We start from the raw sequence: 57,392 nt of genomic DNA, 5'->3' as shown, positions 1-57,392 counted from the left end.
GCTCATCCCTGGGAGTCATGTCCCATGATGAGGGGAAATTAATGCATTTATATGCTGAGTTTGACTTAGAGAGAGGTCACAATTGAGCAACAGGAATACATATATTCTTTTTGGGGGGGCAACTTTTCTGTAAGTCTTTAAAACATGCTTTTTTGTTTTTTGTTTTTTTAATTCTGAAGGAAAGATTTTTCCAACCTAGAATTCTATATCCAAACTATCAAACAATTGTGAGGGTAGAATAATGGCAGTTTCCACAGGTAAGGACACATGCACCCTTTATTTAGGAAGTTACTAGTAGGAAGCTATTAAGAAGCTAGTGGCAGACATGCTACTTCAAGAGAATAAACCAAGAAAGAACATGTAATTCAATGCTAGAGGGAAGCAAAGGAATTCCCAGAATTACAGCTATGCAGAGGTGGTGATTGAGCAAAGTTGGATGCTGGGGTGGTGACTGTGCAATCCCTCAGAGGCTGGTGGCAGTGACTGGGCATAGCCAGAGGTGGTGGTGGTGGTTTTGCGTCAGTCAGAGGCTGGTGGTGGTGGCTGGGCATAGTTACAGGTGATGGTGGTGTCTGGACATCAATCGGAGTCTGGTGTTGATGTCTGGCCATAGAAAGAGGCTGCTGGTGGTGGCTGGGCATAGTTGGAGCTGACAAGTGGCTGGGACTTAGTCAGAGGTTGGTGGTAAAGGGAAAAAGATCTGGCAGGCTCACCACCATAGCTGATCTCCCACCACTGGCCAGGGCCGAAGATTTCAGGGCCAAGAGGCAAATGAACTGGGATTTGAGACAAGCTGTGCCCCAGTGGGAAACTAAAGTGCTAACTAAGAGAAATTCAGGCAGCGGAGCAGTTATAAAGTATCCACGCTCCCAGCAGGGAGGCTGGGACTCAGTGGTCCCGGAGACCTAGCCATGGTGGGTGGGTAGAAGGACCTACTCATGGCCAAGATCAAATCTGTGGCAGCCCCTCTCCACCAGCAGTTGACCCCAGGGCTCAGAGCAGTCGCCCCAGTGAGCCTTGGCTCTGGAAATGCTCAGGGCGGCTGCTCTGGGTGAAATGAAGGAGCTGACAACTCACACTCACAGCCATCCCCCGGCACAGCCTCACTGCGGGAGGCTCAGGCCCTCCATTTCCCCGATTTCTCCAGGTCCCTAGCAGGAGTTCTTTGGGTGTGGACAATAGTCCTCCAGTGTTGACAAGAGCCCCTCTTCCCTCCAGCACAGACAGAATGTTTCCTTAGAAGGGAAGCCAAAGTGTGGCAAGGACAAGGACATGCAGAAGCATTTAAGCCACCCAGCAGTTTGAAGGCAGCTCGCGTCCCGGTCTGGGCCGGGTGCCCTGCTGCGGTGGCTCCCGCCCCAGCTCTAAGCAGCCTGCAAAGTTGGTGGCTGGTTAGGAGATGGTCTCTCACACAAAGGGGCATGGGCAGGACTAGAGCAGCACAGCCTCCTGGGCGCGCACCCCACAGATACCTGCGCCAAGGATTACCATTCTCATTTTGGGGGACAAGGAGACACAGATCAGAGATGTTACACGTTTCCCCCACTCGCCACTGTGAGGGGCAGAAGCGGATCCCGCATGCGGTCCTGCTCAGGGCGAAGGTGGCCTCTCACGGCAGCCGCTCCACGCTCCACCACTTGCAGCTGGGTGGCGTTGGGCCAACCGCTCCCCTTTCTCGGCCAGGTGCTTCTGTAAAGGGACATGCTCAGCCGGCCCCGAGTTCACGGGATTCCCCCGAGGATGAGCTAAAGCAAGGAACGGGAAAGGGCGTTGACGGTGAACTTGTACCCCCTCCAAGGGACGAAGAGCCTCCAGCCCTCTTCCCAGATGCCAAGCGGTTTATAAGCTAAGGAAAGGAAAGGGCAGACAGAGGCCAGGGGAAGACAAGCCTGTGTTTTCTCCAAGCGGAAGCCGGCGGGCCGGGAGCCCCGAGAACCTGCCGGCTTTGAACTTAAACCCAAGAGGAGCGGCCCTGCACCACCCCTCCCAGCCTTTCCCCGAAAGGCTCCAGGCACTGAGCACACCCCGGCCCTCTGCCCTCCGCTCCGGGGAGGCCGCAAACCCTCAGTCCGCGAGCCCGGGGCCGGCGGGGACCGGGCGGCAGCAGAAGCGGGCGCCTGCGGGTGGCCAGGGACTGCTGGAGACGTGACCTTGGGCGCACGGGTTAAGTGGCCTTCCTGCCAGGCAGCCGCCAGCAGCCGTCCAGGGCGTCCACAGCCGGCCAGACCCACTGCGGGGTGAGGCCCCGGGCGCGCGGGGCCACCTGAAAATGCTCTTGGACAGGGGCGCCACCCGGTGTGGGGCGACCAGAGAGAGGGTGGCACAGGACTAGGCTCCTGCGGCCACGGGCGCCGCTCTGGGACACGCCACAAGGCCCTCTCATCCAAGGCCAAGACCAGCCCCTCCGCGACCAGGTGCCCTCTCCCCCGGGGGCCACCAGGTGGCCTCTCCCGGGGGCCGCCAAATGCCCTCTCCCCTGGGGCCGCCAGGTGCCCTCTCCCCAGGGGGCCGCGAGGTGCCCTCTCCCCCGGGCCGCCAGGTGCCCTCTCCCGGGGGCCGCCAGGTGCCCTCTCCCCCGGGCCGCCAGGTGCCCTCTCCCCAGGGGGCCACGAGGTGCCCTCTCCCCCGGGCCGCCAGGTGCCCTCTCCCGGGGGCCGCCAGGTGCCCTCTCCCCGGGCTGCCAGGTGCCCCTGGCACGGGCAGCAGCGGTGGGAGGTGGGCAGCTCAACAGCCCTGGGCACTCCTGAGAGGGGCTTCCTGCTTACCAGCCTGCACCGCGGTCAGTCCATCTGGCAAAACATAAGGGGACACACCAAAAATCTCTTCACCTTTCCTCTGAACGCAATGCGATAGAGTGAGAGGCAGAGACAGAATTTTTTAAAAACTGCGCACTGAAATGATGGACACAGACACGCTGGTGGGGGACGTGAAGCAGCATTGTCCTGTGGGGGTGCTCAGATTTGAACAATTGGGCCCCTCCACGTTGTCTCCTCTTTCCCTAGAAAAAATGTTGCATTCCAAGTTAACTGATTTGGCTCAACCGCTAGGTCCAACCAGCAAAAAGTACCAACAGGACCCTAAACAAACACAAAATCAGACAACGCGGTTGACGGCCTTCTCAAGTGCGATGGATGGATCCAGATGCCGGAAAAATGCTTACGTTAATTTTTTTAAAAATCCACAAAACTGAAAAATTTCAGAACCTGTAGATGCCTGGTTAACACACCTAATGCCCTGTTTGAGAATCATTGTTGGAACAGAAAGATTTTTAAAAAATCAATTTTATTTTTTATTTGGAGGTACGGGGGCTGGGGATTGAACCCAGGACCTTGTATGTGGGAAGCCTGCACTCAACCACTGAGCAACAATTTACTGAAATGTATTCATAAATCAAACGATCCATCCAAAGTGTACAATAAATGGTATCTGGTATAATCACAGAGTCGTGCATTCATCATTTCAATCAATATTAGAGCATTTTCATTACTCTAAAATAATAATAAACAAAAACAAAATTCCACCCCTTCATAATCACCTCACAATCTTTTTAATCTTTCCTCTGCCATTCATAGCTACTATTCTATTTCCATCTCTCTAATTTATTTGTATTTATATTTTGTATAGAGTCAAACAAGTAGTAACTTTTGTCTAGTTTCTTTCACATATTTCCTTTTTTTAAACCATTGATGGAAGATTATTAATATATTACTACACACTACTGTCTGTAGTTGGCTTTGGTTGTATTTTTGTCCAAATAACATTCTGATATTAACATCTTGTAACAATAACTTTCACTTGTTCTGTTTCAAAGAAAAACATTCTTATATATGCAATATTACCCACACTTATTTTTCACTTGAGGGTTGCTATGCTGTATAGTCCTATGTTTCATTCTGAGCTTTCCTTCTAGTGATGTACATGTCCTTAGACTTTCCCTTTCAGTCACTATCATATGATATGTAACTGCTAGTTACAAACACCATTTCTATTCATTTCCAAAGATTTACTATCAGCCCTTTTTTAAAAACCAACTCTACACAGACAAAACCTCAGGTTTCCATTCTCTAACCACATTCTATTCTCTGGTGACCTATATTCCAGTTATTAACTCCATGAATTTGCTCAACATATTTAGATCACAAGAGTAAAATCATACAATATTTGTCCTTTTGTGTCTGGCTTGCTTCCTCAACATAATGTCCTCCAGGTTCATCCATGCTGTCATCTGTTTTACAACTTCATTTCTTCTTACAGCTGCCTAATATGCCATTGTGTGTATACACCACAGTTTATTCTTGGGTTGGTGGGCACATGGGTTGTTTCCATCTCATGGTAATTGTGGATAACACTGCTATGAACATTGGTGTGCAGACGTCTGTTTGTGTCCCTGCTCTCAGTTCTTCTGGGTAGATACCCAGTAGTGCTATTGCTGGTTCATGTGGCAAGTCTATATTCAACTTCCTTAGGAACTGCCAAACAGTCCTCCACAGAGGCTGGACCGTTCTGCATTCCCACAACAGTGGATAAGTGTTCCTATCTCAGAAAGAGCATTTATATGAACGGGGTCCTAGCTCACTGAAAAGCTGTGTGGCTTTGGGCACGATTTGACCCCTCTGTGCCTCAGGTTCCTCATATATAAAATGGAGCTCTCCATTGAAGAAGCAATATAAGATTCTAGGATTCTAAGGGTGTCCTGGAGAGTCTCCTGTGCAGACGTACAAAAATAACTGCATGGTGACCCAGGGCCACTTCATGGCACAGATAAGAGCTGAGCTGTCTGTCCCTCCTGACCCCCCCCACGTAAGGCTCGCTCTGTATCAACACGGGTATCTACGGGAACTGGTTTCAAATATCAAATGATGATTCTGCTATCAACCACCACAAGTGCATGCATTTCCCAGGAATAGGGGCATTTGGAACACTAGCCATAGTCAGTTTTGTGTGTATGTGTGGAATTTCTACTTCCTGGATAAATTTGGTGGGGAGGGAGTGAGAGAGGGAGAGAGGGAAAGAGGAAGAGAGGGAGAGAGAAATGGAGGGAAGGAGAGGAGAAAGACAGAGACAGAGAGGAAGGGAGGGACGGAGATAAATTCTCTAATACATGCTCAGAAGTTTGAAAACTATAAATTAAATTTGTAATAGTGGTTCCCTCCGATGATAGTGTTGGTGATTATTATTATTTTGCTTATCTAAAATTTACATTTTCAGGAACAAACCATATATTGCTTATGTAATAAAAAATTTTAATGCCAATATAGCAAAGCAGGGAGATACATTAAACCATTATCAGTTTTAAAAGTTTAATGTTCATTTATGGATCCACTTTGTTTTCTACAGTGACGTGGTGGGAGGTGGAGAGCGTGGGAAAGGAAGGAGGTAGAGGATAACTGTTTCTTTCACAAATAGCTCACACTTATACTCAGGTCTGACAGAGAATACCATTACCTAGTGCACATTTCATTAAAATTAAGGGGGGAAGCAGACATAGCTCAAGCGATTGGGCTCCTGCTACCATCTGGGAGGCCCAGCGTTCAATTCCCAGGTGGAGCACTGGCTCAGGCAGGAGTGCTGGCTTGTGTGGTGAGCTGGCCCGGGCAGAGCACTGGCCCACGCAGGAGTGCTGGCTCACGCAAGAGTGCTGGCCCACGTAACAAACTGGCCCAAGCACAGAGCTGGCACAGCAAGATGATGCAACAAAAAAAGACACAGAGGAGAGACAATAAGAGACGCAGCAGACCAGGGAGCTGAAGTGGCGCAAGAGATTGAATGCCTCTCTCCCACTCCAGAAGGTCCCAGGTTTGGTTTCCGGTGCCACCTAAAGAGAAGACAAGTAGACACAGAAGAACGCAGAGCAAATGGACACAGGGAGCAGACAATGGATTGGGGGTATAGAAAGAAAGAAATAAATCTTTTTTTAAAAAATTAAGGGGAAGCAGATGTGGCTCAAGCAGTTGGGCACCCACCTACCACATGGGAGGTCCCAGGCTCAATTCCCAGTGCCTCCTAAAGAAGACAAGCTGATGCGACTGGTGTGGTGAGCTGATGCAACCAGATGATGTAACGAGGAGATACAATAAGCAGGGAGTAGGGAAACGGACTTTGGCCCAGTGGTTAGGGCGTCCATCTACCATATGGGAGGTCCGCGGTTCAAACCCCGGGCCTCCTTGACCCGTGTGGAGCTGGCCATGCGCAGTGCTGATGCGCGCAAGGAGTGCCGTGCCACGCAAGGGTGTCCCCCGCGTGGGGGAGCCCCACGCGCAAGGAGTGCGCCCGTGAGGAAAGCCACCCAGCGTGAAAAGAAAGAGCAGCCTGCCCAGGAATGGCACCGCCCACACTTCCCGTGCCGCTGACGACAACAGAAGCGGACAAAGAAACAAGACGCAGCGAATAGACACCAAGAACAGACAACCAGGGGAGGGGGGGAAATTAAATAAATAAATAAATCTTTAAAAAAAAAAAAAATAACCAGGGAGTGGATGTGGCTCAAGCAATTGGGCACCTCCTTCCCACATGAAAGGTTCCAGGTTCAGTTCCCAGTGCCTCCAAAAAAAAAAAAAAGATGAGCAGACACAGAGAGCACACAATGAGCAGACACAACAAGTGCAAAATAGTGATAAAGGTGGAGATGAATACATTAAAAAGTCTTTAAAAAAATAAAATTAAGGACAGCAACAAGTTAGCCTTTTTCATTTGAAGCATTGCACCATTATTCTCCTTATAAATGATTTATCTTTAGATCCAAACAAACATAAAAGAGCTCGTGGATTTTTTTTTAAGATTTATTTATTTCATTTTATTTATTTATTTCTCTTCCCTTCCACCCCCAGTTGTCTGCTCTCTCTGTCCATTTGCTGTGTGTTCTTCTGTGTCTGCTTGCATTCTTGTCAGCAGCACTGGGAATCTGTGTCTCTTTTTGTTGCGTCATCTTGCTGCGTCAGCTCTCCATGTGTGTGGTGCCACCCTGGGCAGGCTGCACTTTTTTTTGCGCTGGGCAGCTCTCTTTATGGGGTGCACTCCTTGGGCATGGGGCTCCCCTACACGGGGGACACCCCTGTGTGGCACGGCACTCCTTGCAAACATCAGCACTGCGCATGGGCCAGCTCCACATGGGTCAGGAGGCCCTGGGTTTGAGCCCTGGACCTCCCATGTGGTAGGCGAATGCTCTATCCATTGAGCCAAATCCACTTCCCAGTAGATTTTTATTTAATAACTAAAAATAAAGAAAAACAAAGGATTTTTTCCCCCAAACATTTTGGCACTTTGGCTTCAAAGCATCAAGCCTTTCTTTGAAAAAGCTTTTATTTCGTGATGTGATATTGCCATCTGTAGCCTTTCCCCCAGTACTTCAGGAGCTGTGGAGTTGACATAATTAAATACCAGGAAGCCTCACCATTTGCACTGATTTTAAATGGGGTTTATGCTGACATTCGCCTCCACTTTATCTGGGAAGGAAGAATCTGTGAAGGAAGGAAAGGTACAGTATAAACCATTTGGGGAGGAACAGACAGCTTTCAGGAATTCATTTCCTGGTAAGAGAAATAATTGCAAATTGTCTTTAAACTTCATTAAAGCATGCCTCTTGCAGCCAGCTTCCAGGTGCAAACATGAAGGTGAAGGGGTGCTAGAACTCCAAGGCACTGGCAGAACCTGTAAAGCCCCATTTCTCTACCAAAACTCAGCCAGAAAACTCCGTTGAGAGAAATTATGTTTTCAGGACTGCCCACAGGATAAGCAGCCGATCTCTATGAAGCTTACCCTCGGCCCAAGCCAGATGAGCACAGAGCCAGCACTGGAAACACGCTGTGCGGTTCCCTTGTGGAAAGGCTCTTTTGCCAAGCCTCCCTTTGGCCCAGCCTCTGGCCCACATGACAACACAATAAGAAACGGTCCGAGCTGTACTGAAGCCGAGTCTGCTGTCGAGGACACTGTGTCCTCTCCTTGAGGACCTTTGGAAACATTTTCCAGGTCTTCATGCCAGACTATTCTTTTTTTAATAAACTTTTTTTTTAAAGGTGTTACCAGGATTTGAACCCGGGACCTCATGCATGGGAAGCAGGTACTCAACCACTTGAGCTACATCTGCTCTCCTTAATAAACTTTTGAAGAGGAAGTATAATGTAGACAAAGAAAAGTGCACAGTGCACAAGAATCCAACCCTATGAATTATCATGCCTTACAACCACCATCCGAAAACACAGAATGAGTTACGAGCACCCCTGGAGCCCCCTGCTGACCTTGTCCTGTCACTGCACTCCTCCAACCCCAGCAGCAGCCTCCCTTCTGATTTTTAACTTTTTATACATGAAATCAGACAGGATGTACTTTCTTGGCCTGGTTTCTTTCACTCATCTGTCTGTGAAATTCATCTGTGTTGTTATGAGCAACAACAGACTTAATTTTCATTATTGTATCGTCATCCATTGGCTTTGTTTGTGGTTATTATGAACATGCTGCCACTTGGGCACACGTGGCAAGCATTTCTGCGGGGTATACGCCTAGGAGTTGAACTGCGGGGTCGTAAGGGATGACTGTTCACTTATTTCTTCTTCTTTTTGATCAGCAGGAAAAAATGCAGCATTTGCTTTAGTTGAAAAAGGAAGAGACCAGCAATAAAAATACTTGAAGGCTAGCACTTCTGGGGAGACAGCAGACTAGAACAACACAGTACTCTTCTCTCCCAGAAAACTAGCTAGAGGACAGGCAGAAATGGCAGGAGTAAAAATCTTCTAGCGTTTAGGACACCAGGGGAATGCTGGACACTGCCCAAGGAGAGGCAAAGGAAAAGAATCACGACAGCAAAATTGTGAGTTAAAAGCCACTGCTGCAAATGCTGGCATCCTCCCCCACACAATGGACACTTTTGAATTCTCAGGACTTGGGGCTGGTGGCTACAAAGGAGTCCCCAGAGTTCCCCCTCCCCAGGAAAGGGGAGAGTGAGGGGCACAGCCTAAGGCTGACTCAGCTTTTGACCCACAGATTCAGTCTGCTGTGTCCCACGAGCTCTTCCGGGTTGAGCAGGCTGGGGGTGGGGTGTGCTGTGCCATTGTTTGTTTGTTTGTTTTTAAGACTTATTTTATTCTCCTCCCACCCCATTCCCCCCATTGTCTGCTCTCTGTGTCCATTCGCTGTGTGTTCTTCTGTGTCTGCTTGTATTCTCATTAGGCAGCTCCAGGAACCGATCCTGGGATCTTCTGGAATGGGAGAGAGGAGATTACGCTCTTGTGCCATATCAACTCCCTGTTTGCTACGTCTTCTTAGCGTCTCTCCTCTGTGTCTCTTGTTGTGTCATCCTCCCATGCCAGCTCTTGGCATTGGCTAGCACTCCTGTGCAGGGTGGCTCTCCCATGCAGTGTGGCTTTCCAATGTGGGCCAGCACTCCGTGTGGGCCTGTACTCCATGTGGACCAGCTTGCCCTCACCAGGAGGCCCTGGGCATCGAACCCTGGACCTCCCATATGGTAGACAGGAGCCCAGCTGGTTGAGCCACATCCATTTTCCCCATTATTTGTTTTGGGAGGTGGCAAGGGACTAAAGAGAAATGACCCTCTCCATCTCCCCCTCTGCTGACCAGGACTGGTTACTGAGGACACAGAGGGTAATAGAATTACCTCCTACCCAGGAAAAGAGAGGGGGCTGCCAGCTACCGTTAAAAATGCCTCTGAGAGAGTTTGAATTACGAGGCTCTTAACGTCTAGGCAGGATCCTCTGTCACTTTGATTCCAACCATGTTCAGGCAACACACTACTCCCAGGCATTCAACTCAGGTCTGCTGCAGATCACCATCTGCTGGCGGACCAAGGACATGCACTGTGAGTAAATTTAAATAAGTAAGAGAAGCTTTTTTCCGACTTTACACCCTCCCTCCCCCAGGCCCTAGAAAGTGGATCTGCCACCCACTACTGGGTACAGGGCCCAGATTTGAGCAATTAGCAGGGACAATTCTAAGACACAGAACAGGCTGAACCAAGAATCAAAGGATAGCACTAACACGCAGCCTCCCGCCACTAAATCCCTACAAAAGACGAGAAATTGAGCATCTGAGTAAACTCACCATCCTAATCAGCTGCCAGGACATCAGCAAAAAATTATGAGCCATACTAAGAAAATGGACAAAATGGCCCAAGAAAGGGAATATATCAACGTCCCAGAAGAGATACAGGATTTGAGATAATAATCAGTGAGATGCACACAAATTTCCAAAATCAAATTAATGAGTTTAAAGACAGAGTGGTAAAAGAGATAAAGGACATCAAGAAGACACTGAATGAGCACAAAGAAGATTTTGAAAACCTGAATAAAAAAGTATTAGAGGGAAGTGAATGTGGCTCAAGCACTGAGGGCCTGCTTCTCATGTGGGAGGTCCCAGGTCCAGTTCCCAGCGCCTCCTAGAAAAAAACAAAACCAAACAACAAGCAAAACAAGTAAAAAAAACAACTCAGGAGAGCTGAAGTGGCTCAATGATTAAACAACAGCTTCCCACATACAAGCTGAAATTGAAGAGAGAAAAGAACAAAGGAGAAGAAAGAATGGAAAAATTGAGCAGGGGCTCAAGGAGTTGGATATCATGAAACACAACAACATATGTGTCACGGGCGTTCCAGGAGGAGAGGAGAAGGGAAAAGGGACAGAGAGAGTAGTTGAGGAAATAATAGCTGAAAATTTCCCAACTCTCACAGAAGAAATGAACTTACATGTCTAAGAAGTGTACTGTACTGTAACCAGAATAAATCTGAACAGACCTACTCCAATACACATCCAACTTAGAATGTCAAACATCAAAGATAATGAGAAAATTCTGAGAGCAGTATGGGAGAAACAAATCATCACATACAAGGGACGTCCAGTAAGACTTAGTGCAGACTTCTCATCAGAGACCATGGAGGTGAGAAGACAGTAGTATGATATAATTAGGATACTGAAAGAGCAAAATCACCAGCTGAGAATTCTTTACCTAGCAAAACTGTCCTTCAAACATGAAGGTGAGTTTAAAACATTCACAAACAGGGAAATAGACTTGGCCCAATGGACAGGGTGTCCATCTACCACATGGAAGGTCCACAGTTCAAACCCTGGGCCTCCTTGACCCATGTGGAGCTGGCTCATGTGCAGTGCTGATGCGTGCAAGGAGTGCCATGCCACGCAGGGGTGTCCCCGCGTAGGGGAGCCCCACGAGCAAGGAGTACGCCCCGTAAGGAGAACTGCCCAGCGTGAAAGAAAGTGCAGTCTGTCCAAGAATGGTGCCACACACACGGAGAGCTGAAGATGATGCAATAAAAAGAAACACAGATTCTTGGTGCTGCTGCTAAGGATAGAAGCGGTCACAGAAGAATACACAGTGAATGGACACAGAGAGCAGACAATTGGGGGGAGGGGGAGAGAAATAAATAAAAAATAAATCTTAAAAAACAAACAAACAAAAAAAAAACACAAACAGAAACTAAGAGAGTTCATAAAAAGAATCCACCTTTGCAGGAAATATTAAATGAAGCCTTATAGCCTGAAAGAAAAAGGCTGGAGAGAGAGGCTTGGAGTAGAGTATAGAAGAAAGAATAACAGAAAGGGTAACCAAAAGAGTAAAAAGAAAGATGAAAATAAGATATGATATACGAAAACCAAGAATGCAATGGTGGAAATAAATAATGCTTTTACAGTAATTTCATTGAATGTGAATGGATTAAACTCTTCAATCAAAAGATACAGGCTGATGGAATAGATTTAAAATCATGAGCCATCCATATGCTGTTTTCAAGAGATTCACCTTAGACTGAGGGATATAAACTGACTGAAAGTAAAAGCCTGGAAAAAGATATTCCATGCAAATAGTAACAACAGCAACAAAAAAGAGCAGGGGTAGCTATACTAATATCAGATAAAACAGACTTTAAATGCAAAAAAGTTATAAGAGATTCAGAAGGTCATTATATATTAATAAAAGGCATAATCAGCCAGAAAGATATAACAGTCATAAATATCTATGCACCTAACCAGGGTGCTCCAAAATACATGAGGCAAACTCTGGCAAAACTTAAGGGAGAAACAGACATCTCTACAATAAAAGTTGGAGACTTCAACACACAACTCACATCATTAGATAGAACTAGACAGAAGATAAACAAGGAAACAGAGAACTTGAACAATATGATAAACGAGCTAGACCTACCAGACATATACAGAACTTTGCATCTAAATTCACTAGATTATACATTCTTCTCAAGTGCCCATGGATCTTTCTCTACATAGACCACATGTTAGGTCACAATGCAGGTCTCAGTAAATATAAAAAGACTGAAATTATACAAAGCACCTTCTCAGATCATAATGGAATGAAACTGGAAATCATTAATAGACAGGAAAGAGGTAAATTTGCAAATGTGTGGAGGCTAAATAACACATTCCTAAAAAATAATCAGTGGGTCGAAGAAGAAATTGCAAGTGAAATTAATAAATATATTGAAGAGGAATGAAAACAATAATACAATCTGTCAAAACTCATAGGATACAGTGAAGGCAGTGTTGAGAGGGAAATTTACAGTCCTAAATACCTTTATTAAAAAAGAAGAGGGAAGTGGATGTTGTGCAAGTGATAAGGCCTCCGCCTACCATATGGGAGGACCTGGCTTTGCTCCCTGGGACCTACTGGTGAAAAAGAAGAAGAGAAAGGGTGCCTGCACAGTGAGTCAGTGCTCACGCGGTGAGCCGGGTGCCCACGTGACTGCCTGTGTGGTGAGCCAGTGCCCACGAGTGCCTACGTGGTGAGCCAGTGCCCACGTGGTAAGCCAGTGCCCACACAAGTGAGTCATGCAGCAAGATGCTGATGTAACGAAAGAGAGACGAAGGGAAGAATCAAACTGAAGTGTAGCAGAGACCAGGAGCTGAGATGGCACAATTGAGAGGGAACCTCTCTCCACATCAGAGGTCCCCAGGATTGAATCCCTCTGAATCCTAGAGGAAAAAGATAAGAGGACAAAAAAAGAGAAATAGATACAGATGATCACACAGTGAATGGATACAGCAAAAGCAGGCAGGGAGGGGAAAAATAAATAAATCTTTAATAAAAAAGAAGAAAGAGGTAAAATCAAAGACCTAACTGAACAACTGGAGAAACTAGAAAAAGAACAGCAAACCACTCCCAAAGCAAGCAGAAAGAAAGAAATGACATTGAGAACAATGACAAAAAAATAAACAATAAAACCAAAATCTGCTTCTTTGAGAAGATGAATAAAATTGACAAACCTATAGCTAGACAAACAAAGAAAAGAAGATGATGCAAAAAAATACAATTAGAAGTGAAAGAGGGCAAGTTAAAACTGACCCCACAGAAATAAAAAGGATCATAAGAGGATATTATGAAAAACTGTATACCAACTAACTAGACAACCTAGATGAAATGGACAAATTCCTAGAAATGCACGAACAAGCTACACTGATGTTACAAGAAATATAAGATGTTCAAACCAATCACAGAGATTGAGTCCATCATCAAAATCTCCCAACAAAGAAATGTCCCGGACCAGATGGCTTCACAGGTGAGTTCTACTAAGCATTTCAAGAAGAATTAACACCAATCCTGTTTAAACTCTTCTAAAAATTTGAAGAGGAGGGAAAATTATCAAACACATTTTATGAAGCCAACATCACCCTAATACCAAAGCCAGATTAAAGATACTGCAAGAAAAGAAAATTAGAGACCAATCTCTCTAAATGAACATAGATGCAAAAATTCTACACAAAATACTTGCAACTAGAATTCAACAGCATATCAAAAGACTTACACATCACAACCAAGTGGGATTTATTCCTGGTATGCAAGGCTGGTTCAACATAAGAAAATCAGTCAACATAATAACACCACATTAACAAACTGAAGGAATGAAAACCACATGATCTACTCAATTGATGCAGAAAAGGCATTCAACAAACTCCAGCATCACTTCTCAATAAAACACTTCAAAAGATAGGAATAGAAGGAAAATTCCTCAATATGATAAAAGGCATGTATGAAAAACCCACAGCTAACATTGTACTCAAAAGGAAAAGGCTTAAGCTTTCACTCTAAGATTGGGAACAAGACAAGGATGCTCACTTTCACCACTGTTATTCAACTATGTACTAGAAATTCTACCAAGAGCAGTTAGAGAAGAAAAAAAAGTCATTCAAATAGAAAAAGAGGAAGTAAAACTCTATTTGTGGATGACATGATCCCATATTCAGACAATTCTGAAATGTCTACACAAAGCTACTTGAGCTAATAAATGAGCTCAGCAAAGTGGCAGGATACAAGATCAACACGCAAAAATTGGAAACGTTTCTGTACACTAGTACTGAACAATCTGCAGAGGAAATTAGGAGAAAAAAAAGACTCAAATACCTAGAAATCAATTAAATCATAAAAGTACAGGAGCTAAGGCAAAAATCTAGAAAACAATGCTAAAAGAAATCAATGAAGATTTAAACAAATGGAAATACATTCCATGTTCATGGACAGAAAGACTAAATATCATGAAGATGTTAATCCTACCCAAACTGATTTATAGATTCAATGCAATACCAATCAAAATTCCAATAGCCTACCTTATAGAAATAGAAAACGCAATTACCAAATTTATTTGCAAGGGAAAGTGCACTGGAATAGTCAAAAGCATCCCAAAAAAGAAGAGCTTTGTGGCAGGAATTTCACTGACTGACCTTGAAACATATTACAAAGCTACAGTGGTCAAAACAGCATCATACTGGGAAGTGGATGTGATAAGGCCTCCGCCTACCATACGGGAGGACCCGAGTTTGATCCCTGGGGCCTCCTGGTGAAAAAGAAGAGAAAGCTTGCCTGCGTGGCAAGTCAGTGCCCACACAGCAAGCCGAGTGCCCATGTGGGTAGCCGTGCAGCGAGCCAGTGCACGTGTGGTAAGTCAAATGCTCGTGCAAGTGCCTGTGTGGTGAGCCACTGCCCACACAAATGAGTCACGCAGCAAGATGATGATGCAAGAAAAGAGAGATGAAGGGGAGATTCAAGGAGAAGCACAGCAGAGACCAGGAACTGAGGTGGCACAGTTGACAGAGAACCTCTCTCCACATTGGAGATCCCCAGGATTGAATCCTGGTGAATCCTAGAGGAGAAAGACAAGAAGAAAAGACAAAAAGAGAAATAGATACAGAAGATCACACAGAAAATGGACACAGATATCAAAAACAGCAGGGTGAGGGAGGGGGAAGGGGAGGGCAAGAAAAAAACCCAGCAAAGTATCGGCATAAAGATAGACATATTGAACAGTGGAATAGAACTGAGAGTCCAGAAATAAACCCTCAACTCTATGACCAACTGTTTTTTGACAAATCTACCAAATACATGTTGACAGGATATCCAAAACCAAAAGAATGAAAAAGGACCCCTACCTCACTCCCTATACAAGAATCAATTAAAAATGGTGAAAGACCTAAGTATAAAAGCCAGGGCCATAAAACTACTAGAAGGAAATGCAGGGAAACATCTTCAAGATCTTGTGGTAGGTCATGATTTCTTGGACCTTACACTCAAAGCATATGTAACAAAAGAAAAAATAGATAAATGGGACCTCCCTAAAATTAAACACTTTTGCTTATCACAGGACTTTGTCAAAAGGGTGAAAAGGCAGCTGACTCAATGAGAGAAAATATTTGGAAATCACATGTGTGCTAAGGGTTTAATATCCATGATTATAAAGAGATGCTACAACTCAACAATAAAAAGACAAAAGACCCAATTAATAAATGGGCAAAAGACTTGACTAGACATTTGTCCAAAGAAGAAAGACAAATGGCAAAAAAAATAAACACAAAAAGAATATTTAGCATCACTAATGACTGGGAAATGTAAATCAAAACTACAATGAGATATCATTTCACATTTTTTTTTTTAAAGATTTATTTTTTATTTATTTAATTCCCCTCCCCTCCCCTGGTTGTCTGTTTTCTGTGTCTTTTTGCTGCGTCTTGTTTCTTTGTCCGCTTCTGTTGTCGTCAGCGGCACAGGAAGTGTGGGCGGCGCCATTCCTCAGCAGGCTGCTCCCTCCTTCGCGCTGGGCGGCTCTCCTTATGGGCGTACTCCTTGCGCGTGGGGCTCCCCTACGCGGGGGACACCCCTGCGTGGCAGGGCACTCCTTGCGTGCATCAGCACTGCGCATGGGCCAGCTCCACACGGGTCAAGGAGGCCCGGGGCTTGAACCGCGGACCTCCCATGTGGTAGACGGACGCCCTAACCACTGGGCCAAAGTCCGTTTCCCTCATTTCACATTTTTGAAATGTTAAACACTTATCAGAATGGCCACTATTAAAAAGACAGAGAGCTGCAAGTGTTGGAGAGGCTGTGGAGAGATAAGAACACTTATTCACTGTTGGTGGGAATGCAGAATGGTACAACCCCTGTGGAGACTATTTGGTAGTTCCTACAGAAGCTGAATATAGATTTGCAACATGACCCAACAATACAATTACTGGCTATATACCCAGCAGAACTGAGTCGGACAGTGACACAAACAGACACTTGCACACCTAAGTTCATAGCAGTGTTATTCATGATTTCGAAAAGTTGGAAACAACCCAGGTGTCCATCAACCAATGAATGGGTAAACAATGGTGCATTCACCAATGGAATATTATGCAGCTGTAAGAAGAAATGAAGTCATGAAGCATATGACAACATGGATGAAACTGGAGGACATTATGCTGAGTGAAGCAAGTCAGACACAAAAGGACAAATACTGTATCAGTGCACTATTATGAACTAAATATATTGTGTAAACCCATAGTATTACTACCTTGAATATAGGTCACCAGAAAATAGAATGAGTTAGAGAATGGAAGCTGAGGGTTCTTTGGAAATGAACAGAAAAGGTGAAAGCACAACATGTTTGTAACTAGCCATACTATCTGTGGGTACAAAAGTGGTTTAAAGGGAAAGTCTAAGGACATGTATGTTACTAAAAGCAAAGCTAAAAAATTTAACATGGAACTGTATAGCATACTAAAACTGTGTGTAAAATATGAGTATGGGTAAAATTGCACATATAAGGCTGTTTTTCTTTAAAGCTGAACAAATGCAAGTTAATACTACAAAATGTTAATATCAAACAAAAAAAACCATTATGCTAAGTGAATGAAACCAGACATAAAGTACTATGTACTGTATGATTCTATTTTTTTTTTTTTAAGATTTATTTATTTCTCTCCCCTTCCCCGCCCCCCCCCCCCCCCATTGTCTGTTCTCTGTGTCTATTCCACTGCATCTTCTTTGCTCGCTTCTGTTGTCAGTGGCACGGAATCTGTGTTTCTTGTTATGTCATCTTGTTGTGTCAGCTCTGTATGTGTGTGGCACCATCCCTGGGCAGGCTGCACTTTCTTTCGCGCTGGGCGGCTCTCCTTACGGGGTGCACTACTTGCACGTGGGGCTCCCCTATGTGGGGGACACCGCTGTATGTCATGGCACTTCTTGCACGCATCAGCACTGCGCATGGGCCAGCTCCACACGGGGTAAGGAGGCCCGGGGTTTGAACCGCGGACCTCCCATGTGGTAGATGGACGCCCTAACCACTGGGCCAAGTCCACTGCCTGATTCTATTTATATAAAATATAAATAAAAATCAATTTATAAACATGAAATTAGATTAGTGGCTATGTAGAGCTGGGAAGGAATGCTAAGGGATGTGGAGTTTTTCTTTTCAGCATAATGCAATTGTATTCAAGTTTTTCTGAGGTGATGTATGCACAACATTGTGATTATACTAAAAGCCATTGATCATACACTTTGGATAGTTCGTATGGTATGTAAATATATCTCAGTAGAACTGTTTAATAAATAAATAATTGTTGAAGAATAGCCAGACATGCATCTAGGTACAGCAGGGAAAAGAGAGACAGGCTGAGAGGTGAAGAATTTTCTTGTCTTTTATTTTGTTCATTATTATTGAAATAAAGAAAATGCTCTAATAATGATTGAAGTGATGAATGCACAACTATGTGATTGTACCAAATACCAGTAATTATATACTTTGGATGAATTTTATGCTTTACTAATATGTATCAATAAAATTGATTTGTTAAAAATCAAATAAACTCCATGGTAACCAGAAAGAAAATATCAGAACACAGAAAGGTTACCAGAGGTAGGGGGCAGGGCAATGGGGAGTTATTGCCAAATAAGAGTAGGGTTTCTGTTTGAGATGAAGGAAAAATGATAGTAATGGATGGTGATCAGGGTATTGTAACACAGTAGATGGGATTAATCCCACTGGTACTTATGTTTGAGAGGGCTTGGCGTGGAAATAGTTATATAGAATATAAACAGAAAATACATAGAATATAACTAGTATAAAGAAAAAGAAATTGAAGAATTAATGACAATAAAATGCAATATATGATTCTGGATGGGACCTAAGAATGGAGGAGAAAAGGCTCAAAAGGACATTATTATGACATAAGAAAAACATGGAATATTGACTTTAAGCTTTAGAGAGATGTTAAATTCTTAAACTTGATAACTCACTTAAGGTGGGTGCCTAAGTGAAAATCCTTGTTTATAGGAAATATACATGGAAATATTATGTGTTCAAGGAAGATTATATGTGCAGCCTGTTCTTAAGTGTTCAGAAGACAGAGATAGGAAGATAGAGAAACAAAGAAAGAGCGAGAGAAGTAAAATGCTAAAATTGGTGGATGTGGTATCTGGGGGTGTGGAGGTGGGCTGGAGTTTGTATTATTTTTGCAACTGTCTGGCAAGTTTAAAATTATTTCAGAATAAAATTTAAAAAAAAATATGTTTAACATTTCAAAAAAATAGCTGAAGGCAAAATCTGAAATTCCATAAATTTATAAAAGAGGACAATATGGTTGAAACTTGGTTAATTACTGAAGGTACCTCAAGGCTAAAGCCTTTTTGTAGTCCTTTCATCAGTCAAAAAATAACACTTTCACTGCTATTCAAGGAGATGAAAAGTTTACTCTCATGAGCTTCAGTCCAATCACAAGGTATTCATTACAATTGAGATATGGAATTGACCAAAACTGAAGTCTCCATAAACACATCAATGGAGCATCTTCCACTTTACACTCCCATCAGCAGTGTGTGCGTTCCAGTTGCTCCACATCTTCATCGACACTTGGCATTGTCAGTCTTTTCATTTTCAGCTGTTCTGATAGGTGTATAGTGATACTTGACTGTGGCCTGGATTAGCATTTCCCCTGACACTGGATATTCTCTTTTGCAAAGTGTTTTTCTTAGATTGCCTATCTTTTTCTAATTGATTTACAAGAATTCTTTAATTGTTTGAGGTGAGTCTTTTCTCAGATATATGTACTGCAAATACCTTCTAACCTGTGGCTTCCTTTTTACTCTCCAAATGATAGCTTTTTAGGAAGCTTTTTTTTCCCCCTCCTTTGGGAGGTACCAGGGAATGAACCCAGGACCTTGCACATGAGAAGCAGGCACCCAACCACGGAGCCACATCTGCTCCCCAGTGAGAGTTGGCTTTTCTGCTTTTTTAGGAGGTACCAGGAAATAAACCTAGGACCTCGTACATGAGAAGCATGAAGAAAACTCCTATTACCATCTCCCAAAAAGAGTATTCTGTGAAACACAATTTGGTCACATTTCCCTCTTGCTACTAAAGTAAGTGCCAAATTTGTGCATAGGGCCTTATCTCATGCATTTTGCATATTAACTTTAATCTTATTATTTCTGGCTCTTATTTTCCCTGTACTCCTATTTCTGGATTTACTCTTTTTATCATAATGTACCATGCATTTCTGTAAGATATCTCAAATCCTGCTCCTCGAAAAAGGGCAGAGAGAAAGTCAATCATGTGCTCGTGTGAAACCCTGTGAATTAGCTCACTCACAAGTTTCTACTTGTATCAGTTTTTGTTGGGTTCACAAAGTTGAAAACATACAAATGTAAACAGAATTATTCATTTCATTTCTGACTTCACTCTGGTAACCAAAAGACTAGGGAGAAGATAAAAAGATGGAGCAACGACATGTTCTTTGGAATAAAAAAAATTAATACAATATTAGCTACAGACTTCTATGAGAATTGGCTTTATTGAGGTGGAACAATTAATGACAGCCATAAAATTACATAATTAAATATGTTACTGTTACAAGTTAAAATTGATTCTTTTTCCTATATACTTCTATTTAAATGAAAAAACAAAAACAAAACCAACTGGCCACTTTCAAATCAAATTGAAATAGGTTGTTCAGGAACAATATAAAAAGAAAGTGTAGACTGGAACGTATTACATTTGGCCGAAGGAAAGATTCATCGTGGCTCCTAAAGCAGGGTAACAGTGCTTACGATTTTGAGAATTCACCGAAACTTCTTCCTCACACTGGTTTCTTTATGATGCATTTTCTTGAGTTCTACCCACGACTGCCACAGTAACAGCCCTGGGACCAAAACCCACACACCATTAAAAAATCCCATGTAGATCCAGAGGTAGACCCAGCTGCTGGTGTCGAGGCTGGGGCTGCCGACAATCCACTGGGGCAAGAAGGTCATCCAGCCGCCGTACAACTCGCACACGCACAGGGTGACCTGGAGGAAATGCCTGTCGGGCACAGAGAGGCAAACAGCGGTGAACCTGCCGCCGGGCGCACGCTGGCACGCTGGGCCGCACGCCGCCCCTTGAAGGCCCGCGTCACGGAAACCCCTTGCAGGTGGCCCTCAGGCTCCACTGAGCGAAGTGACAGGACCGCGGGCTAGGAGGAGCAATGCTGCCCTTTCCAGAGTCTTCTGAGAGTTAGATAAGGGCTCTCGGGTCTCCTGCCTTTTTCTTAGATTTCATGAGGTCTCACCTGACCTAGCAAAGAGAGACTTGGAGGGGCATCTCGCTCTCGGCCAGTCCCTTCCTCAGAGAGTACTGGGGAGATTAAATGAGATATGGAGGTAAAGGGCTGAGCACGGCGCCTGGTAAGCAGTAGGTATTCAGTGATGTTAAAAGTGTACGTGTTTAAAATCACAAACAAATGAGTGCACCCAGCAGGCCTGCAACCAATGCCATGCATGGCACCTCAAATACATCGAGGCACCAAGGAGAAATTCAGCTTTTACAGCCATGCCTCCGTGTAAAACGAGGGAGGGAAAAGTGGACTAAACGACCTTCGAGGCCTCTTGCAAATCTGAGATTCTACAATGCGGCTTTACATAGAGTTCTTCAACAAAGCTGAAAGCAGGTTTGTGTCTACATGGCATTGTTTCCGGGAATCGGCCCTGGGATGACAACCTTTTTCTGACTTGGTCTAGAAAAAGGGGAGGAAGGAAAAGGGAGAGAGGAGAGTTTAGAGTCTCTGGGTGTGGCAGATTGGGTGGTTCACCTGGCCTCCTTCTCCTCGCCCCCCTACCCTGCACACCCTGCTCTGGAAGGACTTCTCATTGCTCTCGCTGCCCAATTCAGAACTACACCAGGGAATTGACCTTTGGTGAAGTAGGACAGTGAAGTAGGGGGGAAGAAAAAGGATGAAAATACTGCCCTTTTATTTTTCAAAATATTGGTGGTAAATCATCCAACATTTATGAGAATCTCATAACTTTGACTTTGAACAAAGCAAAATTATCCTGCTGGCCACGTGGCCCTTCTCCAAGGTTGAACAGCTTTCTTTTCTACTCTGATTTTCATGCAACAAATAAGTATGGTCACAACTGCACCAAAGGCCACTTCGGCCTCAGGACAGGTGACGTTTCTCCCCTTTTCTGGCGGACATGTAAGAAACAAAGATTAGTTTAGTTTTCACAAAAAGGAATGTAACCTGCCTCAGTCTCCCACTCCCGGGTTAAACAGCAACAAAGGAAACCAGCTTAAGCCAGTCCTATAGGGAGTAAAAAAAAAAAAAAAGGAAGATGCCCCAGAAAGAGCTAAGCCAATACCAATTCACCACCACATTCCATTCCTTATTTGGCAGAGGGGAGCAGGTGAAAACAAAAATGGCTGGAATGTGATGAGGGAAGCAGTTCATCACAAACTTTTGCCGGGAAAGTTAGATCTTCTCGGATAGGCTGTAACTTCTGAAGTATCCAATCTACGGAGAAACAGAGGAAGGCTTGCGTGCTAGGCTTAGGGGTATAATTTGTGCCATTTTTCTTTGTTCGGGGCGCCAGCCACGTTTCCTGGTTGTGCGCCCCTTCTTGCAAGATTGAAAATAAATTCTTTTCTTCTCCATAATCGGGTGAGCCTTACTTTCTTCCAGAAGAAGAAGATTTATTTCTAACAGACAGGAGCAGGGCACTTACCGATAATATTTCTCTTTGACTATGGCGTAAATGAGGAGCAGCGCCAGGGACCCAGCCAGGACAACCGTCAGAATTTCCACAGACACAATCGTCGGGTCGGAATGAAGCCACCTGGCATCGGCTTTGCCGTACTCCTTCCCTTAAAAAAAACACCCTATTACTCATCTGGCGGCTATTCCTCTGACAGTCAGTGCAAATGACCCTTTCCCTCACGGAGGAGATAAAAAGATCAGCCGCCGCTGTCTCACAGGCTTCCTACGGCCTTGCGGGAAGGCGAGGGAGGGCCGGGGGCGAAGGCGACTTTCCACCTGACGCGAGTTTGTTTTAGTGTGCCGAGGGCTGCCAGTACAAGACGCCGGAAATGGGTGGGCTTTATAATGGGAATTCACTAGCGTGAAAGCTTACAGTTCGGAGGCTCTGACAAGGCCCCGATCAAGGCCTCGCCAGAGACGCCGTCGCACCCCAGACCGCGGCCCGGCAAGATGGCGGCGGCGGCCCGGCAAGATGGCGGCGGCGGCCCGGCAAGATGGCGGCGGCGGCCCGGCAAGATGGCGGCGGCGGCCCGGCAAGATGGCGGCGGCGGCCCGGCAAGATGGCGGCGGCGGCCCGGCAAGATGGCGGCCGCGGCTTCTCTTCAGGCCCGCGTTCTCCCCCGCTCAGCCGCGGGTGCTCAGGCACGTGGCTCCCTTCTCCCCTCCTGGCTGCCCGGCCGACCCCAGCCTCCAGCCTCTCCCTCAGCCTCTGGGGGTTTCTCTCTCTCTGCAGCTGCAGGTGATCCTGGAGTCCCCTGTCACGTGGCAGAGTAAAATGGCAACTCCCCCTCTCTCTCTGAGTGTCTGTTTCCAGCCCTCAGTTTATATAGAACTCCAGTAAAAGGATCAGGACCCATCCCGGGTCCCACAGTCTAGTCAAAGGTCCTTAACTGAAGGGACCTAATCAAAAGTGCTCCCATCAGGAGCCGGCATAGCTCAGTGGCCGAGCATTGGCTTTTCACACACGAGGTCCAGGATTCAATCCCCAGTCCTGGCACCTCAAAAAAAAAAAGTGACCTAATTAAAAGGCCCCTTAACTGAATCTAATCCAAGGGCCCCACATACAATAGGCTTACACGCACAGGAATGGGCTAGCTTAAGAACATAATATTCTGGGGTCCACAAAAGACTCAAACCATCACAGAAGTCATCGTATCTATAGCATGTTCTATTTGTAAAATAACTTAAAAGTTTCCAAAGTGCTTTCACATATGCCTCCTCCTTACTCGTTCCCTTTTCATGATAACTAGTGGGATTCTAAATTCATCATGGTCAGACTTTGCAAAGACAGTTTTCAATAATTATCTTGGTAAATGCATTATAATTTCCTTATTGCAAAATACCAGCATAAACCTATAAGGATGGTTTTGATGTGGAAAACTTTTTATTAAGGAAATATCAATTTTTAAAATGCGAGTTTACTAATAATTGAAGAGAAACTGAGTGCTGAGGTGGCCGTGGGAAGGGGAGGGGTGGTCTAGCCTGGACTACAGAATGATTCCAAATGGGCACAGCCCTGCTGCAGCCTGCGCTGGGACTGAGGGCTCAGTCCCAAGAGCCACCACACGCAGCCTCAGCTGTGCTGACGGACGAGCAGCTGAGAGCAGAATGGCTTCTTCTAGAAAAGTCCATGGCACTGCCAAGGCCATCTTCTTCCTTAATTACTTCCTTTTAATGTATAAAAGTAACACAAGCCGATCAGAACACCTCGAATGATGACAGTGAGAAACGACAGTCCTACCTCTTCTCTCTTTAGAGACCGCTCTCACCGTAGGTAGGAAGGGCGCACAGGGTCAAAATCTGCCCAACGTTATCTGCCTGGTCCACGCAGCCCAGAGCTCCAGGCTCAAACGGCCAGAGGACGCATCCCTTGGGGGGAGCGACAGAGAAGGCGTCTAATGGAAAGGCTGCCCCGAGGGGAGGGCCTGCCAGTCAACAGGGGAAGCTGCTTAACGAGAGCACGCACAAGACCCTCTCGGGAGATTCTGGGGGGGCCAAAGTAACCAGCGCGCCCTGCTCAGCCATCCAGCCTGCCTGCGGTTCTGACGGGAAGACAGTATGATTTTGAAAAGAAACGTCCCGCGTGAGTTTCCACACACACAACACGCAAAACGTACCCGCCACGGCATCAGCTCGCCGAGAAAATGTCGCTCAAGAAAAAGGTCAGGGATTTGGGATTAAAGATCAGGGGGTGTTGGACTCCACAGATCTTCTTTGCGCTGTGTCAGGCCTGGAAAGTGCAGCACCACTAGGTCACGGTCAGACTGCAAGCGGCTCACAGTCCTGGGGGTCGAAACCATCAGACACGTGTCGCGTGGTGCTAACAGGGGACCACTCCCACATCAGAGCCGGGGCACCAGGGAGGACTTCCTGGAGGAGGTGACTCCTCAACTGGGCCCGGAAGGAGAAGGGCATTTCCAGGAGGGGCACGGGGGCAGGCCTGGAGCTGAGAGAGGCCAGCATGTCTGAAATGACAGGTAACTCTGCAAAACCAGAGAAGACAGTGAGGAGGTGGGGGGCGGGGGAGGAAAAGCAGGTATTTAAGGCCAAGAAGGAAGCAGGGGACGGCCTCTAAGCCAGGCCCTGGTACCCTCAAGCCGCTGCAATCCCCTCTGGGTCTGCTATTAACTCTGACCACCTCTTTGCATGTCAAGCACCTGAGCAGCTGGACTGCAGGCCGGCAGGTGCACGGAGAAGCCTGACCTGGGAGGCTTGCCGCCTACTGGACAGCTGGGGTCCCCTGTGCCTTAGCCAGCGAGCCGAGAGGGGGGCGCGACCCAAGGCCACTGGGACCCGGCCTGCTGGCTCCAAGCCCTCCTGGAGAACCAAAGGCAGCCCCCAGACCAACCCGCGGATCCCAGTCCGCATTTTAAGGAGGCCCGGGGCAGTTTTCTGCACTTTTAAGCCTGAGGCACTACTTTATGTGACCTATTTTGCTTTCAATTAAAAAAAAAAATTGCAACAGTTGTAGGGCTACCAAAAACTCCTACAGAAAGCCCCCTTCACCGCCCCGCCCCAGCGCCCCCCGCAGTCCCGTCGGCATGGGCTCGGCACCCTTCTTGCCGGAGGAGCCCGTGTAGGTCACGACGTTCCCAACCACCCACAGCCCGCCTGACAGCCAACGCCTGTAGCGAGCCCCCCCCTCACTCTTGGCAACCAGGGGCACCTTCACCAACGCGCTTGCCCTTCTCTGAGGTGAGACACGGAAACGGGAACGTGACTTAGGAAGGGGCCCGGCCGGGCCTGGACCTGGGCTGCTCCCTGCCGTGACGCCGGCGGGGCCAGGGCGGGACGGGGAGGCTGGCGGCGAGGGGGGGCTCGGGCCGGGGTCCTCGGCCGCCGGGGCTTCCCCAGCAGCCCTCAGCTACTCACCCAGAGACCCACGGAGCTCCAGGGACTGAAGTAACCGGGCCCCCGCGCCCACACTCCCACAGGTCCCTGCCGGGCCAGGAGGCCGCAGGGGCAACATGTCTTAATTTTTTTTTTTTTTTTAAGATTTATTTTACTTATTTCTCTCCCTTCACCCGCCCCTCCCTCCAGTTGTCTGCTCTCTGTGTCCATTCGCTGTGTGTTCTTCTGTGTCCGCTTGCATTCTCCATGGCACTGGGAATCTGTGTTTCTTTTTGTTGTGTCATCTTGCTGTGTCAGCTCTCCGTGTGGGCGGCGCCACTCCTGGGCGGGCTGTGCTTTTCTCGCATGGGGCAGCTCAATGAGGGGCGCATCCTTTGCGCGTGGGGCTCCCCTACGCGGGGGACACCCCTGCGTGGCACGGCACTCCTTGCACGCATCAGCACTGTGCATGGGCCAGCTCCACATGGGTCAAGGAGGCCCGGGGCTTGAACCCTGGACCCCCCATGCGGTAGGCGGCCGCTCTATCAGTCGAGCCACATCTGCTTCCCCGACACATGTCTTTTTGAAGCCCTAACTGTCGCTGACTCCACTCCCTTGCAGGTTTTTCCTAACACCAGGAGTGACCAGGAGTCCACGTCCCCAGACATCCTGGCTGGAGAGGGTCCGATTTCACATTTATAAATGCCTCTGGACCCTGCTGCTGGGCTCATTTATTGACACAGGACGTGGTAGGATACAAACTGGTCGACTGTTGACTGATTTATAGAGACCATGAAGGACATGGGGAAATTTTGTAGGCTCGTTAGTATCTTTGTAAAGCAGGAAGATTTTTGGAAATGATCTACAGGACTATAGATATACAAATAAAGTTGATATTAAAAGCATGAAAAACACAGTTTAAATGCTGCAAGTTCTTCAATTTTCACTTACTGCAAGCATACACATTTATATATATAATAGCTTCATCGAGATATAATTCATAGACCATAAAATTCACCCACTTAAAGCGTACTGTTCGAAGGATTTATTAGTAGATTCATGGAGTTGAACCCCCACAATCTCATTTAGAACATTTTCATCACCCCCAAAGAAACCCTTGCCCGTTAGTAGTCATTCCCCTCTGCCTGTGATCACCCCAGCCCCAGGCACCCACTCATCTACTTTCCATCCCTAAAGATTTGTCTGTTCTGGACATTTCATATAATGGAACCCTGAAATCTGTGGCATAGACACATCTTGACAGACTTCCATGCTTGCAATTCATCTCAAGCATTGCAAATGGCAAAGGGTTTTAATTACTTACACAGTGATGCAATCAAGCCATTGGAATCTGCTATGTTTCCTACTAAAGACAAGTAGACGAAAGAGCCTTCCTAGAAAGAAGAAAACAGACACATGCTCTCATCAGCATCGCCATCACAGGATGGCAGAGCAGGGACAGTGCATCCCAGGGCACCTCCCCTGGTGCCCTCCCCTGCTGGAGCTACACCGCCACAACCCCACCGGCTGTGACCCCAAAGGCTGGAAGGATTCCTGTACCTTGGAAATAGATATGCCCAAAGAAAATGATTGTATGATAAACACTTTTTCTCTGACTGGCATTGTAAAAGTAGAGGTATGTTCTTGTGGGAAAAAAAAATAAGTTAAAAATTTTGAACATGAAAGGAGCTTATTAAATGGACCGAGCAATGGAGTAGCCAAAGGATCTCATCTCTTGGAGAAGTACCTCATAGCAGTTCATTCTGTCTCACCTCAAAAAAATCCAAGATCTATCTTAACAAAAATGATATTCAAATATCTATACCAGGGAAGTGGATGTGGTTCAAGCAGTTGGGCATCTGCCTACCACATGGGAGGTCCCAGGTGCAGCTCCTGGTGCCTCCGAAAGAAGAAGAACAAGACAGTGAGCTGATACAAGATGACATAATGAGATGATGCCACAAGATAATGCAATGAGGAGACACAATGAGAAAACACAACAAGCAAGGAGTGAAGGTGGCTCAAGCGATAAGCAGACACAGAGCAGACAGCAAGCATATACAATGGGGGGGGGGAATAAATAAAATAAATCTTAAAAATATATATCTATACCACAGTTGAATTTTTTTTTTCCTCGTACATAAGGGCAAACTGAAGAAAATTAAAAATGCTTACAGGCTACATTTTCAAAATTATCCGAAATAACACCTAAACATTCTTTCAGTATTCCTCATCATGAGAGTTTCTCTCCTTGCCTAAAACTAGCATTCATTATGATATTGGATTGGTGTGTTGCTCCTTTGAACAAATATTGTTGCTGGTCAATATAACTTTTTTTCTCATTTCTTCTTACCAAACTAATCATGTATATGACATGAAAATTGTGTCCCCACCTCACCTCCAGTACCACTTCCAAGAGGTTACCACTTTCAACCACTTCTGTCTTTATTTCTAATGATTACCTTCAGAACACATAAATAAACCGAGACTACTATTCCTTTAGACGTTATCTATTAACTGCTCCTTCTGAAAATGATTTAATTCATACTACTGCCCTCCCGTTCTTATTCTCTTTAATTCTTCTATTCATTACTCAAATTTGTTACTTAAGTAATAAACTTAAAACCTCAATTTATTCACTCATCAGTACTAGAGTTTCTGTCTTCTCACCATAAATGATGAGTTCAAAAGTTTTCCACTGCCCCCCACCCCCCACTGCCAACTGTCCACTTTGTCAGACATTGTTGAGAAGGATTACACTTCCGTTCTTCTGTAAACTTGTCTTCCCTGCTTTATGTACAATTTCATGCTGAAAGCTGAAAAAACTAATAAGCAGCACTTACAATACAATGATGAGGTAACTATCGTTCACTGCAATGGGCGACGGTTTCTCTCTCTACAGACCCACGGTTTCAACTCCTCCGTTACTAGTATGTGGGAACATCTTTTCCCACACTCATGAATTTCTCAAAATCATGCTACATTTCAAATTTGGGTCATGACTTTATATTTTTATTTATCCTTCAGTCTGTAATTACCCTTCTTTTTTTCTGATGAAAGAAGAAATTTTTCTTCCCATCTCATGAATATCTTCCAGTTTCTTATCCATGCTCATGTCTGCTACATACTGGTTTCAACTTATTTTATCTCTCCTTGACATTCTTTGCAAGCTACTTAATTGGCAAAAGTGGTTTGCTTATAAAAATTAAATTCTTCAACAGAGATTTTTAAAAGAAAAAATTATATATGAGATGAACAGCCATGCTTTTTAAATAAAGGAGTACTCCCAGTCCACTCACTTTGCAACACTTTAGATTCACCAATCAATTCTCAGTTTTCAACAGAGTCAAAGCAGGAAATCCACGCCACTTCCCTGGCCTGGCCGAGAACTTTCCAGACACAGCATTTTACGGTCCTGCCAGTAGGGGCCACAGAGCTAGGCTGAATTTCCCTTCAGTCCATCAACCCATAAGGTGATTTACATTTCCATTCTTCTGTAAACTTGTCTTCCCTGCTTTATGTACAATTTCATGCGAAAACTGAAAAAACGAATAAGCAGCACTTTCCATACAATGATGAGGTAACTCGTGCATGCAATGGGTGACGGTTTCTCTCTCTGCAGACCCACGGTCTCGACTCCTCCGTTACTAGTATGTAGCAAATGGAACATCCTTTCCCACACTCATGCATTTCTCAAAATCATGCTACATTTCAAGAACATAGCATGGTGCTCTCTGTCTTCGATCTTTGCTAAATTTGAGTTAATGTCACTTTCTCATAATGCATTACCTAAAGAAGGATGTGCTGATCTGAGGCTTTTAGAATTTACTAATATATTTCTCACTATATTAATTTCCTAAATACAAGGCAGCATTTGATACATCTATAAAAGTATGCACTTATAAACTGAAAACAGGTACTCAAACAAATACTATAAACACACATTCATAGCAGCTCTATTCACAATAGCCAAAAGGTGGAAACATCCCAAATGTTCATCAAAGGATGAATGAATAAACAAATTGTGGTGTAGCCATGCAGTAGAATATTATACGGCCATGAGAAGGAATGACCTATTGATACATGCTCAGCAGTGATGAACGTTGTCTTAGTTTGCTTACATTGCTTACATTGCTTACATTGGAAAAGCCAATGTAAAGTACCAGAAATGGGTTGGCTTTTATAATGGGGATTTTACTGGGGCTAAAAGCTTACAGTTCTGAGGCTGTGAAACATCCAAATCAAGGCAACATCAGAGAAGCTTTCTTGCCAAAGTCAGCTACTGGTGATCCAGTGTCCAGCCACCCGGCCGCCAGGCATAAGGTCCATCTCCTCAGGCTCGCGCTGCTCCGTGGGCCCAGCCCCTCGGGGGTCTCTTTCTGGGCCTCCGTAATCTGCTGGCTCCAGACGCCGGGGCCTCTCTCAGCCTCCTGGGGCCTCTCTGTCTTTCTGCAGTTGTAGCGAACCTGGAGTCCTCGCTCTCACATGGCCGGGTCCAAACGTCAGCGCCCCCTTCTCTGTGTGTCCTCCTCTGTCCCCCTTTATACAAGGCCCAGCAGGAGGGCGGGAACCAACCTGGCTCACGCCTCACCGACCTCGTCCACTCAGAAGGCCCCACGGCCACAGGGATGGGTCAGTTCAAGGACATACTCTTTTCCTTTTCGGGATGCGTAAAATAACTTCAGATGGTTACAAACCTTGAAAACATAATGGTAGATGAAATAAGCCAGACACAAACGGTCACGTATTGTATGACTCCATTCATATGAAGTATCTAGAACAGCGAATTTGTACAGACAGAAAGGAGATTAGAGGTTGCCAAGGGCTGGTGGAGGTGGGGAATGGGGAGCAACTCCTTCATGGGGTTTCCTTCCGGGGAGATGAAAATATCTGGGAACTAGATGTTGTGGCTGCACAACATCGTGGTAGACTAAATGCCACTGAACTGTTCACTTTAATTTTATATTATGTATATTTCATCTCAATAGGAAAATAAATAATTTAAATAAAAACTACAGGTTCTGCACAAAAAAGTATACATTCACACATGCTTTATAGATCTTGAATGTAGTAAATATATTCCTGCCTCAAAAGCAGGCCAGATGCCACCTCCTCCAGGAAGTGAGCCTCGGGGGCAGTAGCTGTCCCTCCTGCTTGTAACCTGCTACCCTGTCACCCCCCCAAAAGCTCCTTTTGCGGTATGCCTTGGTCTTTCCTCTCAGTGTCCCAGGTGCCTGGTGATAGATATTACATGTCAAATAAGTGTTCACTGAATAAGAGAAGGAGGAAGGAGGGGATAAAAAACCACAGAGCTTTAAAAAAGCAAGAGACCTGAAGGACCCAGTTAGCAAAGGGCCAGATGACCTGAGCAGACATCCCAAGGAAGAGGATAAAGACGGTAACCAGGCGGCGGACTTGGCCCAGTGGTTAGGGCGTCCGTCTACCACATGGGAGGTCCGCGGTTCAAACCCCGGGCCTCCTTGACCCGTGTGGAGCTGGCCCATGCACAGTGCTGATGCGCGCAAGGAGTGCTGTGCCACACAGGGGTGTCCCCTGCGTAGGGGAGCCCCACGTGCAAGGAGTGCGCCCCGTAAGGAGAGCCGCCCAGTGCGAAAGAAAGTGCAGCCTCCCCAGGAATGGCACCGCACACACGGAGAGCTGACACAGCAAGACGATGCCACAAAAAGAAAACACAGATTCCCAGGCCGCTGACAACAACAGAAGCGGACAAAGAAGATGCAGCAAACAGACACAGAGAACAGACAACGGGCGGGGCCGGGGGGAAGGGGAGAGCAATGAATAAACAAATAAATCTTGAAAAAAAAAAAAAAAAGACGGTAACCGGCCTGCGGGAGGCCCAGCACCATCAAGCCACCGGAGAAACGCCAAATCGAAACCACAGGCTATCAGGACTCACCTACCAAGATGTCGAAAATTCCAGAAGCGTGACGACACCAGATGCTGGCAGGGAGGTGGGGAAGCCGATCACTTCCACTGCTGGGCGGGAGTGTAAAGAGCACAGCCAACCTGCGAAGTTACAGTTTGGCTCTTTCTTATAAAACTAAATACTCAGTTACCACGCGACCCAACCACCACGCTCATGGGCACGGGTCCTGGACAACTACAAGCTTAGGTTCACACAACGGCCGTACCCGGAGGCTCACAGCAGCTCTGCTCGCCACAGCGACCACTGGATGTCCTTCCCGCTGAGCGGTAACGGGCCGAGGGCCGTCCCCCCGCCGACCACCACTCAGCCTTGAGAGGGGACAGCCTTCTGGTACACGTAACGCCTGGGAGGACGCTCCCGGGACTGCTGAGTGGAACAGAGGGGCCGCCGCCGAAGGTACGGGCGATGTGGTTCCAGTTATGGAACAGTTTTGGAAAAGGTAAAATTTTAGAAATAGAGAGAATTAGGGGTGTCCAGGGTTATGAACTGGGGGTGGGGGGCCAGTTGTGAAAGAAAACACGAGGGAGCCTGGTGGGGTTGGAATATTCCACTCTGGGCGATGTGGTTGTATTAATCAGTCAAAGGGGTACTGATGGAAAATACCAGAAATTGGCTGGTTTTATAAAGGGTATTTATTTGGGGTAGGAGCTTACGGATATCAGGCCTTAAGGCTTAAGTTACTTCCCTCACCAAAGTCTATTTGGAGCAAGATGGCTGCCAACGTCTGCAAGGGTTCAGGCTTCCTGGGTTCCTCCCTTCCAGGGTCTTGCTTCTCTCTGGGTTCAAGGTTCCTTTCTTCCCAGGGCTTGCTTCTTCCAGGGTTCAGGGTTCCTCCCTTCCAGGGTCTTGCTTCTTCCTGGGCTCAGGGTTCCTCTCTTCCTGCGGCTTCTCTTTCCTCTGTGTGCTGACTTCCCAGGGCTCCAGCTTAAGGCTTCAGCATCAAACTCCAACATCAACACTCCAACATCAGAAACCATCGACTCTGTCCTTTGCCATGCCTTTTATCTGTGAGCCCCCGCCCACCAGGCAGTGGGGACTCAGTGCCCTAATCATAACTCAGTCATGTCCAGGTACAGATCAGATCACAAACATAATCCAGTAATTATTTTTGGAATTCACAACCATCTCCAACTGCTACGGTGGAAGATACACAAACCCACACAGGTGGTGAGACGGCAAAACGTAGTAAGCACACGTGCGCGCACCACAGAGCACAAGTAGAAGCGGGAAAGCTGTAAGGCCGGCGGATCATGCCAACGCCAGCATCCTGGGGCAGGATTTTATTATAGTTTCGGAAAATGTCACCATGGGCAAACCCAGGCAAAGGGTCCCCTGTATCCCTAGATTATTTCTTACGACTGCCTATGAATGTAAATTTTGTTTCAAAATTTAAAAGTTTATTTATAAACAAAACGAGACAGGTAGAAAAAGAAAGACATGGAAGAAAAGGTACTATCACTAAAAGAACAGAAAAAAAAATTTTTTAACAATGGCCAGGATTTTTTTAAAATTTAGGCTAGGCTGGGAACTGGCCTCAGAGTGTGTCATCTAGTTGGGTGACACGGAACTCCCACAGGGGTCGAGAGGAAGAGGAGGGGCTGGGGGAAGGGGCAGTGTCTTAGTCGGCCACAGGGCTGCTGAAGCAAAACACCAGAAACGGGCTGGATTTTATCACGGGCGTTTTATTCAGGGGAAAAGCTTATTTCCGAGGCTGTGAAATGCCCAAATCAAAGCCCCAGCAGCGATGCTTCCTCGGGGTCCGGCTCCGCAGAGAAGCGAAGGGCAGCCCGTCTCTGCAGAGGCCTCTGCCTGCCCCTCCAGAACCTGCTGGCTCTGGGCGCTGCGCTGTGGGCACCAGGCTTGACTCTTCCCAGGCTCTCTCAGCCTCTCCGGGCTTCTCTGCCTTTCTGCCGCCGTAGGCAAATCTGGAGTCCTCTACGTGGTAGGATCAAAAGTGGCAGAGTTCCTTCTTCCTGTGTGTCTCTCTCTGTCTCTGTTTATATGAGACCCAGCAGGGGGCAAAGAGTCAAGCTGGCTCAAGCCTCATTGATGCAGCCCAAGCAAAGCAATCTAAAGCATCCCTAACTGGATTTATTTAAGATTTATTTTACTTATTTATTTCTCTCTATCCACCCCCTCATTGTTTGTACTTGCTGTGTCTTTAAGAGGCCCTGGGACCTGAACCCAGGACCTCTGATGTGGGAGGGAGGTGCCTAATTGCTGGAGCCACATCCGTTCCCTGCTTTGTTGTGTCTCTCATTATGTTTTTTCCCTTGTATCTCTTGTTGTGTCAGCTTGCTGCACCTGCCCGTTGCGCCAGCTCGCTGTCTTCTTTAGGAGGCACCGAGAACCAAATCATGTACCTCCCATGTGGTAGGCGGGAGCTCAGTCGCCTGAGACATATCTGCTGCCCCCTAACTGGATTTAATGCGATCAAAGGAAAGGAATTTTTTTTCTGGAATTCGCAAAATTCAAGCGGTCGCGGGCAGTCGGGAAGACTTCCAGGAGGAGGCAGACCCAGAGCTGTACCTCAGCTGGCAGGTTGAGAGGTGGAAGGCAGGAAGGGAAAGTACCCCAGGGGTCCAGGGGGCAGGGGGCTCCGAGGCCTGCTGAATCAGACAGCAACGGAACCCCAGCTGCCCTCGCCCCCGGCACCCTTGGACAGCCTCAGCTGCTTTTCACTCCCCCGGGCCTGGGCCACGAGCTGCTCCTCCGCCCGGAGCCTGACGCTTCCGCCCTCCCTGCAGAGAACAAGAGCTTTTCCACGGGGCCAGGCCTACAGGGCAAGTGAGCGCAGCACCCCGGCCCCGGGCAGGCCCACCCGCAGTCCTGCCAGGGCCAACGCCAAGGGCAGGGCAGGGGGCCACCGTGGCCAAGGACCCGTGAGGCCTGCCACCCCCTAGCGGCAGGGCCGGGCGCGGCCCCCTGGCCACCTCCCCTCCCACGGTTCACACGCCGGGAACCCTCCCTGCTCCCCCGGGACCTGGACGCGGTACTGTCGCTCCCGGCGCAGCCTGTCCACCTCCGCTCAGGTAGCGCTCCCGGGGACACAGGACAAGCGCCCGGGGACACAGGACAAGCTCCCAGGGACACAGGACAAGCGCCCGGGGACACAGGACAAGCGCCTGGGGACACAGGACAAGCTCCCGGGGATACAGGACAAGCGCCCGGGGACACAGGACAAGCGCCCGTGTCCAGGCGGCCAGCTCGGACGCGCAGCCCTGGCCGAGGCTGCAGACCCTGCAGGCCCCTGCGGCTCCGCGGCGGCCGGGTCCCCTGGGCCTTTGTCCTCGCTGTTTTAGCTCCGGCGGAGATGAAACGGGCCCCAGGGGGCCGCGCAGCCCCGGCGAAGCTTCGCTCCCTGGAGACGCTGCTCGTCTGGAACGGGGGACAGGACCTCGGCAGGGTGGGGCGGTGGAGGGGCCAGCACCGACCGCAGGGCGGGTTATGCTGTCCCCAGCTGGGGCCGCAGCTCAGGAGGGCACTGCCCTCGTGTTTTAGGTAAAGAGCCTGAGAAAGAGATCCACCAACACTTGGCTTTCCAGCCCGAAGCGGGCAACGTGCCATCAGCAAGTTTTTTGTGTTTTTTTTACAGATTTATTTATTCCCACGGTCTGCTGTCTGTGTCCATTCACTGTGTGTTCTTCTGTGCCTACTTGTCTTCTCTTTAGGCGGCACTGGGAACCGATCCTGGGACCTTCCGGAGTGGGAGAGAGGTGCTCAATCCCTCAATGCCACCTCAGCTCCCCAGTCTGTGGCATCTCTTATTGTCTCTCCTCTGTGTCTCTTTGTTGTGTCATCTAGCTGTGCCAGCTCTCCACGCAGGCTACCTCCCTTCACCAGGAGGCCCCGAGAATCGAACCCTGGACCTCCCGTAGGGTAGACGGGAGCCCAACCGCTTGAGCCACGGGCGCTTCCCCCTCAGCAGGACGTGGTTCTGAGCGTCTGTGGTGCTCCCATTGCCATCCCACCGGCCTGTGGAAAGCTGCTCACCCCTGCCGTCCCCTCCCACCGCCCTCCCGTCGAGTCCTGCTTTCTCCCTCCCCAGGAAAGCCATTCAGATGAAAGCAGGAAAAGAGCAGAGTGCAAGTGAAGAGCACGGCAGTCCCGGGGTTCCGGGGAGACACTTCTGGGAGGTTCTGTGACTCTGAAGCTGGAGCTCACCATGAGAAGGGGCCCCAGGTTCAGAACGAAGCTCTAAGGTTCTTGGGGGGCTTCAGAACCAAATCTGTTCTAAGCAGGCAGAGACCCCAGCTCGAAGCCCCTGAAAACATGAGCTCCTATTCGTCAAGGACCAAAACTATCTGCAGATTGCAGAGAAGGGCGCCAGGTGAGGGCTCCTTCCGTGAACTGACACTGCGTGGTACGTGGACGATAAAGCCATTTTTCTTTTTCCCCTGAAAATTATTCCTAGACTCGGGAGCATAAGGTTTACAGTAACCGGCAGGATAAACACGGAAGGTTCCAGCGCCAAATGGAAGTAAAGCCTTTCATCTTAAGGTTTGGCCGAGATCCAGGCATCTGCACCTAAGATTCAGGCTTGAGCTCAACAATCTGCCAGAGGTTCCGAAGATGAAATGAAGGGGACTCGGAAAACAGCAAAGAGCAGTGTGGAGGCGTGGGCAGCGGCCGTGACGGGGAGGGCGGGCTCTGGAGCTCTGGCTGAACCCGAGCAAAAAGGAGCATGACCGATTTTATTACCTACACTCACTGCTACTTTAAGCTCCGGTTCCCCCGTCAACGAAAAGGAACACTACAGCAAGGCTCTCGAAACATGTTTGATGAGTGAATAACAGTGAATGAACAGGAAGCAGAGGTAGCCCAGAGCTACAGCTCCACCTTTTGATCAAGTCCTCTTACTGGTTTGAAGCCCCGAGCACAGCACTTGCAAGTTTCATAGCTGCTCATTTAAAGAACGGGGAGGTCTGTGAGCAGGGCGCAGGGCCTGCTGAAGGACCATTATTCCCAGTGCTCCTGGGGCCTGAGTTCCACCGCACCCGCCAAGCCCACCAGCAGGCCAAGCCTTGTGGTGGTCTCCAGGGCTGATTCCCTGACGGACCAACTGAGCATTACAACACCTTTCAGGACTCCTGGGCTATAATCCTACAAGCGATCTAATGGACAGAAATCTGTCCCTTGGGAAGCCACCTGAGGAAGAGGATGTGGCTCAGCTATTGAGCTCCAGCCTCCCACGCTGGGAGGTCCTGGGTTCGGTTCCCCATGCCTCCTGAAAAAACAAGCAAGCAAACCACAACAAAAAATGAACAACCAGCAAAACAAAAAACCCAACTCAGGGAAGCCAATGTGATCAGTGGGTGAGCACCAGCTTCCCACATATGAGATCCTGGGTTGAATCCCAGCCCCTGGTACCTTAAAAATAAAAATAAAAAGGAAAAGAGGGAAACGGACTTGGCCCAGTGGTTAAGGCGTCCACCTACCACATGGGAGGTCCGCGGTTCAAACCCTGGGCCTCCTTGACCCCTGTGGAGCTGGCCCATGCGCAGTGCTGATGCGCGCAAGGAGTGCCCTGCCACGCAGGGGTGTCCCCCGCAAAGGGGAGCCCCACACGCAAGGAGTGCGCCCCGTAAGGAGAGCCGCCCAGCGTGAAAGAAAGTGCAGCCTGCCCAGGAATGGCGCCGCACACACGGAGAGCTGACACAGCAAGATGACGCAACAAAAAGAAACACAGATTCCCATGCCGCTCACAACAACAGAAGTGGACAAAGAAGAAAGACGCAGCGAATAGACACAGAGAACAGACAACCGGGGCGGGGTGGGGGGAAGGGGAGAGAAATAAAAAAATAAATCCTTAAAATTAAAAAAAAAAAGGGAAAAGAAAAGAAAGAAAAAAGAAACCACCTGAATTTTTAGAGAGAGACTTAGATTGTAGGGGTAAGATGACATGAGGTCTGGATTTGCTTCAAAATACTTTAGTAATAAAAGAAAAGGGAGAGATGGAAAGAAAAATTAAGGAAGGTGGGAGGAAAAAAGGTAAAAAGCAACAAATGAAGCACGTGCAGCAAAATCTTGAAAATATTGAATTGCTTCTTTATACTATTCCCTGTTTGTAAATGTTTGAAATTTTTCATTGTGAAAGTTCATTTTAAGAAGATCCATACCAGGAAGTGGATTTGGCTCAACTAATTGAAGCAACTGCCTATCATATGCGAGGTCCTGGGTTTGAACCTAACCCGTGAGCTGATACTGCAGGATGATGCAACAAAAATAGACAGATTCCTAGTGCCACTGATAAGAATGCAAGCAGACACAGAAGAACACACAGTGAATGGACACAGAGAGCAGACAACAGGGGGCGGGGAATAGGAGAGAAATTTTTTTTTTAAATCTTAATAAAAAATATAAATAAATAAATAAAAAGATCCATACCAACTTGTCCAATGTCATTGCACTGGAGAAAACCAGCCACGGAGCTTGCTGCTCAGTCAGTGAGAATTCAGAGAAAGGTGCTGCAGGGGTTTCTGGACTCCTGATTCTGGGTCCCGAGGACCTAATGGCCCTCTGCTTCCACGCTTCAGATACAGAGGCAGGAGGCCCCAGAGCACAGCTGGTTTAAGGAACTGAGTGCCCGACATTTCTAGGTTCCCATCCTGATCCCAAAGCAGGCTTGGGTGCCTGGGTCCAGGGCGGCCTAAAACTGCAGGGAAGGCCAAGCTAGAAGAGGTCTGGTGCACAGGGCCTGCAGAGTTGGACGCCAGAAGGAAGGTCTGGGCATCTCCGTTTCCAGTGCATTTTAGCATCAAACCAACCAGCCGTGCTCCCGGGGGGCCCCGGAGCCTCCTAGCTCACCGCAAACCCGCACACCTTGTGCAGGCTCTTCTCCTGCCACGCGCAGGCCACGGCGCCCCACCACGGGGGGCTCGGAAAGCCCCCGCCCGCCCCGCACACACGTGACACAAGCACACACGAGAACTGTTTCAGCAGACGCCGCGTGGCAGTCAGCTCGGTGGGTGTGAAAGTACCTCCTCCCCGGCGCCGAGGGGAATTTGCCTCCTGGGTTCTGTGCACGTTGAGGGTTGGAACAGACACTTGCACACAAAGGATGGAAGGGAGGGGGGGCTCTCGTTACATGCACGCTTCCAATGACCTCCAGACCCACCGCTGACCAGGTGCCAGGCCTGGAGTCTCCCTGACTCGGGGCAACGCACCCCGGCAAGCCCTCTCGCTGCCCATTTAGAGAAGCTGCAGAGCCGGGCTTTTGCTTGCCCGGATGACAAACTGTCCTCCTCTCACAGCTGAGCTGCTCCTGCCACGGCTGTGGTCCCTGCCATACCCACGGCAAGTGGCTTTTTCTTTATTCTTCTGACATCTCTCCTAGGGGTCTGCCTTTTTAAATTTTTAACTTGTGAAAAATATTACAGGGGAACAGATGTGGCTCAAGCCGTGGAGTTCCTGCTTCCCACACAGGGGGTCCCAGCTTTGATTCCTGGCACCTCCTAAGGAAAACAGAAACAAACAACTATAAACAAACACAAAAACCAACTCAGGGGAGCCCATGTGGCTCAGTGGCTGAGTGCTGGCTTCCCACATACAAGGTCCCAGGTTCATTCTCTGGCCCTGGTACAACCCCACACACCCAAAATACATATATTACAAAAGTGATACATGCTGTAGGATCTGGACAGATATTTGCACAGTGATGCTCACTGAAGCATTAATCACAACTGCCAAAAGGCAGAAGTAACGCTAGTGACGGTGGGACGATCCCAGAGCTGCTAATTCGGATTTCCTGTTTCAGGATGAATTCAATCGTGTGTGCGGTTCCACGCAGACCCTTTCTTCATCTTCTTGTGGTGGGACAGTTTGGAGCGTTTTGTGGATCCCAGAACGGATCACGTCCCGGGAGCGAACCCGCCCCTGTGCGTGTGACCCCGTCCTGGCGGGAGCCCCGGCTGGCTTCTTCTGTTGAGCGCCTTCAGGTAGAGCGGGCCCGGGGGCAGAAGTAACCCAAGTGTCCACCAGCAGATGGAAGAACAAATAAAATGTGGTCTATCCATTCAACGCTTCCTTTAAATGGAGGAATAAAAGCAGCAGACAGACGGAAATGGCAGAGACAGACAGACCCCGAGAGGCTGCAGGAGGTGAGGCCCGGAGGGGCAGGGGAGACGAGCGCCGTGCCCCGCGCCCCGCGCTGAGCTGGGGGAGCAGGTGCCCGGGGAGGCGGCAGGGCCCGCGGGCGCCCTCGTGCCTTCCACGCGGCGGGCGCCAGGATCGCGGGGTGCCCCCGTGCCTTCCCCCCCGCGGGCGCCAGGATCGCGGGGCGCCCTCGTGCCTTCCCCCCCGCGGGCGCCAGGATCGCGGGCGCCCTCGTGCCTTCCCCCCCGCGGGCGCCAGGATCGCGGGGCGCCCTCGTGCCTTCCCCGGCGGGCGCCAGGATCGCGGGGCGCCCTCGTGCCTTCCCCGGCGGGCGCCAGGATCGCGGGGCGCCCTCGTGCCTTCCCCGGCGGGCGCCAGGATCGCGGGTGCCCTCGTGCCTTCCCCCCCGCGGGCGCCAGGATCGCGGGCGCCCTCGTGCCTTCCCCACGGCGGGCGCCAGGATCGCGGGGCGCCCTCGTGCCTTCCCCCCCGCGGGCGCCAGGATCGCGGGCGCCCTCGTGCCTTCCCCACGGCGGGCGCCAGGATCGCGGGCCCGCCTCCGCGCGGCATCATCCCTGGGACGCCTTGGTTTGGACACTTTCACAGCCTCAGAACAGCAAGTTTTACCCTAATAAATCCCAGGAGAAAAGCCAGCCCATTTCTGGTATATTGCTCCCAGCAGCTTTTAGCCAACGATTACACGTGGTAACACGCGTAACATGAAATCTGCCGTTTTAACCATTTTTCAGTGTACGATCCAGTGGCATTAGCTGCAGGTACAATGTTGTACTGTCGTCACCGCCCCCCACTTTCCATCGCCACCCCAGAACCCCGGAACTCTCTAAACAACAGCCCCCCATGGCTTCTCGCCAGCCCCGGGGCCCTACCGCGCCGCCGCCAGGAGCGTGCCTGGGCAGACGCTCGAGGAAGGGCGCCGCGCCCCTGCCCGCCCCGCCGGGCTTCGCTCACCAGCACCACGCCCCCAGGGCAGCCGCGTCGGCGCGCGTCTCAGAGCTTCATCTCTTTTCAGGGCGGAATAACAGTCCACCGTGTGGCTGCCCCGCGTTCTCTTCAGTCGTCTGCCGCTGAGTAACACTGTCTTAAGGAAAGCCTTGCTTCCGTGCTCGGGGGTGAGGACACGGGCTGAGAGCGGTTCCCGCTTCCTTCCACTCCCCTCCACACCCAGGACTTGCAGCGGGGAAAAGGCCTGGGTGAGGACTCGCGTGGAGCCCCGTGTGGGGCGCCCAGAGCCAGCTTCTTGCATTGGGGCCGGGCTCCTCGGGAGCCCCGAGCAGGAGGGGGGCCTGCATCTCAAGAGGCACGTGAGGGTGAGTGACAAGGACGGTCACGGCGATGCCAACAGGCCCTGCAGGGCGGGGGTCCCGGCAGTGAAGCCGCGGAGAGGAGACCCGCAGGCTCCTCGACCAGAGCTCAGCCCCTCCCCAAACGGTGACACCCTGCGGTGGAGCTTTACCAAGCGCTGTGGGGACCCCGAAAAGCGGATTCAGCAGGCATGAGGACATCTGCCTCGGGCCACCAGGCAAGGTTCAAGCAGGTCACGTGCCAGGGTTAGGCTGTTCAGCGTGTGTTTGTACAGAGAATAATACAAAAAATGGCTCCATGCTTTCCCCACAAGGTCGAAACTAACTGGTGTCATCTCTAAGCGTCACCATCGATATGCAGCTACGCTAAAGGACATTCACCAGCTCTGCCAGGAGCGTGAGGTCCATCAGTTCACTTACCCGAGAGAGAACACCTCTCTTAAGGCAAAACTGGCAGAAGCGATGGTGCCAGAGAAAGAAAAGGAAGGGAGCAACTGTGGCTCGAGCAACTGAGCGCCTGCCTTCCACACAGGAGGTCCCAGGCTCCTCCTGAATAAACAGAGCAAACTACAAGCAAAAGAAACGAACAAAGCAACTCAGGCTAGCCGATGTGGCTCAGTGGTTGAGTGCCGGCTTCCCACATATGGGGTCCTGGATTCAATCCTTGGCCCCCAGTACCTCAAGAAAAAAAAAAGGGAAAGGAAAACAGGGACAGCCATCAAACGAATGAAAAGGCTATTGATTGAAAGGAACTATGTAAAGCCAGGATGTGCAAGCTTCCTTCTTTCGCCTAATCCCCCTCCTCTGCATTTTCTTTAGCCATGGTTCCTAGTTTAGATACAGCCAGAAGGCTCCTTCAGTCTCTTCTGGTGGCCATTTCTTTACCTTCGGCAGTTTCAGGGAGACGGGATCTAACTTTCCAGAGCTGGGGTGTCTGGAGGGAAAAGACAAGAGGCAATGGTAAGGACAGAGAAGGGCTGGCAGAGCCAGAAGGAAGAAGAGCAGACAGGAACCGACTCGCCGGCAGACGGGGAAGGGGGGCACGGGAAGAGGGGGCAACCTGTACCCAGCACAGCACCCGGTCCCCCAGGTAGGCACCTGGACTTCCGTGGACATGAGGAGGCACAAGAAGAGGATGTCGTTCCGAATCGGGCTCCATAGCCAGCCGTCCCGATTGCCGGGAGGACCGAACTCAGGTCTGTGGGACGAGGGCTTCCACCCACACCCTAAAAACAGGGTCGTTCTGCTTGCTACCCTTCCAGCTTTCAATCCGGTGTCATTTCTACGCTTTACCATCTATAGACAGCTAAGCTAGAGGAGATGTAGCAGAGTGAGTGTAGCTCAAGGGTTGAGCACCTGGGCTCAATCCCTGGTACCGCCTAAAAAATCTATCTATCTATCTATGGAAATTCACGGGGTCTGCCAGGAGCATAAGGTCTATCAGTTCACTTACCAGGAGAGAGCATCTATCTTAAAGCAAAACTGGTGGAAGTGGCAGTGCCAGAAAAAGAAAGGAAAACAGGTGACAGCCATCAACGGAGTGAAAAAGGCAACCTAGGACTTACGATAAAGCAAGTGGTCAGAGGAAGACAATTTAGAAAGCCCCAAGGGTCAGAGACTGAAATTATTGTAGTGCAAGGCGAGGAACAGATGGTGATGGAGATTGAAAGAGCCGATGTCCAAAACAGGTCAATTAAACAGAGTGTAGCGCCCACCGGGCCGCAGGGTTTCTTCGAGGCTCTCCGCGGGTGTTAGGGTGGAATCAAGGAAGAGACAGCCAAGCCCAGGGCGTCTGTGAAGAACTCCTTCCCCCGAACGCAGAGCTCACAGTGACAAAACTGGGGGTCGTGAATTAGTCGGGGAGGTTTTATCAGAAAACCAGCTGTCGACGCTGGGGATAAAACAGGTCCAGCTCTGGGTGAAACCCCGCGGCAGGCACGTCGCAGGCCAGCAGGGCGGCACCCACACTTAGCGGCCCCTTCGCTCTTTCCTTGGCCGACCTCTTGGCTCACAATTACTCAGAGCCTCCTGTCTTACATAAGCCCCACTCTCCTGCCAGCCCCTTCTCTTCTCTTTCCTATTTGCTAGCCCCTTGCCATTTGGCGGGGTCCAGAGACTCTTTTCTAGCTCTCATCTTTTTTCTTATTTTTCCTTTAATCCTTAACACTCTTTTTTTATTGTGGTAAAATACTTACAGGCTAAAATTTGGCATTTTAACTATTTTTAAGCACACAATTCAGTGGCATTAATTCACTGACAGTGCTGCACAACCAGCCATCGCCAAAACTCACATCATCCAAACCAGACACTGAACTGTCCCCTCCGCCAGCCCCCGCTAGCCTCTGTCCCCTCTTGGGGCTCTATGCAGCAGTCTACTCTAGAGAGCGCCTGTCAATGGGATCATACAACATTTGTCCTTTTGTGCCTGGATCATTTCAATGAGCATCTTCTTTCCAAGGCTTATCCAAGTTGCAGCAGGTCTCAGAACCTTATTCTTTTTGGTTTTGCTTTTTTATTTTAGAGCTTTATTCTTTTTGATGGCTGAATAATATTCCAATGCATATGTCATGGTTTAAAGCTGTATGTACCCCAGGAAAGTATGTTCTTCAAGCTAACCCATTCCCATGGGTGTGGAAAATGGCAAGTAGGATCTTTTGGTGAGTAGGATTTTAACTTAAGAGGTGACCCACCTCATCCAGGGTGGGTGTTAATCCTCTTACCGGAGTCCTTTAGAAGAGAATGAAATTCAGAGAGAGAGAGAAAGCCACAGAAGCAAGAAGCTGAAAGCAAGGAAACCCAGAAGAGAAGGGAGGCCCGGCAGGTGCCACGATGTGCCTTGCCACATGACAGAGGAGTCCACAAGCGCCAGCAGCTGGTCTTCGGGGAGAAAGCATCGCCTGACGATGCCTTGATTTGGATATTTTTCTCAGCCTCAAAACTGTAAGTTTGTAAATTAATAAATTTCCATTGTTAAAAGTGAAGCAGACTTGGCTCAACTGATAGAGCTCCCGCCTACTACATGGGAGGGTCCAGGGTTCAAACCCAGGGCCTCCCAACCCATGTGGTGAGCTGGCCCATGCGCAGAGTGGCCGCACGCAAGGAGTACTGTGCCATGCAGGGGTGTCCCCACGTGGGGCACCCCACACACGAGGAGTGCACCCTGCAAGGAGAGCCGCCCCGCGTGAAGAAAGCCGAGCCCGCCCAGGAGTGGCGCCACACACATGGAGAGCCGATGCAGCAAGATGATTCAACAAAAGAGATGCAGTTTCCCGGTCCCATCAAGGGTGCAAGCGGACACAGAAAAACACACAGAGAGTTGATACAGAGAGCAGACAACGGGGTTGGGGGCGGGGGGGGGGGGGGCGGTAAATAAAATAATCTTTTAAAAAAAAGCTGACCCGTTTTTTCATGGTATGTGCACTTCGGCAGCCTAGCGAACTAGAACAGCATACCTATACCACGTTTTGTTTATCCATTCGTCTGTTGATGGGCGCTTGGGTGGCTTCCATTTTTCTTTGGCTATTGTGAATAATGCTGCTGTGAATGCTGGGTACAAACAGCCCCTGTTTTCAGTTCTTTTATGGACTATACCCAGGAGCCCTTGTCAAGCTCGCTCTCTCGATTTCATTTTTTTTCTACTGTGCTGTAGCAATTCCCACTGATCCTGAAATTCCCTTCCTGTGTTCCAAGCTTCAGCACTACCCAGGTTCCTGGTTTTGCCCACCCGCCTTCTTTCTGATGGCTCCATCAAGACTTCTGAAAGGATTCTGTGCTCATACCTCAGTTCTTTTCCTTTTTCCTTTCACCTGCTCAACAAAATCACCCATTCTGGTGTCACCCCAACTCTATGGAGATTTCTCAAAATCTCGTTCTGTTGCCCGGCCGGTTCTCCTGGCTTTGTGCAGCACCCCTGAATTCATATCTCCAAAGCCTACCTTCCCCATCGGTTAGCATCACCACCATCTCCCCAGCTACCAGGTGCAATGTCACAATATCCTCTCCACCCTCATCTTTTGCCTCGACTTGCGAAGTTCTTCTCTGAAAAGCCTCTCATCCTCTGCTTTCCTCCTATTTTAGCTTCCAACATCCCCTTAGCTCAGATCCTCTCCATCTCGTCCTGAGACCTCTGCAGCTGCTTTTTAAAATTTATTTATTTCTCTCCCCTTCCCCCCGCCCCCCTGTCTGCTCTCTGTATCCATTCTCTGTGTGTCTTCTGTGACCGCTTCTATCCTTATCAGCGGCACGGGAATCTGTGTCTCTTTTTGTTGCATCATCTTGCTGTGTCAGCTCTCCGTGTACGCGGTGCCATTCTTGGGCAGGCTGCACTTTCTTTCACGCTGGGCGGCTCTCCTTACGGGGTGCACTCCTTGCACATGGGGCTCCCCTACACGGGGGACACCCCTGCGTAGCACAGCAGTCCTTGCGCGCATCAGCACTGCGCATGGCCAACTCCACACGGGTCAAGGAGGCCCGGGGTTTGAACCGCAGACCTCCCATGTGGTAGGCAGACGCCCTAACCACTGGGCCAAGTCCACTTCCCTGCAGCTGCTTTTGATTGATCTTCTTGTACCTTAATTATATCTTTCCAACCTGTGCCATGTCAGGAGACAATTCTCTATGAAAGCTCACACTCCTGCACTTTGTGGGGCCTCCTAGCAAAGCATTTACAGCCAATCTAAGAATGTTTACATAAGGAGACATTCCAGATAGCAAAGCTTAGCAAAGCCTCCCTCCCTGGAGATGTTCCAGGGTAGTGAAGATAAACACCTCTCCTTCCCTCCCTGGAGATTGGCTTACATTCCTGAATCAAGGGTTCTCTCTCTCCAGAGAGGAGTCTAAGCAGATCACCAGGAGTCCTATATAAGATAAGAACCTAATTTGGGGATTCCTTGCCTGTAATGCACCCCACTGAATGCATCATCTGGCTCTCACCAGATCGACCTGAGAGGAATGAGTCTTGGGGAATCGAGACAAGACACTGCTCTGGCTGCTGCTATGCCTTGAGGAACATATTCTCTCTGTCCCTGACCCAGAGGTCATGTTTTGTTTTTTGTGGGTTTTTTTTGGTGCATATAAATGAAACTGTGGCAAGATAACTTGTTAGCAGCAAGTAAAGTAAAATCTCAGGCCCTTCTCAGTTTCTGACTTAACACACTGCCATCAAACTATCCTTCTAAAGCTTTGCTTTGGACAGACTATATCCCTGCTCAAAACCTTTAGCAGTTTCCCACTGCAGAACACAACTCACACTGTTAGCTTTTCATTCAAACTCCCTTTTCAGCCTGTTCTCCCACTTTTTCTCTATGCAAGCCTGTGTTCCAGTCCTTCTGAACTTCAGGATGTTACCCAAACTAGGCATAAATATTTTGTGTCCAGCTGGTTGCCAGGCCATTCCTTTAATGCTAGACTTGGGTTGCAGATGAGAAGAGGCCAAGAAGCATCAGGATCTGCCATGCCGTAAGAGTGCTCCCTAAGGAACGGTGAGCCAAGCCATTGGTTTACACCAGGGCTCCCAGGGTGGGAAATCCCCCTGCCCTGTACTCTACCACCTCAAGGACTGAGATGCCAGAGCCCAAGGTAACCACGTTTTGGTTGGATGTGGAGCAGATGAATTGCTTCTGGGTGGCTTGGCTTGAAACGCCGCCAGCAGGGGAGCTCAGCAAGTGACAGGCAAATAAACCCAAATGCCATATAATGGAACTCTGCTGCTGGGACAAGTGACGGTGCGAGGTGGGGCTGAGGGTGGTGGTGCAGGGGGACGTTTCCTTCAGAACAAGGAGGGAGGTACTCAAAGCATTCAGTCCACACACCAGGCAGTAGGTAGCTCCAGGTGCCAAAACCGGAGGGCCGTGTAAGACGCAATCGCACCATATCAGCCACCTTTGGTACGGCGAGATGGCCAACCATAATTGATAAGTACTTACAGATCTAGATAATGACTTAAAACTTTGCTTTCTCTTTATTTCCCAATCCTGTGAGCTTTAGTTTTACATGAGCCACAGGTGTGTTTAGATTTACACAAGGCCAAGTTTACACAGAATGGTATTTTGGCATACTTAAAAAAAACTTTTCAAAGTATGTTGGGGAAGAGGCATTTCAGTAGAATTCTCATAAATACAGCTCTCCTGGTTATTTCTTCAGGGAGTGGAATTTTTAGGGACACATCTGTTTTCTAAACCAGAAGAGAGCCTGGGTTAGAGTAGAAGACAGATTTTGAAGCCAGACAGACCTAACTAACAGAATTATGCCAGCGCTGTGGCTAACTAACTATGCAGGGCCTGTAAAATAAAACAGAGACAAAAATAAAAATAGAGCAATAAGTAAATAAAACTGGAATAGTTATAACTTGCTTGTAGGTAGCTGAGCAGATTAGAAATTTTAAGCACATAGTACTGGGCCTGGCACACAGCAGGGGCGCAATAAATGGTGATGACTGTTAAGCACTGCGTTTTGTCTTGAGACAGCTCCTCGGACGCTGCGCCCGTCATCCTATCCAGGGCAGCTCCCTCTGGGCTATTCACGCCATCGCCACTCCACTGTTCATGATGGAATTGCCAAGGTGTGGACGCCAAGGTTCTCGCCTCGGAGTAACCTCCGGTCAGGCGAGCACAGCGCCCTGCTGAAGTGGCTACCAGCTTCCAGTCTTGCTTTCCCCCCCCCCCCCCCCCAAAGAGAAAAACTGATGGAAGAGCTGGCAGCAGTAGGGACGCTCCACCTTTCACAGCCTCGCGAGGTCGCACCTGGCCAGAGCCCCGCGCCCCCCGCAACTCCCGGGGGCTCCCCTGCGGCCGCACTCACCAGCACCAGGTGCACCAAGGCGTCGTAGCAGAGCCAGGCGAGCGCCCCGCGGTCCGCCGCCCCCCGCGCGCGGCCCAGCCACAGGCCCAGCGCGGAGCCCGCCGCCAGCAGCGCGGCGCACAGCAGCAGAGACGCGCCCGCCGCGGGGCCGGGCGCCCCGCCAGCCTCCATGCTCCTCTCCGCCCCGCGCCCAGGGCGCCCGCACGCCCCGTCCCGCCCAGCGCCCAACTTGGACCTGCGGGCCTCCTCCCGCTCAGCGCCCAAGCCGCGGCCGCGCACCTCCTCCCACCCAGCGCCCAACCCGCGTCAGGGCTTCTACTCCCGCCCAGCGCCCAACCCGTCGCCGCGCGCCTCCTCCCGCCCAGCGCCAACCCGCGTCAGGGCTTCTACTCCCGCCCAGCGCCCAACCCGTGGCCGCGCGCCTCCTCCCGCCCAGCGCCCAACCCGTGGCCGCGCGCCTCCTCCCGCCCAGCGCCCAACCCGCGTCAGGGCTTCTACTCCCGCCCAGCGCCCGACCCGTGGCCGCGCGCCTCCTCCCGCCCAGCGCCCAACCCGCGTCAGGGTTCCTACTCCCGCCCAGCGCCCAACCCGCGGCCCCGCACCTCCTCCCGCCAGCGCCCAACCCGCGCCAGTGCTTCTCGTCCCGACGCCAGCCGCTGCGGGAGGCGGACGCGGGCCGGGCGAGGCGACGCGGGCGGGCGAGGCCTCAGGCTGGGGCGGGGCTCCCTGCGCGGTTGCCGAGGCCCCCGCGGTCCAGGAGCTTTCAGGACCTGCGGGCGGACGAAGCTCAAGGGTCAGCCCTGTGCTCAGTGACCAGCTCAACCGTGTGGACCAAAACTGTTCCCTGGTCAGGCCCGAAGAACCCGCAGAGCGCCACGCCTTGGACGCGGGCTGATCTCTGACGAGGCTGGAGAGCGGAGCCACAAAGTGCCGTCCAGACGGGGGAAATTTCGCCTGTCGGCGGAGGATTTTATGGACGAAAGATCCTAGTTGGGCCTTTGAAGTCGTGCTGAGAGAGGTGGACAAAGGTCGTTGGCAGCCACCGGCAGACTTCTTGCTGCTGACTCTGACCCTCTTACCAATTCTTAAAAGTGCAGAAAAGCGGCTCGGCTCTAGATGCTCTGATCGTAACACCCAGGCTTCCCACTTCTAGACCCGCCCTGCAGAGCCGAGTCACAGCTGAGCGTGGCCTCGACCTGGCCAGTTTCTTTCACTGAGGGCAGCCAGGTAAATCCGGACGCCCAGATGCATTTGAACATTTCAGATCAGCCACGAATGAATTTTTAGTTTAAACTGATACTAAAGTAACACGAGGGTACTTATAGTAAAAAAAAAATTTGTTGATCTGAGTTCAAATTTTAACTGGGAAACCTATACTGTTATTTACTAAATATAATTACATTTGAAATAGAAGATACCGGAAGGGATAAAGCACCGATTTGCATTTTAAATAAGAGATACCAGAAAGGAAAAGACTTTTTTAAGAGAGCCTCTGTCACAGCTCCTTTATTACATAAAGGAGAACACTGAGGCCCAGTAATCCAGTAATTTGCCCAGGGCTACTGAAGTATTATAAACAGAGCGGCAAGACCACACCAGAACTCAGCACTACTGACATAGTAGGTTCTACAGCAAGGGGGAATTAAGATGGCCAAATAAAGAGATTATCCTGCATTTTCTGGGTGGGCCCAATGCAAACACAAGGGTCCTCTAATGGGGAAGAGGGAGGCAGATGTCAGAACGGGAATGATGTAGCTTGAGAAAGACTTGTGGAGCTGTCTCTGGCTTTGAAGAAGGGAGAAGGCCATGAGCCAAGGAATGCTGGCAGGCTCTAGAAGCTGGAAGAGGTTTCCCTAGAGTTCCAGAGAGGAGTGTACCCCTGATAACGCTTTGATTTTGGCTCAGTGAGAGCCGTTTTAGACTCTGACCTCCAGAACTGTGAGACAGATTGGTTATTTTATGCCACTAAGGTTGTGGTAATTCATGATCGCAGCATTAGGAAACAAATATACCCCCATGACGGGGCTCGTGTGCTGCCTCCGTGGGGACTGGGGGCAAGGAGAAACTGCACGAGCATCCTGCTCACAATGGGGGTCCTGCCTTGCTGGGAACAACGAGGTTCTTTTTGTCTCTGACTCAGGAGTTTCGTGTCTTCTGCCAGCCTCCAGGGAACAAGCTAAGTTGTTCGCTTGTAAGTAGAGTCAAATCTCAGACCCTGCACAGTTCTTGGAAGTTAGTTCACCCCTAATACTTAAAATCCAACTCCTAAAAATAAGAATGTTTTCCTACATAACGACAATACTATTATCACAGATTAAGGTGCTTGAAAATTTTGATTTTAAAGCAATATGTGTTCCATAGTTAAAAAGTCAAATAATATGACAGGTCTTCGATGAAAACCAATATTCCCTGTGCTCCACTCCTCTCCCAAATTCTTTTTAGCTGCATCTTCTGTATTTCTTAAGTCCGTAAATCTTCTATATTTCTTTGTATTTATGAAATGAAAAAACAACACTGTTCACTCTTTAGCTATCCACTTTAGACACGCCTCTTAACTCTGTGTTAGGGAGGATGAAGGCACAGTTCCCCTACCAAATCAAACCTCCCAATTTGGTAAAGCAACACTTTTGGTTAAACCAAAATTCAGCATTTACTTTACTTTAACTACATAAGTACTGTTTGCTACTAAGCCAAATGATGTCCTATGATTTCATTTCCTTTTCATAAAGTTGATCAACAGATTGGTTAAAGGGAAGCGGACTTGGCCCAGTGGTTAGGACATCCGTCTACCACATGGGAGGTCCGCGGTTCAAACCCCGGGCCTCCTTGACCTGTGTGGAGCTGACCCATGTGCAGTGCTGATGCGCGCAAGGAGTGCCCTGCCACGCAGGGGTGTCCCCCGTATAGGGGAGCCCCATGCACAAGGAGTGCGCCCGTAAGGAGAGCCGCCCAGCACAAAAGAAAGTGCAGCCTGCCCAGGAGTGGCGCTACACACATGGAGAGCTGACACAACAAGATGACGCAACAAAAAGAAACACAGATTCCTGTGCCGCTGACAACAACAGAAGCAGATAAAGAAGACACAACAAATAGACACAGAGAACAGACAACTGCGGGGGGAGGGGGGGCGGGGGGGGAGAGGGGGAAGGGGAGAGAAATAAATGAAAATAAAGCTTTAAAAAAAAACAGGTTGGTTAAAAACAGTTCTAGTTTGGAAATAACTTTTTTCTCAGAATATTTGGTGTTGCTACAGAGACCAATGGAGAAGAGCAGTGCTCTTCTGGTTCTTGATCAGTTGTTTTTGACCAGGGTTTTTCCCCCTCTGAAAATTTTAGGATCTTTTTTTATTCCCCATATTCTGGTATTTCCTGACAATGTGACTTCATGTAGATCTTTTTTCATGTACTTTGATTCTGGGAATTTTTCTTATACTATCTCTGTTAATTTTCTCCTCTCTTCTGTCTCTGTTGTCCTTCTAGAACGCCTATTATTCAGATGTCAGACTTCTGAATTGATCCTCTACTTTTCTAGTGCTCCTACCATGTCATTCAATCCTTCTATTAGCATTTTTTAAAATTTTGCAAATAGCATTTTTAAAATATAAAAACAACCCCATAGCATTTATCATGATCTGGTAATAACATAAGGGCAATAAAAAACAATATGAGCAAATGATTTAGAACTATATTCCCGACAAAGAACACCTAAAAAAAATGTATTGCCTTCTCAGCTTCTCCCTTCATTGATCATTTCTAGTTGGAAATACTTAATAGCAGAGTAAGAGTTTGTTTTAGCATGGTAAGGCCCACGTGTGTTCTTGGCTTTGTTTTAGAATGAATCTCTTTTGCATCATCTAATATGAAGTTCATGTGCTCATCAAAACCAATGATACAGCCCTCCACCTGCATGTCCACCTGCTCAGAGAGCCCCTGCATCTGGAATCTATTTTGCACATCCTTGAAGATGAGGTTGATGGGCTGCACTTTTTGGCCCTGGCCGTGGTATACTCCATGATGAAAGTTCACAAAGACCATGCAAATTGCATTTTAATTTCCAGAAAGTGCTCTTTGTTTTCTGACTTTTCTTTCCATAGCATCCTATCCTTGTTTCCAGGATGCAACAACATCTTTCCTTGTCTCTCTGAAGACATTCTTAGTTTAGAAAAAAATTTATCTGATCCCTTCATTGTGTCTGAATGGGTTCCTTTGTCCTGATTTTGACCTGCCATTCATGTTGGAAGTTTAAATATCTAGTGATTTTTATTTTAAACAGGTACTAAATAGTTGATGGAAAACTGCTTAAATAGAGCTTCTCAATCAGTGGACTTCACCTGTTTTTTGGATGGGGTCGCCCAATTTGTCAGTCTCTATATTATCTTTTCTCTGTGGTATTTTAGTTTCTGCAGGAAAAAAAAAATCCTCCAGTCTCCCGCCTAGGAGCATATCCTACTTGCCAGAATTCTTGGAGCCAAATGGGCTGTCCTAATGCTCACATGTAGACATGCCTTGATTCCTGGTTTCAGCACAGCTCTTGCCCCAGTGATGCGTCCTGGGTCTGAATGCCAGGGGTTCAGCAGAGCTCTGGTCCCCTGCTGGGGCAGGACAGGGAGGGCCACCTGCACGCCAGGGACTGGAGGGGGGGATCTGGGAGACTGACTCCTGCTAAAGCTTGTGGACACTTCCAGTTTCATCCCTACATCTCAGCCATCTCTCCTTTGGTTTCTGGTGTTTCTGAACCCTCATCCTTTTCTGGTTTCTGCAGCATGAACTAGCTTTTTTTTTTTTTGCTTCCCATTTCCTCATTATAGACATTCAGCATTATCACCTTTGCTCATTTCTTTCTCTACTTTTCATTTTCCCCCAAATTAAGAACTCTTGTCTGCTCCTATTTTATTTGGCCTTATAGGTTAATACAATTTTTATTCCTTTATACTCATTTAATGCAGTTTGGGAAGCAAACGGAGCATAATCCATCTGCCTTGGTGATTTCTTTTAACTTTTCTTAAATTGTGAAATAACACATATACAAAAAAAAAAAAAAAAGTGCATTCTATACACCAGCAATGAACGATCTGAAAAGGATATTAAGGAAACAATTCCACTTATAATTATGTGTTGGCTTCTTGAGTCTTCTGTGGACCCGAGAAAATTATGTTCTTAAATTGAACTCAATGTGAAACTTTGATTACATCAGTTAAGGGCCATTTGAATTGATTGCTCCAGTAAAGCATAGCCCAGGATGGGTCTTAGTCCTCTTACTGGAGTCTTTTATAAACAGAGGAATAAAAAGCCATAGACACAGGAAAAAAGCTGCAGGGACAGACAGGAACCCACTAAGCAGAAAGAAGACCATGAAGCAAGAAGCTGAAAGCACAGAGAAGCAGAGACCAGAAGAGCCACAATTGTGCACTCCATCATGGCAGGAGTCCAGGATTGCTAGCAGCTGATCTTTAGGAGAGAGCTCTCATGGCCTCAGAACTTTAAGATTTATTTTATTTATCTATTTATTTCTTTAATTCTAACCCCCCTTTGCACCTGCTGTCTGCTATCTGTATCTGTGTGTTATGTGCTCCCTGTCTCTGCTTGTCTTCTTTTTTTAGAAGGCACTGGGAACTGAACCCAGAACCTCCCATGTGGGAGGAGATGCCCAATCGCTTGAGCCCATCCACTCCCTGCTTGTTGTTTTTCATTGCATCTCCTCGTTGCATCAGCTCATCATCTTTAGGAGGCATGGGGAACTGAATCTGGGACCTCCCATGATGTAGGTGGGTGCCCAAAGGCTTGAGCCATATCTGCTTCCCAGAACTGTAAGCTTTTAACCTAATAAACCCCATTGTAAATGCCAACTCATTTCTGGTATATTGCTCCCAACATCCTTTAGCAAACTAAAACAGCATCTAAAAGGAAAAAAATATCAAGGATTAAATTTTACCAAGGAGGTCAAAGCCTTGTATATGGAATGCTACAAAACACTGCTGAAAGAAATGAAAGACCTTAATGAAAGGCAAGGTATCCTGTGTTCATGAGTGGAAGAGTTAACATTAAGATGCCAGTGTTGGGAAGTGGACTTGGCCCAATGGATAGGGTGTCTGCCTACCACATGGGAGGTCCGCGGTTCAAACCCCGGGCCTCCTTGTCCCGTGTAGAGCTGGCCCATGAGCAGTGCTGACGCGCGCAAGGAGTGCCCTGCCACACGGGTGTCCCCCACGTAGGGGAGCCCCAAGCGCAAGGGGTGCGCCCCATAAGGAGAGCCGCCCAGCGCCAAAGAAAGTGCAGCCTGCCCAGGAATGGCGCCGCCCACACGGAGAGTTGACACAAGATGACGCAACAAAAAGAAACACAGATTCCCATGCCACTGACAAGAATACAGGCGGACACAGAAGAATACGCAGTGAATGACACAGAGAGCAGACAACTGGGGGGAGGGCGAGGAAGGGGAGAGAAGAAAAAAACAAACAAAAAAATAGATGTCAGTGTTACCCAAAGTGATCTTCAGATTCAACAGAATCCCTATCCAAAGTCCCAGCAGACTTTTCTGCAGAAATGCAAAGCCAATCCTTTAATTCCAATGGAATTGCAAGAGACCCAAAACAGTCAGAACAATCCTTTTCTTCCCGTCTGGCTGCGTCGCCGTCTCTGGTGCATGGCTTCACCGTGCGGGGGCCTGCACCTCACCTCACAGGTCTGGAACGCCTTCTTTCTTCTTACCAGGAGGTCCTGGGGATCCAACCCGGGTCCTCCATAGGGTAAATGGGAGCTCAACTGCTTGAGCCACAGCCACTTCCTGACCAACACTATCTTGGAAGAGAACGTGTTCCAAATTCAAAACGTACAATGCTACAGTAATGAAAATGGTGTGGGGTATTGGTGTAAGGACAGACAGAGAGACCAATGGAATAGAATTGATAGTCCAGAAATAAGCCCACACAGCTATAATGAATTTTTAAAAGATAATATAAGCTGCTTTATTTTCCAAAGAATCATGAACATCTTTTCAACAACCACGGGTGAAAATCCTTTTTTGAAACACAGGGCACGGCAGTTGGGTCAGAAGGTGGCTGGTAAGGGGAGGGGCACCTAAAGCAAAGTATCTGCCTAAGGTTAAAGCGCAGAGTCTAGAACATGCCTGCCAGGGAAACGCAGGGGTAAGGAAGCAGAGTTGGCAATGTTTTAACCAGTCAAATGCAGGCGAAGTCCAAAGGCACTGCCCATAAGGAAGGTCTTCAAAGCCCTCTGTGGGGCCCTACAGCCACCCCTGAGATTCCGCTTGGGTGGTAGGGGTTCTGTAAATATTTTTGCATCCATAGAATCCCATTTTTTTTTTAAAGGTTATTCCCCCCGCACTTCGTTGTTTGGGCTTGCTGTCTGCTGTGTCTATTCGTTGTCTGCTCATCTTTCTTTTTAGGAGGATCTGGGAACCAAACCTGGGACCTCCCACGTGGGAGAGAGGTGCCCAATTGCCTGAGCCAGCTCCACTCATTGTGTCTCTTCTTTGCGTCATCTTGTTGTGTCACCTAGCTGTGCCAGCCCGTTCCATCAGCTTGCTGTCTTGCTCATCTTCTTCAGGCAGCACTGGGAACCAATCCTGAGACTGACCATGTGGTAGCAGGTGCCCAACTGCTTGAGCTACATCTGCTTCCCTGTTTGGTTTTTATCACCTCATTTTCCATCTGGGACAGCTCATCAAATTCTCTTATTTCCTCTTTGCTCAAAGGCATTTCGTGTATGGCCTCTTATATTCTTTGAGGTACTCAGTCAGTCCTTTGCTGGTTTTTCTTTTTTTCTGGGTACATCATCTTCAGCTGGGTGCCTTCTTGTATCCCTTGAATACTCTCTGGACTTGCCTTTTGACTTTCCCCCTTTCTCTCTTCCTCACACTCTGACTTTCCCTTTTTCTCTTTCCCTCATTCTCTGACGTTTCCTTACTCTTTACTATTTCTGATCTGTCTTTCCTTCAGTTTCTAACTTTTTCTTGTAAGCTACTTCTGGCTTTCCCTCATCCTGGGACTGTTCTGTACCTTCCACCTTTCCTTGGTTTTCAGGCTTTTCCTCATTTTCACTGTAGTTTCTTGATGTTGAGATTTTCCCTTCTGTCCTGCAAGGATTCTGGGCAAGTTCCTCCTCTTTTTCTCTCCTTGTGCAGTGCAGGGGACAACAGACAGGCAGCTCTGTGGGGCCTGAGCCAGGCTTGTGCCTTCTTTGGCTCTCTGAAGCTGGCTCGCCCACTGCCCCAACAGCTCGGTGAGCCGGAAGGTGCCAAGACCCAGCCGGGAAGGCAGGCAGGTGGGCTTGGGACTGGTCTGGTCAATTTATTTTATTTTATTTTACTTATTTATTCCCCCCCTTGAAGCTTGTTTTTTGCTGCCTGTTCTGTGTCCATTCGCTGCATGTTTTTTCTGTGTCTGCTTGTCTCCCTTTGTTGAGTCATCTTGCTTTGTAAGCTCTCCGTGGCATACGGGCAAGCCTGCCTTCACAAGGAAGCCCTGAGACGCGAACCCAGGGCCTCCTGTGTGGTAGACGGGAGCCCAACTGACTGAGCCACAGCCGCTTCTCTAGTCAATTGATTTTTGACAACTGGGCAGTGAATCCATTCAATGGGGACAACAGTGTCTTTTGTATGTCCACATGCCAAAAATCCCTACCTCACCCCATGTACAAATTACCCAAAAATGAAAGAGTAACCACTATAGTGGCTAAACTATGAAACTCCTAGAAGAAAACATAGGAGATAATCTTTAGGACCTTGGATTTGACACTGGTTCTTAGATATGACATCAAAAGCATGAGCAACAAAGGAGAAAAAGGGTGTTTGACTATCGAAAGTAAGAAGTTGTGCATTGAAGGATATCATCAAGAAAGTGAAAAGACAACCTACACAGTGGGAGAAAATATTTGGAAACCATGTATTCAATATTCAGAATATATAAATAACTCCTACAACTCAACCACAAAAAGACAAACAACCCAATTTAGAAATGGGCAAAGGGCTTGAATAGACACTTCTCCAAAGATATGGCCAATAAGCTTATGAATAAATGCTCGACATGAGTTGTCAAGAAATGCAAATCAAAACCACAAGGATTTCCCCTTGCCGAAAGAACACCAAATCCTTTAAAGAAGGCTTACAAGGCTGTTGGGTCTTTAGGCTCCCCCGCCCCTGCACACACAATCCTCCTCTTCATTACCTCATTAGTGCTGGTCTAGCCACACTTGCATTCTTGCAGCCCCTTCAACGCCTCTGGGGCCTCCTCCTTGGCCTTTGTACATATTGTCCCTCTGTCAGAAAGCTTTTCCAGTCCATCTGCCCAGGTGATTCCTGCTTTTCTTCATCCCCATCAGCTGTGTAATTTTGGGAAACTCTAACTCCTCTCTGCTGGATAAGAGAACGGTTTCCCATTGTCACTGGGCAGATCAAGGTGGTACTTGTGAGGGCTCAGGGCTGTGGCTGCACTTTGTAAGGGCTCGCTGTCCTGTCACCTTCCCAGCTAGGCCAACTGCTGCAACTTTACATTTTATCATTGCATAGCTTTTCTTCCCCTAACATTTGTCAAAGTTTTTTTTTACGTTTATTCCTGTGAAATTTTTAAAAAGTATCCTGTACCCTAGCACAGTGCTG

At 48.4% G+C, this 57,392-nt stretch overlaps 1 protein-coding gene and 2 long non-coding RNA genes across 5 annotated transcripts; 1 reads left to right on the top strand and 2 right to left on the bottom strand.

Annotated features, from left to right (window-relative positions):
* Nucleotides 1-5,283: 5,283 nt before the first annotated feature.
* LOC131273480 (uncharacterized) lies at nucleotides 5,284-6,080 on the bottom strand. Its single transcript, XR_009180750.2, has 2 exons — nucleotides 5,964-6,080; nucleotides 5,284-5,815 (listed from the first exon to the last, which is right to left on the bottom strand). It is a non-coding gene; the product is annotated as an uncharacterized lncRNA (long non-coding RNA).
* Nucleotides 6,081-6,765: 685 nt separating this feature from the next.
* On the bottom strand, nucleotides 6,766-48,107 carry EBPL (EBP like). 3 transcript variants are annotated; one of them, XM_004472201.5, is made up of 4 exons: nucleotides 47,778-48,107; nucleotides 26,941-27,010; nucleotides 22,255-22,393; nucleotides 6,766-7,457 (listed from the first exon to the last, which is right to left on the bottom strand). In XM_004472201.5, the coding sequence occupies exons 1-4, from the start codon at nucleotides 47,946-47,948 to the stop codon at nucleotides 7,439-7,441; spliced, it is 399 nt and encodes a 132-aa protein (XP_004472258.1). In that variant the 5' UTR covers nucleotides 47,949-48,107; the 3' UTR covers nucleotides 6,766-7,438. The 3 variants fall into 3 exon arrangements, with proteins under 3 accessions (XP_004472258.1, XP_004472257.1, XP_071064433.1); XM_004472200.5 differs by lacking the exon at nucleotides 6,766-7,457 and adding an exon at nucleotides 20,048-20,575 and having other exon boundaries at nucleotides 47,778-48,093; XM_071208332.1 differs by lacking the exons at nucleotides 6,766-7,457; nucleotides 26,941-27,010 and adding an exon at nucleotides 20,048-20,575 and having other exon boundaries at nucleotides 22,255-22,388; nucleotides 47,778-48,092.
* A 238-nt stretch (nucleotides 48,108-48,345) lies between these two features.
* LOC139436551 (uncharacterized) lies at nucleotides 48,346-50,891 on the top strand. The gene is made up of 3 exons (XR_011645881.1): nucleotides 48,346-49,004; nucleotides 49,918-49,968; nucleotides 50,507-50,891. It is a non-coding gene; the product is annotated as an uncharacterized lncRNA (long non-coding RNA).
* The last annotated feature ends 6,501 nt before the right edge of the window (nucleotides 50,892-57,392 follow it).

Source organism: Dasypus novemcinctus, chromosome 15 (assembly GCF_030445035.2).
Source record: "Dasypus novemcinctus isolate mDasNov1 chromosome 15, mDasNov1.1.hap2, whole genome shotgun sequence".
In the NCBI taxonomy this organism is placed as follows: Eukaryota; Metazoa; Chordata; class Mammalia; order Cingulata; family Dasypodidae; genus Dasypus; species Dasypus novemcinctus.
The sequence above is the reverse complement of the archived record's forward strand: the minus strand, read 5'-3'. Positions and strand labels throughout refer to the sequence as shown.

Excerpts from the sequence above, each read along its gene's own strand:
- EBPL (XM_004472200.5), bottom strand. The coding sequence starts at position 47,948 with ATGGAGGCTGGCGGGGCGCCCGGCCCCGCGGCGGGCGCGTCTCTGCTG. Across the intron at positions 27,011-47,777 it reads CCTTGGTGCACCTGGTGCTG|GAAGGCTCTTTCGTCTACTT; the intron begins GTGAGTGCGGCC and ends TCTTCTTTCTAG. Across the intron at positions 20,576-22,254 it reads GTCAAAGAGAAATATTATCG|GCATTTCCTCCAGGTCACCC; the intron begins GTAAGTGCCCTG and ends TGTGCCCGACAG.